The sequence below is a fragment of the Mauremys reevesii genome, linkage group 20 (assembly GCF_016161935.1).
Source record: "Mauremys reevesii isolate NIE-2019 linkage group 20, ASM1616193v1, whole genome shotgun sequence".
NCBI lineage: Eukaryota > Metazoa > Chordata > Testudines > Geoemydidae > Mauremys > Mauremys reevesii.
The window spans coordinates 17001749-17073837 of record NC_052642.1 but is presented as its reverse complement, the minus strand read 5'-3'; the positions used below and the strand labels follow the sequence as shown (position 1 = coordinate 17073837).

Genomic DNA, 72089 nt, shown 5'->3' with positions numbered 1-72089 from the left:
TGACTCTTATGAGTAATCACAGCACTAAACACAATAGCGTCTGCTCCCATATACGGTACTTTTATGTCCTACTTCATTGTTGTAGCGGACCACCTCACATCCTTAAATGGATTTAGCTTCCCAACAGGAGAATGGAGACACAAACACACATCCAAGGCAATGCAAATCTCTGGCAGCTCAGGGAGTTGAACCAGGGTCTCTCAAGCTAGCACTTTTAGACACGGAACCATTGCTGGCTACCAATAGCCTGTCTGTCATTTTAAAGAAAGATGAACAATAAGGTGGATGAGTTTACTGGTGTATAAATAGCATGTTTCAGCCCAATGGGTCCTGAAGTGTTTTACAGGGTAAAGTTGATATACAAACTACATACAGAGAGCACTTCATTCACCCCAGAAATGCAGCTTCTTCTGGAGTGGAACACTGTAGGTGTTCAACAGTGCATGACACAAGTTATAGTTAGGGGAGGAAGTGAAAATTACCACAGCCACTTGAAACTGCAGGGGGGGATTTGGGAAACAGACTAACATTTACATGTAGCCTCTGAGCTCATAAAACACAGAAGCGTTCATTCATTTGCCAATTACTTCTGCCAATGAGTAGAACTCATCTGTTTCATCAAGGAAATTTCCTTTACTTAAAAAACAAACACAGAAGAAAAAAAACCATGTCTAGACTGGAATACCAGACTCATCTGGCACGTCGCATGCCATCAAAATACCCCCAGCAAATCAGATAACCCATATCACTTGGTCTGACATAGGACAGGTCAGAGATTGTGGATCCCCAATCACATAAGAAACTGCCACCTGGCATCACTCCAAGAGAGAAAGCTAATCAACCATTAGTGTAACTCTCAATCCATGTGTAGGCTGCCCACCTCCTTTTTCTCACAGGGGCAAATCTTCTAAAGAACTCAGCTCCCATTTAGGCACCAAAATAAGTAGCTAGATTCAAGGGAGATCAATAACCAGCCCACTGAACACAAAATCTGGCCATCTTTGGATCTGCTGGGTGCGGAGCACTTTGGAAAAGCTGGCCCCAAACATAGGTGCTGAACGCTTGAAAATTTGCCCCCAAACTCTTTCGAAAGTTTGGCCTAAACTTCACCTCTTCAAACCTCCAAATGATGTTATTTCATCGAAACAAGAGAGCCAGTGACAGAAATTAAAATCCTTCCCCAAACAAGAAATGCACCAGCAGCCCTCAGGGCAAACACACTGTGAACTCAGAGAACCCTCTGTCCAGCAGAATCACTTTTTTTTTTCCAGCTGCATTTTTGGCCCATTGGCAATCCCCCTGGCTGGCCCTGCTTGGGTCACCTGGGACTCACTAGCAATCAGTTGGGCCAGAGCATTTTGGCTTCCCTGTGGCTAATTGGGACATCATACAACTGGTGCTTATTGGCACCCCGCTGGCTCTCATGAAATACTACTTGGTTCCTTTATGGGAGACTCAGAGACATAAAACCGATCTATCTTGTCCCTTTTTACGGGTGTTTGTTTCTGTGAAGATACCTTGCACCTAAAGAAACAAGGCAGCACAGCATTCCCCAGCGGCCAGCCTGGGGCGGGGGGTTCAGCCAGCTCACTACTCCCTCCCACATCGCTGGTTAGAATACTGCCAGGTGTCTGACCACGAGGCCACCACACTACACAGGAGCAAAGGGGAACACGTTGGGGTCACTGAGCACTATCTTTCCCCATGGCTCTCAGTTACCTGAGCTGAAGCATTTTGTCCTGATTGCCTGTGGAGCCTCCTGCCTACCTCTCACACTGGAGGAGTTGGTGTGGGGTCTGGAGAAACCCAGCTCCCCTCATGATGCTCCTAAAAGAAACCAAGAGCAGCTGGTGAGAACGAGATCCAGATGAAACTCATTTCACCCTAACACGTCAGCAAGGGCTGGAGCTGCACCTTAGTGCCCCACAGCCTGCTGCTGAACCCCACCCCGCCCCTTTTCCCTCCCCAGGAGTTTCTCAGAGCTCTTTAGGAAACTCAGGTGTTGCCTGCCCTGACTTCCTTTCCTCTTTCTAAGCAAGCCCCATTTAAAGAAGCCATGTCACATAGCAATGTTCCTTCCCACTGGGAGTTGGCCTCAGCCCCCTCCAGATGGAAACTCTGACCACTGCTGTAGCCCCTAAACATGTAGGTCCCAGTTTTGCAAAGATTTATGCATGTGCATAACTTTATGGCTCACCAGTAGTCCCAGGGACTTTGTTATCTTTGCAGGGTCAGAGCCTACGTGTTCTTTTCTAGCCCCTCTGAGTGACTATAGGCAAGGGGCTATGATCGGGCTCTGAATCCTGCCTGTGGCTGGGACAGCTTTATCTTTTTAAACCCAAAGCCCCCTCTTTGGTTTTATTATTATTTTTAAAATACAAGTACAAGCAGGTAAAGCAATTGGTCAATAGCTTAGATAGATGCGTCCCAAATAATTTCGCAAATTATCTCTACCCAGCCCCACCACAATGGGATGGAGAAAGGCACCCAGGCAGGAAGCATGTTACCCAGGGGGAGGAGAGGAAAATGAGTCTCCAACAGTGACCGAGGCCCTGATCCTCTCATGAGCTCCATGCAGGTGGACCCCTGAGTCAACCCCTTATAATTAAGGCTAAGATTTTGTCACAGATATTTTTAGTAAAAGTCATGGACAGGTCGTGGCAATAATGAAAAATTCATGGAAGCCCGTGACCTCTCCTTGACTTTTACTAAAAATGTCCATGACAAAATGAGGATCCTGGGCAGCTGCGGGCGGGCTGGGAGCTCCAGGGCCTCCCACCACCTGTGGGGGCTCAGAGGTCCAGGGTCCCCCTCCACTGGCAGTTCCAAACTGCAGGGGTGCCCCCAGCCTCCCGCGGCTGCTGGGAGCTCAGAGGGTTTTCCCTGCCGCCCGCGGAGGCAGAGAGCTGTGGGGGTACCCGTGCTGCCTGGGGTGGCCAGGAGCTCCGGGGGGCCCCCCCTTGCCACCCATGGAGGCAGGGAGCTGCCGGGGTCCCCCCTGCCACTCCCTGCCTCCACAGGTGGCAGAGGACCCTGCAGCTCCCAGCCAGCACTGGCTGAAGTCATGGAGATCTTTGGAAGTCACAGAATCCGTGACATCCGTGACTTCCATGACCAAATGGCAGCCTTACTTATAATTAATTAAAAGTGGGTTTTAAAAACCCACCTTTAAAGATATCCAGCTTTATTACAGTGGCGACTCAGAGTGTGAGGTGCTGTACAAACACGTGTGAGAGACAGTCCCTGCCCTGAAGATCTCATTGTCTAACCCGATAAAGGGTAGGAGAGGAAATGGTGGCCCAAAGTCACACAGCTGGCCACTGAAGACTGAGGGGGATATGACAGAGGTGTATAAAATCATGAGTGATGTGGAGAAAGTAGATAAGGAAAAGTTATTTACTTATTCCCATAATACAAGAACTAGGAGTCACCAAATGAAATTAATGGGCAGCAGGTTTAAAACAAATAAAAGGAATTTCTTCTTCACACAGCGCACGGTTAACCTGTGGAACTCCTTGCCTAAGGAGGTTGTGAAGGCTAGGACTATAACAGCATTTAAAAGAGAACTGGATAAATTCATGGAGGTTAAGTCCATTAATGGCTATTAGCCAGGCTGGGTAAGGAATGGTGTCCCTAGCCTCTGTTTGTCAGAGGATGGAGATGGATGGCAGGAGAGAGATCACTTGATCACTGCCTGTTAGGTTCACTCCCTCTGGGGCACCTCGCATTGGCCACTGTCGGCAGACAGGATACTGGGCTGGATGGACCTTTGGTCTGACCCAGTATGGCCGTTCGTATGTTCTTATGTTCTGGCAGAGCTGCAAATAGACCCTAGAGCTGCGACGTTGCCGCCTCTGACATCCCATTGGAGCACCCTGCCCTAATTTTTGTCTTGACACTTTTATTACTCAGGTTGGGCTCAAGCCATCCCTGGCGTAACTTGATTCCAGCGGGGTTACAGCCGCCTGGAATGGCTTTCTTAAACATAAACATAAAACTTTTAACTGCTCCTCGCCTGAGACTTTCTACCTCAGCTTTTAGCCCCCGGCAGACTTTTATGGCTCACTTCTAAGCCCCAGACCGGAGGGTTCATACAATGGTGAGGTTAACGTAACCTACTGTAGAATGTCACTGGAGTCATGGTATCGTTTAACAAGGCGTCACTTATTAGAAGCCTTTGTGTAAGGGGCTCTGTCATTGTTAGAAAATGTGCCCCCAAAATGGGATTTCCCACTTTTCTTTTAAATGACTGGACTTTCTGGCTGTGCTTTAACCCAGCAGAAAAAGGGCCTGACCCCAGTCTGTTGTCCTAATTATCTACGTATTGCTTTCTTCACCTTCTGATGGAAAGCAGTGTTAGGTGTGGCTATTGGCCAAATTCAGAAGGGGTGCAAGCAGGCACAGAAGTCAACAGACTTGTGCCAGCCAGGAAACTACCTTGGTGGCCCTCCTCAGCTTTGGAGCCAAGCAGCTCACAAGCATGAATACATTTATCCTCTCCAGCCACTGGGGAGGTAGGGAAATAGTCTTATCCCATTTCACAGCTAGGGAACTGAGAGGTTCAAAGTCTGGGGCAGAGCCAGGAGCTGAACCAGATCTCCTAACTCCCAATCCAGTGCCTTGACCACAGACCATCCTGAATTGGGTCCCTGTCTTGCTTTGGTCTGACCCGGTATGGCCGTTCTCAGGAGAGAAAAAAGGTGGTGCTTAGAAATGCCCTGTTAGACACCTAGCCAGGACTTCGGCATTCGTTTTCTAGTTCCCTATTTGAGTTCCTCATAGCGCCTTAGCGCTTAGGCTATGGCCAGCCGTACGGACCCACTCACTGAACCTTGTCCCTGGCAACCCTTTGGGGGGGAAAAGGGGGCTTCATAACTGCATGTTGCTAAACTGACCCTCCTTTACTAGATCTTCATCACTCCCCCACTTTAAAGAGAGATGGGTTGGCCCAGAATAATGCTCATGGGTGAGGAGTCAAGAAACCCCAAATCCTAATCCCAGCTCTGCCACTGACTCATGTGGTCTCACCCAATCACTTCCTCCCTGCCTCAGTTTCCCTGTCTGTAAAACAGAGAGGATAGTGCTGGGGGGATTAGCTAGGGAATTGTTTTTACAGCATTTTGACCCTGAATAATATTCTGGATTATTAATTATTAGAATGGCTTTTGGGGGAAGGGCCTGTGGTAGGAGGGGCCTCAAGAACTCAGCCTTGTCCTTCGCACCCCAGACAAGGCCTCACATCACAGCCACCACCCTTCTGACCAATGAGGACTACTGGCTTCAGAACTCCCTCAGCGATGCCCTTTTATTGTCCAGGCAAGTCTTTATGGACCAGACATTTCCCTCCAGGAGAGCTGAGCATGATGCCTCGAGTGGCCAGAGAAACATATGTGAAGCCACCTGTGAGCTGGACATAACACAGTGAGTACTATTACCTCTAGTTTACCAGTGGGGGAAACTGAGGCACACAGCCACAGAGCAAGTCAGAGGCAGAGATTCAGGATTATCTCCGTTCACCAAACTTTTTCAGCAAAGTTCCTGCTTGTCCTTTTCATGAGCAAGATGGCACCACTGGACACTAAGCTCACCAGTGGCTGACGGGCTGGCAGGGCCCTGCCTTGGCTGTTATACTTGGAAGAGCTCAGGAAAGCTTTGAACTGCTGCCAGGACGAGGGAGTCTGTCTCATCCCAGAAGTACATTCACTTGTAATTGCCTCCCCCATGCAGGCGAGCTGGGGTTCTGCTGGCATCCAATAAATCAATGGGCCGGCTCAGAACGGTGTTGAAAGCCAGAGTGACAGGAGGTTGTGGGGGCTGGGGGAGGGAGGGGGAACAGACAGGAGGAATCACTGGATTAGTGAGTCCACGGGAGGGACAAACCTACAGACTCACTCACTGATTCTCCTTAAAAATCTAGTTCTGTACCAGCCTCAGCCCTTTCCCCCGATCCAGCCACCGAACATCACCTATGACATCACCAGATTGTTAGTATTTGTCTCCTAGGAGCCCCAGTCCTGGACCCGAACCCTATTGTGCTAGGCACTGTGCAAACACAGACCATCCCTGCCTCCAAGAGCTTCCAATCTAAGTATAAGACACGATTTCCCCCGGTACACAGGCTCTACACCGCGTATTAGGCCATTGTAAAATAGCAGCTCTGGTCCAAATGTCATTCTCTTTTACCCTAGTGAAACACCAGGATTGCACTGGTGAACCTGGGCCCAGTCTCAGCCCCACCACACACAATGGGAATGTGGCCACTTCCTTCAGGGAGACCAAAAACTGAGTCCAGAGTTTGGCATAGTGTTTGTATAGCTCTGTATCGGGAATCGCACCTTGCGTATCATATGCACCAGTGCTAAGTACATCGTTATTTATTAGCACTTGTGGTGCCATAGCTCCCACAGGCCCCAGTTAAGGTGCTGAACTAATCCATCGGCAGACATGGTAATCTCTGCACTTCAGGGACAATCTAATTTAAGACCAGGCTCAATAAAAGGGATAGAACAAACGATAGACGGGAATGTGTGTATATGTGTGAGAGACTGTAAGAAGCTGCAGCTCCAGTGGTAGCTATTGCACAGCTGGATGGTTTGAAATCATCACTTGAATGTTTTGAGGGTTGTAACTAAGCATAATCCATAAACCAAACTAATCGGGCCCTTTGCACAAATTAACTATCTGGCTAGTTTTTTGCAGATGTCAAAGCAGAAGTGGATCTGTGCTGGAGGGATGTGAAGGAGAAGACAGTATCGTGGCCTTTGCTACCCCTAGCAGAGTGTAAGTGATGACATAAAGTGGAAGGCAGCAGGGAGCCCTGAGCAGGTCAAAAAATGTTTTCATGAGACATTTTGAGATTGTCCAAGTACTTCTCATTTGGCAGATTTCAGACCAGAACCATTTTCCATGAAAGTTTCCATTGAGTTTTCATTTTTGAGAGTCTCATTTCTCCTCTCAGTGGAGCCAACAGCAGGACGAATATGGCCCTCAGCTTTCATTCCAGACAGCTGTGCTTTCTAGGCCAAGTCCTGGAGGATCAGGAGGACTTCTGGGCCTTTATAACAAGGTCTAACTCTAATGCAGGGCATGGGAGCTATAGATCTTAATGCACCTATTATCATGGCAATTTTAGAGATGTGAGGCACAGAGAGGTTAAGTGACTTGCCCAAGTCACCTAACAGACCAACTGCAGGTTCAGGAACAGAACCTGGGTCTCCTGAGCCCTAGTCTAATACACTGAGCAACGTTTCCGTCCAGACAGAAGTTCTACAGAAATCTGAAGTAATAGGTCCAAGCTCTGCTGTTTATACCAGTGATGCTACAGTATTTCAGGCTTTTACCATACAATACAGCCATATGCTTTCTAATAATGGAGAATAAGCTGTCTCATTACCCTGCCTCTCACTGTGATATTATCGTAACTCAGCCCCATCGGTAGCATTTAAAGGCCCTCATCTCTTCTCCTTACTGGCACTGGCAAGAAACACAGCTTAATAAGTCAGCTCAGGTGGAATCCAAGTTGCAGTGAGTTGGCTGTTCAATGGTGTATTAACCATGATGACTCTCATTGCATACAGGATGAAAACTCTCTCGTAGGGACCAGGCCTAATCAGTCTACTGCAGAAGGAAGCATTACAAGTGACTGCTGCAATGTAAAAAGTATCCTTTAGGGATTATTCTTTGCTTCTTTTACTCATCTCTGTCAGCCAAACAGTTGAAGGAAACTAAAGGTGAAGAACTATTTTTGTTTCTGAGTAGCAGCCATGTTAGTTTGTATCAGCAAAAAGAACAGGAGTCCTTGTGGCACCTTAGAGACTAACAAATTTATTAGAGCATAAGCTTTCATGGGCTACAGCTCACTTCATCGGATGTATGCAGTGGAAAATACAGTAGGAAGATATATATTGTGACAGACCTAGGCCAGTGGGGTACAGGAGTCTGGTAGAGGGCAAATATACTGGTCACTGGATGAGTAGTTTTCTGTTCCCTGAGTGACCAGAGCAGGGGCTGCACTAGAGTAATCAGGAACCTGCTAGAACCAATTAAGGCAGCCAGGCTGATTAGAACACCTGCAGCCAATCAAGGCAGGCTAATCAGGGCACCTGGGTTTAAAAAGGAGCTCACTCCAGTCAGGGGAGGAGGAGCCGGAGGAGAGGAAGTGTGTGTGAGGAGCTGGGAGCAAGAGGTGCAAGGAGCTGAGAGTGAAAGGCGGTGCTGCTGCTGCTGGAGGACTGAGGAGTACAAGCGTTATCAGACACCAGGAGGAAGGTCCTGTGGTGAGGATAAAGAAGGTGTTTGGAGGAGGCCATGGGGAAGTAGCCCAGGGAGTTGTAGCTGTCATGCAGCTGTTACAGGATGCACTATAGACAGCTGCAATCCACAGGGCCCTGGGCTGGAACCCAGAGTAGAGGATGGGCCCGGGTTCCCCCCAAACCTCCCAACTCCTGATCCGACACAGGAGGAGTTCACCCAGACTGTGGGGAAGATCACTGAGGTGAGCAAATCTGCCAATAAGCGCAGGACCCACCAAGGTAGAGGAGGAACTTTGTCACAATATATACACAGAGAACATGAAACAATGGGTGTTACCATACACACTATACCAGATCACTCTCATTATAGTGTGTATGGTAACTATTATTACTATTACATTAACACATAGACATCCAACCAAGCACGGGGCCCCAGTATACTGGCCAGAGACAGTCCTTGTCCCAAAGAGCTTACAATCTAAACAGACAAGATTGAGAAAGGAAGTGTTATTACTAACCCGTATTTCCCTCCGCCTCTGCTAATTCAACATTGCAAAATTCTACTCACCCAAAGCAATTCATTTGTTTTGATAGGTAAATAAAATATCAGTAGTTCCGCCTGTCTCCACCATCCATTGTGCGGTTAATTTTCATGGCCATTTTACAAGGCTGTATTTACAGGGCTGCTGATATGCCAAGACCATAGCTTATCAAACTGGCCAATACTGGCTCATTGTTTACTGGCACTCCCCCATCTGTCTGTATCCAACTGTTGTCTCTGGTCTTATTCTTAGATTGTGAGCTCTTTGCCAGGACCATCCTTTTCGTTCTGTGTTCGTACAGTGCCTAGCACACTGGGGTTCTGGTCCATGACTGGAGCTCCTGGAAGGTGCAAAGGGTAGGTAAGAGATGAGTTTGCACCTTTTTTGCTTCTTTATGAGGAATTTTTTTCCTCCTCCCTGTAATGAATATGATGCACAATGTACTAAGACAGAAACAAGGTGATTTCCACTCCCCAACCCTATTTCTTTATTATTAAGAACTTGTGAGAAACTCAAAATCAAGTTTCACGTTATTCAGAAGCTGACATCTCACTAACCATACGCTGGCGTCCAGACTAAAGCCATTGTCGCATGTACATTACCTCTTTAAGGTGCAAAGGGTAGGTAAGAGATGAGTTTGCACCTTTTTTGCTTCTTTATGAGGAATTTTTTTCCTCCTCCCTGTTTGAGTTAAGGAGTATATCAGGGAGATCAAGGTTTGTATTCCATTTCTGTAGGATGAGAGAACTGCTCAGACATGGGGACAAAGCTGTTTGAATCGCTTGTGAAAAGAAAGCTTCTCTCCCAGGTGCTTCTCTGCAGTTTGAGTTAAATAGGTGTTTGAAGAGGAGAAGGGGAAAGTAAAGAGATTAAATCAGCCTGCCTTAAAAATTCTTCCTTCTCTCAGTGGCTCATGCATCGTCCTCTTGTGATGTCAGAAGGCCACCAATTCCTTCAAGGAGTCATCTAGCAAAATAGGGAAAACTAACAGGAAAAATAAGCAAAGGGACAATCCCTTTAAAAATATCATTGGTGGTCCTCTTGATACATTACAAATTAGCAGAACGGGGCTATTTTTTCATGTTTTGCTGGTCACCTTTTCATTAAACATCCTATCCCATGTTTTTGGGAAGGGTTTGCATATTTTTATTTAATGCTGAAAGACTAATCCTCAGAATAGCAATAAGCAGCGTTGATAGTGAAACACCAGGACAAATAATTTATGGGAAAATCTCATACTTATTCCCTTCAGTTCTCTCTTTTATACCTACACTCCAATTTTTTTTAAAAGGTCAAGCAAGTGTCCACTACTACTATAATGATTTACCTCGTAGAGGTGTAATCTACCCATTGTTAGAAAAGAAGGATGGCCTAGTGGTTAGAGTGCTCTTAGACACAGAAGTCCTGGATTTAATTCCTTTCTTTACCATCAACATCCTGTATGACCTTGGGCAATACATGCCTTTAAAAAAAATGCCCTTCATCTCTCTGTGCCAATAGCATTGCCCTACTTCACAGGACAGCCATGACGATAATTACATATAAAATGTTGAGGTGCTCAGATAATGGGCTCATATTTGCCTACGTAGTTACCAGTGCAATGTTTCTCAAATGCTGCCCCTGTGGCCACCAGGGACTTTTCTTCCAGCCACTGCCTCCTGGGCTGTGATGGGGGCAGGGAGCAGTGGCCCCTCTCCCAGAGCCACCAGCGGGGGTTGGGCCCTGCCTCCCTCCGGAGACACAGGCCTGGTCTACACTAGGCGTTTAAATCGGTTTTAGGAGCGTAAAACCGATTTAACGCCAAAACCGTCCACACTAGGAGGCACCTTATATCGATTTTAATGGCTCTTTAAACCGGTTTCTGTACTCCTCCCTAACGAGAGGAGTAACGCTAGTATCGGTATTAACATATCGGATTAGGGTTAGTGTGGACGCTGATCGACGGTATTGGCCTCCGGGAGCTATCCCACAGTGCACCAGTGACCGCTCTGGACCGCAATCTGAACTCGGATGCAGTGGTCAGGTAAACAGGAAAAGCCCCGCGAACTTTTGAATATTTCCTGTTTGCCCAGCGTGGAGCTCCGATCAGCACGGGTGGTGATGCAGTCGAAATCAAAATAAAAGAGCTCCCGCATGGACCATGCGGATGTGATCGCTGTAAGGGCAGGCAAATCCGTTCTATCAGCGCTCCGTTACAGAAGATGAAATTCAGAATCCTTTTTTAAAAATCTCCAGACAGACGCCATAGCAGGGACTCAGCGCACTGCAGCGTGACAAGCGTAACGGAAAGCCAAAGAATCAAATGGATGCTCATGGACTGGAGGACTGAAGCTATCCCACAGTTCCTGCAGCCTCCGAAAAGTATTTGCATTCTTGCTGAGCTCCAAATGCTTCTAGGGTCAAACACAGTGTCCGCGGGTCAGGGCATAGCTTGGCAATCTACTCACCCACCCCCCACCCACCCCCAGAAGCGAAAGGTAAAACAATCCTCTGACTCTTTTACATGTCACCCTATCTGTACTGAATGCTGCAGATAGACGCGATAGTGCAGCACTCAACACCAACATCCTTGCTCCCCCCCCCCCGCCATGGGTGGCTGATGGTACAATACGATGGAAATCCATCCTCATCATCAGCCTCAGCTGATGGTACAAAAGGACTGGTAACTGTCCTCGTCATCAGCCTATTGGCCCTAATTTTTTCTGGTGGATGGATGGTGCAATATGGCTGGTAACCATCCTCATCATAGCAACAGGGGGCTGAGCTCCATCAGCCCCCACCCTTCATGTGTAAAGAAAAGATTCAGTTGCCCCTGGACTAGCAGTGGGATGCTGGGCTTCTCTCCTACACACTGCTTAATGTCCTGTCTGGACTATCATAGCAGCTGGAGGCTGCCTTCCACTCATTTCTCACTAACAAGTCAGTGTGTCTTATTCCTGCATTCTTTATTAATTCATCACACAAGTGGGGGGACAATGCTACGGTAGCCAAGAAAGGCTGGGGGAAGAACGGAATCAACAGGTGGGGTTGTTACAGGAGCACCCCTGTGAATAGCATACAGATCATAATTTCTGCAGGCTCTGACACAGAGCAGCTGTGCTCTCTGGTACTATGATACGGTGGTTCTCTAGTACACTTGCCTATATTAGGCAGCACTGATTCTATTTTTAGATACCAAAAAGGAGGGATTGACTCAGGGAGTCATTCCCAATTTTGCTTTTGCGCCCTGGATGATCGGCCAGGGGCACTTATGACAGCAGCAAATGGTACAAAACGATGGAAGGTGCAATATGGCTAGTAACCAATCTTGGCTTTTGCGCCCTGGCTGATCGGCCAGGGCACTAGCAGCAAATGGTACAAAAGGACTGGTAGCCATGATCATCCTCAGTTCCAATTTATGGAAGGGTTTGGATGGTGCAATATGGCTAGTAACCATCTCTGCTGTCATGCAAAAGCAAAAGCATGCTTCTGTGTAGCGCTGCTGAATCGCCTCTGTGAGCGGCATCTAGTACACATACGGTGAGAGTCACAAACGGCAAAACAAGCTCCATGATTGCCATGCTATGGCATCTGCCAGGGCAATCCAGGGGAAAAAGGCGCGAAATGCTTGTCTGCCGTTGCTTTCCCAGACGAAGGAGTGACTGACGACATTTACCCAGAACCACCCGCGACAATGATTTTTGCCCCATCAGGCACTGGGATCTCAACCCGGAAGTTCCAAGGGGCGGGGGAGGCTGCGGGAACTATGGGATAGCTAGGGAATAGCTACCCACAGTGCAACGCTCCAGAAATCGATGCTAGCCACGGACCATGGACGCACACCACCAATTTAATGTGCTTAGTATGGCCGCGCTCCACCCGATTTTATAAATTCTGTTTTACAAAACCGGTTTATGCAAATTCGGAATAATCCCGTAGTGTAGACGTAACTACAGACACTGGAGGTGCAGGTAGTTGGTGAATTCCCCACTTTCCCAGGGGGCAGGGCAGGCTTCAGCTGTGGGGCTTGAGACTCCATCCACACGGTAGCAGGCTCTGGTCCCAGGCTCACCATCCACGCCATCGTCCCTGGGTCCCATGGCCTCCCTGCCCACCCCCACCCCCGATCCAGGGCTTGCCGGGGCTGAGTAGGTCTGCTGTGAAAAGTGATATTAACAAACATACAAATATTCACAGCAGCAGACTTACTATCTAGCAAGTTTTTTACAAAGCAGCCAAAAAAGCAAAAGAAACAACAACTAAAAGACAAGAACATGCAAAGCACCTTATTTGTGTTTCTATTCTGTTTAGGTCCAGTAAAGAATAGAAACCACTGTATATTAGTTTTATTACTGAGTCTGGAAAAAACCCTACATAAATAAACGACAATGATTTGGACATGTCTATGTGCATATTTATTTGTTTTTCCTAAAGTTAATTAAGTATTTTAGGAAGAATTGTCAGCGCAATCACCACCAAAAAATTTGTTGTGAGAACCCCTGTGTTAAATTGAATTCAAGCCTAGATGCCACCGTTTTGTTTTTCCTTTGATTTCTTTTTCAGCAAACTTTGTAAAAGAAACTCAACATTGTCACTAGACTAAAGAGCTGGGGGAGCGGACAGGGAAAGCCTCAGCAAATCTATCACAGCTCTCAGCACTGGTCTCTCGCTCAGGTCTTTACAATACAATGCAATCTTGATCCTTCTCTAGGCCCCAGATATACCAGTCATTACTGTTTGCTTCACGTCATTCTGTTGCGGTGTAGGGGTTAGAATTCTGCTGTCTGTTCATGGGTGGGGGCTGGTTCCTATTCATTCTCGCCTTCCCTGAAGAGAAGCAGGGGTTCCTTGTTGATCGAGCCTGGGATGAAGGCAAAGTGGGAGGAGGGGAGATATGAAAGTGCTTTTCCCTCTTGGTCATGCTCCTTAGAAGTCAAGTTCAAGAGATTTCGCTCTCCCTGTATGCGCTATCTAGCACCAGAAGCACGTCACATTCCAGTCACCGTGCCTAGGCAGAGGGATGCTGAACCTGCTGCTCCTTTTATTGATCTCTCTGGACACTGCCCATGTTCCATTATTATTGTGTCAGGTGCTTTACAGACAGTGCAAAGAGAAGGGCCCTACGCCAGAGAGTTTACGCTGAACAAAGCCAATAGCTGTTGGCTCAGGTTCAGGCAGTATTCAGTGAAGGTAGTTCTCACAAAGAGTGCTGGACTGAAAGCCCTGGAGGCCTCTTTATCCTCAGAGCAGGAACAGCAAGGGAGGAAACCGCGCAAGGTACCCCTGCACACCCACTGCCCTGCCAACAGGCCTCACCCCTCACTTGCAGGGATCCCCTCTAGCATGAAAGGGGAGTTCATTCTTCACAGCCCATTAATCCGCTGCCTCTCCAGATAGAAGGCCAAAGGGGCGATTTGTATTTGATTTATTTTGTGCTACAAATACGTGTCCACTGGGAGCTGAACGGAGGCTGCCAACTCCTTTCACCTGGAGACACCCGAGAGCCATCAGATGGTAGCTGCCTCCATTTCTATATCCTCTCCCTCATGGTATCTGACAGCATCACCTTGGTACCTAAGAGCATGATCCAAAGCTGATTAAGTCTTTCTATAGACTTCAGTGGCTTTGACTTAGGTTCCATGGGCAGTTACTGCCGGGGTGGGCAGGAGTCAGACTCGTGGCCTAGAGAAGAAAGGCTGTATCTGCACTTCCCAGGGACAACTCACTGCCAGCAGTTTTGTGCAGGACCATGAAAAAAAAAGTGGGGGGGAAGCTTCCCCCAAACAATAACGGTTTGAAATGAAGGATCAGACTCTCAGCCGGCACAGGTCCACTGAAGTCCATGGATCTGCATTGATTCACTGCAGCTGAGAATCTGGCCTGGAGTTTCTACCATTTTGATCATAGCAGGTTCTCAAGACCCGTTGGAGGTTGATTATTTCATCTAATCTGTGGCCATAACTTCCCACCGGTCTGAGGGGAAAAGAGAAGTTGAGTTTATTATACTGACCAAAATGCCCATCATGTTAATGCCTTGGCATATGGATCCTTATTTAAACAACTATTGGTGACTGTTTTAATTTATGGCATTCTAGACCTGCAAGCACCAGCACAGCCCATGTTGTTTGTAGGCAGTAATATCAAGGTCTTGACAACATAAACCCTGGGTGGGCAGGTTACATTTTTACCCCAGTTTCAGGCCTGTTTTGCTACAAGATTGGACAAGACACACTGATTTAGACTCCTCTTGTCTGCCACTCTTACTTTTGCTGCTAAATATTCCATTTCTACTAGTGGAACAATAAAGAAACCCACATTTTGAGGCAGATGATTTGGAGGTTGTGCCACCTAGTGGCTAAGTGAGGACTCAATCTCCTTTCAGTTACTCTAGTGCAAAGGTTTATGAATTACAGAACGTAATAACATGCCATTGTGAGGGCTGGGCTGGTTCTGTTCAGCCAGTTTTCTGATATCCCAGATTCTAGGTGTCAGCTAAGAACCTGGATGTTGCCAGTGGATTTACCAGAAGCTATAAAGCTGTATTGTTTGAAGGTTAGTTTGTATGGATTTATGCATTGAACTGAGTCTAGTTGATACATGTATTGTAGATATATGTGGTGGGGGCGGAGGGGAGAACTGAATTAAGTACATTTTTCTATGACTTGTTCACTTTTTCTATGTTGTTTCCATTGTTGTTTCACAAGATTATCTGTAAAGACCATGGACAAAAAAAAAAGGCTCCTCTCTGTCCTGCACTGAGGATGCTTCGTTCAGAGCTTGTTGCGGTCTGCAGGGGTTACATGATCAAAATAACTAGTGAAGTCAGTATCAGCAAAGTGCAGTGAGCTACCTGTAACAGTCAAAACAATGGAAGAGACTGTTCTGTAAAGAAATGGACCCAGAAATGGAACTGGGGTAACCCATTGTCTACCATCCGGCCACTTCCTGCTGCAACTACACAAATCCCCACCACCCCCCTCCCTTGGCTGAGCTACTCAGGGGTGATGATATTTGGACTGTTACATACATTTCTTAACTCTCCTTGGCTTTGGAAAGTTCTTTGAAGTAATTAACTGTGCCCATCTCCCTTTTTACCCAGGGCAATTTTTTATTAACTGTGTCATTAGGTACTTTTATTTATTATTATTTGTTACAGTTAGGTTTAAAAATATCTGGGAATGTTGAGTTACCTGAGATTTGTGCGTGCATGTCTTCACTTTGTGGGTGAATTTAGCATTCATGCAAATGAGAGAAAGTCAGCACAGGAAAAACCAACTCCACCTGGGACATTACATTCTGAGCTAAAGGCACAGCTTCTACTATTTGAGTTATGGGAGAAACTCCATTAGCTAGCAGGTATAGTAGACTTTTATCCTCCTATGTGGATTGGCCACTAGAGGGGGCACAAAGACCCACACTCTCCTAGACAGGTGGTGTGAATGCGATAAAATGGCAGCAAGGCTAGTGAAGTGCAAAGGGGAGCCACAAGCTTCTCCCACTCATCTCCACAAATGCATTTCAGGCCTGAAGTGCAGCACTCCCTGCTGTGCCAAACCCTGAGCCTTTCACAGAGCTCTACAAGCGCACCTCCGTCCTGACCCTGCCACTCACCCCAAGCAGTCTGCTGCTAGACTCCTACACTACTGTACTAATGTACCTCAGTCTTAATCCGCTGCACCAGCTATTCTTCCAGGCTTAGGGCTCTCTCAAGGGATCAGGCTTACTCAATTATGTCAAACTATGCGCTGGTTTCATAGGGGATTAGGATGACAATCCCACCATTTTATTTATTATTTGTGCTGCAGTGGCATCGGGGAGCCCCTGGGTCAGAACCCCATTGTACTAACAGACAGCTCATGGCCCAGAGAGCTCACAGTCTAACTCAGAGATTACAAGGAGGCTTTCCAGTTTGGTCATGGCATTTTCTTCCATCCAGACCAGCAAAAGTTTAAGTCCTTGTCTTGACTAGGAAAAATGTTGTGTTTAGGTTGGGCTTAGCGAAAAGGCACTAGCTAAACCTGACCTAAACTCAGCTATTGTTCCTAGTCAAGACAAACTCCCAAGACGAGTCTTTGTGCATGCGCCACATTCCACAGCTCCTCAACTCCCCTCTAATGAAGTCTTCCACCGCCAGCCATATAATTTGATTTAGAAGTTGGACAGTTCTCTGCTGTGTCCATTGGACACAAGGGGGACTGTGGTTTATGAGCATCTTTTTGTTTTTCTGTAATAGCAAGGTGCTGTTGTAAATCACGGGAAGACGGAAGCAGCGGTGGCTGTAGCTTCCCAGGGAGCTTGGCTTTCAATGATATTTAATTGGCTGCATACTTTACTTATCAAACCGAATGTGCTTTTCTTCTCTGGGATCACGTTTAGGCCAGCTAAGTTAGTTTAAAGGTTTTATGTTTGGGCCCTTGAAATTCTTTAGGGTAATTGACTGAGGCTGTATGGGATTATATGTACTTATGATCATAGGTCTTTGGTGTTTCCATCCCACTCCTTCCCTGGTGGGATTAGATGGCTTTCTGGTTTTGAACGGTGGGAAGGAATGACCTGTCCCACAAGGGAACACAAGAATGTTTATGGGGCCACAGAGATAGGGCCTAATGCTCCTCTTGCACTGGTGAGAATCAGGATTCAATCCAGCGAAGTTAATGGAGTTACACCAGGGGTAAAACTGGGTTTAAGCAATAGGAGAGTCAGGCCCAGCATATTCACCTACTAAACTCCCCTTGCAGAGCCAACCAGCAACGAGGCCTGTAAAGCTGAGTGTTTGCGTCGATGGGAATACAGCAATAGTTCACGATAATAAAGCTCCCTCCCCAGGCTGCTCCCGTATGGTGCAGCAAACAGGATAAAGCACTTAGGGATGATCAAGACAACTTTTCAGAGGCACAGTTTTACCTATTGGGTTTCATGCACTCATGGGAGGTGGAGCGTGGGCTCATCCCCTGAGCCATGGTAGCACTTAGAGAGAAGGAGACTTTCTGAAAGGTGAAATCCTGGCCCCATTGAACTCAGTGGGAAAACACATTTTCCTACACCCTAGGTTTTAGCGCCTATTAGATTGCATGGGCCAGCATAGAGAGGCTGGACTGGAGACTTGCATTCTCTTCCTAGCTCCACCACTGAGCTGCTAGGCAACATTTCCCCTGTGTGCCTCAGTTTCTCCCTCTGTAAAATGGGGATAATCATACTTGCTGCCTTTGTAAAGTGCTTTGAGGTCTGCTGCACTATGCAACAGCTGGGTGAAATGGCCTTTTACGGCAGAGACAAAGAATGGATGGCTAAAGACACTCCAGGGAGTTAGAAGTGGTCTCGTACAATTACCTTTCTCATAGATGGGGCCTAGTCTTCCCTTATGGGATAGAAGTAACTCTGCTGACTTCCTGTGGCAGGAGACCAGAATCCAGGGTGAGTACATTTTACAACCCTTAGCCCAGAAAAGGAGTCTGACAATTACAAGGACCAGGCTGCCCGGTAGAATGAGTCTTTCCCTGTATATGCTGGAGCTGTGCTGATGTCTCTTATCCTGGCTATGTGGTGTATTTACTTTTTGCACTTCAGTCAGCTGGGACAGTGAAACTACATTGGTCAGTTTTGCTTTCTGTCTCTAGTCGGTGTCACTTTATTTACAGGTTCTTCCAAATTATCTCAGCACTGGCCTGTCTGGAAATGAGCTCTGTCCACTTCTCCCTTCCCCATCCCCTCAGGGGGAAAAAAAGTTTTCATTCAAATGTTGTAAACGTTTGAGAAAACTTTCTATTAACAAATTCTGTAAATCTTAAAAAACAAAAACAAACAAACAAACAAAAACCCTACGGGTTCAAGTGACTTGACTTTTAAAGAGGTACCAAAGCAATGGAAAGGAAGATGTCAGACTGTCTCAATCCCAACGCTTTGGAGCCTGGATTCTCCATATGCTACACATTATTAAACCACGTAATTCCCACTAATGATCTCAAGGCGATGACACCAGTTGGCAGTGGGGTCTACAGCTCCCCAAATGGTATCTGCTCCCGCTGAGATCCAGGTGACACCTTGAAAGTTCAGAACCTTCTCCCTCCGCCCCTCCACGCACACACATGCTTGACCCCAGCGCTACTTTGGGTCAGCAGCTTTTGCAGCCTGAATAAGTTAATCACTGACTGTCAGATGATTAACATACTACTAGCCAACAGACAAGAGAGCTTAGGGATGGCACATAGCACCATAATTCTGTTCTTTCAGCACAAAAAAGTGCTGAGCAGTTAATCAAATTCTTACCCTGTCCTAGAAAATGTAGAATACGGAAAGTAAAGATGGGCTTAAAATTCTCATATATCGGTGCAGTGCCCTAGGTAATAAAGTCCAGTTTTCAGACTTGGGCACTTAACCAAGAGCACTGAGTTGTGCATGCGGGCACTCCTGTAGGGTTTACTTCAAGCCCCATAATGCAGTCTTATATTCTGTTCAAAAACTGGGCTCGCATGCTAAAGCCCATCCCTGTTCAACAAAGCCCTCAAATCTTTTGCTGAACTGTGGCCGTAAAGGGGATGGTCCCCAGTGTACTCAAGTTAGGACAGCACCTGTGAAGAAGGACCATTCCCACCCGGTACTGTTAGTACAACTCCATCATCTACCCTTCCATACCTAGTGATCCCTTCTGAATGTCAAGTTATGGGGGAAAACCCATGCAAAGACAGAATGACTCAGGGGGTGGGGGGAGAAATGTATCTACTTCACTTGAGGAGCCTATCACAGCACAGTGATTGGTTAGACAGGAGGGAGGGATCTTTATCTTATTCAATTGGAACGCTGGATTAGATCATATTTTTAAGATTCCTCCTTAATGAGCAAAGCGAGCACATTCATATGGTACCATCAGCCACAGCTAACCCAGGCTGCTAGCCACCTGATAAGCTGCGGAGAAGCTGGCCCAACTTCAGAAGCCAAAACGGTCACACCCACTGACTCACTGGGGTCCAGTTGAATCTCCATCGGCTCTCAAGACATGATTGCATTGGGTGAGGCCCTGCAATCGCAGGATCCTGGCACCAGAAATGCCCTGGCAGAATCACAGTGAAAGTCAATGGGAACTGGGTGCCTATCTCCTCTTTGTGCCTTTGAAAAATCTCTCCCTGGGTGATTGCAAAAGGACAGGTGAAATGGTCCTGGCAGCGTTCGGCCCCTATTAAAGATTTGCCTTACCAAATCAACCACCAACCCTGGTAACCTGTCTGACAGGCCAAGGTCTCTCATCTTGGACCAAATCCTTACAGAGACCCCACTCAGGTGGAATGCCATTGGCTTCAGCCGGAGCAAATGCTGCAGAAACTGGCTCCAGAAGAATAATCAGCCCCATCGGCTTGACTCGTTTCCTAACAAACTAAAGGTCTGAACCTGTGAGGTGCTAGGCCCTTCTGAGAGAGGGGAGTTGAGGATGCTGGGAATTTCCCAGGATGCCTTCTTCACCTCGTAGCACCAGGTCTGGTTCTCTGCTCGCTTAAGCTCAGGAGGGATTCCCTTGATGTGGCTGGGTTTACACTGGAGGAAGACATGGTTCAGGCAATATCTCGGGAACAATTCCAGAGCACTTGTCATTGGCTAAGGTGGCAACTGCCCAGGAGTCATTGAACACAAGAGATCTGGACCCAAGTTGTGCTCTCACTCACACGCCACGCAATCCTGTGGAATTAAGGGAGGTTGTACAGGTTGTATAAGCAAGGGCACCGTTTGGCTGTGCAGGTTTTTCATGTTAGGCTTGGGAGGCCCACACCTTGTTATAGCTGATCTCCAAGTGTGGGGCTGACCAGCCCTGACGCTGACAGTCCGAACCCCATGCTTGGAGTCCCACTCTCTGCTCTGAGAAAACAGACATGTAAAGAGATGAAAAGTTGACAGCCTTGAAACCTGGCGTGCCATGCTCCAGTGCTTTTAAGAGTCAGTCTGACGGTAAGCCCATCTCAGTGCTGAGAGTACGACGTGGCTCCAGAGAACAGACCTTTCATTGAGGACTCCAGCCTCCATTGCTGGCATTCAGATCAGGCTGAAATAAGATGAAACCTCTGTGTCATTACGAATCAGAATGGGGGACACTCAGAGGCATTTCCAGCGTCACTTCAGCTGCTCCAGGTGTACTAAAAGTGTGCCCCAGAGGAATGCTGTGACGAGCCTGCACTTTATTTCCTGGCCCCTGTCACAGGTCAGGGTTACAAAAGGGTAAGACCTCTGTCATGTGGCAGAGTGTCAATAGCCACTGATTCCAACAGCTGCTGTTACAGCTAGATTGGGTGCAGTTTTAGCACTCATGAGCAGCACCAGAGTGAGTGCCCTACAGGAATCAATGTCATTGCATGAGAAAGGCTGGAAGAATGAAAGAAAAGAGCCAGGCGGAGAGATGGGAGGTTCTCTCCTACCTCTTTTGTTGCTTTGCCATGCCTTGTTGGCCCAGTACATCCACCTCACCTGCCTCCGAGCAGGTCCACTGACCAACACTTCAGAAGGGTTCCCACTCTTTTCACTTGGAGCTCACTGGACATTAGAGCGATCAGAATGCCAGTTCAAGGCTTTGGTCTTGATTTTCCAAAGCAGTTAATGGATCAAGCCCCAGATACATTAAAGACCGAATTTCGATCTACGAACCCTCATGACAGCTGGGCTGCTCCGGGACCAGGCAGGTCACAAAGCCCAGGATGAAGGGTGTGAGAACTAGGGACAAAGCACGCTCGGTCCAGGGAATCCAGCCCTGGGACAAACTCCCAGAGGAGGTCAGGTGTACCCAGAGTCTGTGCCTCTTAAAGAAATGTTGCAAAACCTTCCTCTTCCAAAAGCCTTTCCATTGTAAGCATGAAACTCGCAACACTAACACCTCAGTAACTCCCCTCCAACCAGCCCTCCCTAGTATGGGTTCGCTCGACTCACTGCTATGGCACCTCCTTGTGGGTCATCTGGGGATTAGTCCAGCACTGGTTTGATGCCTCCTCTTGCAATTTCCCAGACCCCTTGTGCCAGCCTCTCACCCCGCAGCCCCGCTTGCATGCCACAAGCTGAGTGTTTCCTCTTGGCGGCTGTATACAAGTCCCCCCCAGATGGGCTTCGGGTTCAGTTAGGGTGGTAGCTCTGCCCTACAGCTCACCCAGGTGCAGCCTATCCTGTCAAGCAGCCCCTTCTGGGCCATTTTAACCCCTTCTGGGGTGGTGTGGAGTGAACACCCCATCACATTCCCCAAAAAGTGGAAATCAATAAAACCTAAAACCTCAGAAGCAAAACCCCCCACTCCCAAGCAGAGCTTTTACCCTGAAAAGGCAGAAGGGCCAGAGTGGGACTTCACTGTTGCTACTGATTTTTGCTCAGATACTACAGTGACGGGCAGCAATATAAAAGCCTTAGGGTATGTCTACAGAGCAGCTGGACGTGAGACTCGCAGAGTGGGCAGACATACCCGCTCTAGCTCTGATTGGGCTGACCTGCTACAAATAGCAATGGGACGCAACGGCACAGAGAGCGGCTTGGCCAACTGCCCATGTACAGTCCTGCTGCCCGTGCCATACGGCTCAAACAGAGCTAGCGCATGTACATCTACCCAGGCTGTGAACTACCTGCTGTGTGGCTGTTCCCTTCGATAGCCAGAAATCCTGAATTATAGCGCTCCACAAATCATCTCCACTCTAAAAGGGCTGTTTGGTTTAGAAATCCGCTGGCAGAATACCAACTATGTGAGTTTTGGAGCCGGTGACATTAAAGATCTCAAGAGCGTACAACCATCATGAACAGGGAAACAAACGACCTTTCATAAAATAAGTCATCGTCTTCATTCCCTGTTCAGTTAGAGAGGAAATTAAAATGTCCAGACCTGGGAAATCAAGTTACAGGCAGGTTGGTCTTTTCGACATTTCTGCCGTTATTAAGTTATGCCTAAAAGCAGATATGGAGAACTGGACACAGGAAGCCATTTGTAGTGCGCAACAAGTTTTGTCGGTTCAACACAACCCAAGAGCTGGGCTACATATTCCTGGATACCATGTACCGGTGCCTTTTCTATTAACGAATTATAGACCTACACAGAGAGACAGAGCACTCTTGTTACAATTGAATTATACATTGGGGCTGGGGTTCTCAAACGAGCCAAAGGAAGGTTGGTGTCCACACCCCACAGAAATCCAATGGGAGCTGGCATCTAACTTGTCTACGCATGAAAGTTATTCTGAAGTAAGGTAGAGTGTATTTACAACAGAAGAGCTATGCTGCAAGAACTCTAAGGACAGCCAAGTGCTTTCAAAGTCCCAGCTGATCATATCAGGAGAGAAAGCCACGGTAAATCAGGACTCTAGTGGGACAATCAGATTCTGAATTGAGCTGAGTACAAATCCAGTCAGTCTGCTGGATTTGTATTTGTACAAGGCATAGGATATGCCCCCCCCCATACCTTCCCTAGTCTGAAATCCAATCCTCAAAGGGGCCAGTACTAGCTGCTTCAGAGAAAGGTGCAAGGAACCTGCGAATAGGCAATTACATAATAGCCTGCCCACAAGGAATAGCCAGCCCTCTACAAATCTGATGCCAAAATCCACTCTGAATATGGATTGTTTGTACCGGTCCCTGCCACAATGACAACATTATTTACAATACATATCCACTCCCTCTCATCGCCCTGACCAGGTCCTGATTGGGAAAAATCACTGGATTAACTTTACTTTCCACTGAAGTCAATGGGACTTCTTGAGCACATGCTTTAGTGCTTTTCTGAATCAGGGCCCATGTACTGAGCTCCAAAGACCCAGTCTGCTCCCTCCCACCACCCCATTTCAATGTTCAGCTCTCTCCACCTCCAATTTAGCTCCTTCCTTCCATCGGCTTCCTGGCTCTATGACTCCCAAGCCCCTGTCCCATCTCTTTCATTCCACCCCATCTCCATTTCTAGAGGCTGCTTTCCAGACTATTGCAATCTCGATTCCAGTGCAGGATGCTAATAGCAGCTCCTATAGCTATCAAGACTGCAGAAGTCACTTGTGCATTTGTTTAGTTACATTTAATTTACCACCCTCTGCAATAGTGCTGACAGTCTATTAGCTGTTCTTGATTTGCTTTCAGATATTAGACCTGCTCTACTCACTACCTAAGGATGGGTATGCTGGGTAAATGCGTGATCTTTCTAACCCAGCAGCTACAAACCACTTCTGGCCCCTGGAGCCTTCTTGAAAACGAAGAGTCTCACGCCAGGAAGCTGCCCACAGTGAGCATGTTTTAAGTATAGTCAAGGATGAAAGCACAGAGAGCTTTGCATGTGTTCAGCTCAGCAGATTTTGCTGTGACCCCTACAGAGCTTGGACTCTGGACTGGTACTAAAATTCCCTATGCTCAGTGATCATTTCGCACAATGAATTCATCTGTGTAATTGGGTTTGGTTGTCCTAAGATTAACCCTGTGTTTGTTCGGCAATTAGAGCTCTAGCTATGCAAAGCTGAATCTTCTTTCATTTGGCGCTTATCTGGAAAAGCAGCCCCCATGGAATTTCCTGGATTTTCCATTTTTTTCTCTTTGGCCGGGATTGGGAGGCAGGGGGAGAAGGGAGGAGAAGAAAGAATTCCTCTCTCGTTTTATTGTTATTTTTGCCATGCAGTGATTTCACAGTCTCAGAGCCAGTCAGGTTTTTAGTCGTTGCAATAGTTATGATTGTGAGTCGAGTCCCAACATCCTAATCCAGTTCTATTGTGAGTGGCTGCACTGTACCTACCTAAATTGCCCTTGCAGTTTCAACTGCATGCAGGTTTTCCCCCTCACTCTCCAGTGTTACTTTGTTCTGTTAAACAACTGTCGCCTTACATCCCAGAGGCAGCTGCATTTCACTGGTAGGCAAAATGATCTCTATACCGGGGTAGGCAACCTATGGCATGCGTGCCAAAGGCGGCACGTGAGCTGATTTTCAGTGGCACTCACACTGCTCGGGTCCTGGCCACCAGTCCGGTGGGTTTTTGCATTTTAATTTAATTTTAAATGAAGCTTCTTAAACATTTTCAAAACCTTACTTACTTTACATACAATAGTTTAGTTATATATTACAGACTTATAGAAAGAGACCTTCTAAAAACATTAAAATGTATGACTGGCACGCGAAACCTTAAATTAGAGTGAATAAATGAAGACTCAGCACCCCACTTCTGAAAGGTTGCTGACCCCTGCTCTATACTATGGTATGGGAACCTTTGTGATGACAGACGCTATATAAAGGCAAGACCTTTTTCTCTCTCTCTCTCCTTGGTCCCTTCCCTCTCATCCTCATTATTCATTCTCTCGAGTGCTCAGTGCAGAGATAAAGATTGTTACTGTCTTGCAAAGAGGATTTTTGTGCAAAGTGAACTGAAGTTTATCACAGTCATTTTGTGTGTTATTAACACTGCTTGGGGCCATTTCTAAATTGTTTCACTAGTTACTTTTTCCATTGCTTGGCTTATGGATGCGTACTGTGTGTTCTGGCCCAGTCACCTAGGAAAACGCATAGATGCCTTGAGAGCACTCCTGTGGCCTTTCAGACAGGAAACCGCATATTTACTTATCTAGGTAATGCAATAAAAAAGGCTTTATAACTTGAGCTGCAACCTGATCTTTGAACTCACTGCATTGCTTGACTTGGAACAAAAAAAAAAAAAAGTACCTCCCTCCCAAGGAAAAATGCTTCAAATCCAGTGCTGCAGATTGTAGCAAGTCAGGATTGGAACCTCTTGGGATTCCTTCCCAGCCAGGTCAGTGCATGTCCTATAGAGGAGAGATTTACTGAGTCACAACTACATGTGAATTCAGGTGACACAAGGTCAGCTGGGTAACTAATCCACTGGATTAGGAGACATCTTCCAAAAGGCCCCGTCAGTCCTTCGGGGTCCCATTCACTGCAAAGGCTGGCCCTGGAGTTTGGGAATGTTCAGATCTGGGATTTTGGCTCAAGCTCATCTTGGTACAATCAAGACATGTGGCCTTTCCAGCTCTCAAATGGGACCGATATTTACCCATTGATTTGCTTCAGAGAGGCTGTCGCAGCCCTTTTCTTCGGTGTCAGTCCCTGCAGATCTACACTTCCTGGGCCTGAGTCCCTCTCATGCTTGTGTACATTGGGAGCAACTCCAGTGAAATCGATGACGCTCTACTAGGGCCTGATCAAAAACTCATTGAAGCTAATGGAAAGACTCCCACTGATTTTAATGAGCAATTGGACATAGACGAGGCCCCAAGAAGAGAATCAGCCTGCATGAATTTTGGGTTCAAACACTCTCTAAAACTTAAAGCCAAACCCAGATGGCACAGCCTAGTTTCAACAGGCTTCCTGTTCACCCCTTTCCAAATTTTGCATGGTTTCCATTGCAAAACCATAGCTGGATCTCCCCAGATTGGCTCAAAACTGGGCCCAGGTTCTCCTGGGGGGAGCATTAACATTCAACAAATCTAGGCTGAGTTTCAAGACTGGAACAAAACTTGAAACCAGGTGAGTTTTTATGAGGACACACTTCTCCCGATGAGTTTTGCCAAGCTCTAAAAATAACCCTCACATTCATGCTGTGAACGCCCCTCTTCTGCATACTAGTGCCACTAGGAACACAGAGCTAACAATGCAGGCAGAGCCATTTTGACGGCCATGAAGGAAAAGAGAGTGACTCCTGATCTAAGATCTCAGGATCATCTTCCACTGAAGGTGGCTTCTGCATCTTGCTCTTCGTTGGTCAGTTCCAGCACCAGTGGTGGAGTTGTATGGGGCAGTTTTATAACTTTACAAACCCCAGTGCCTATGTCACAAATCGTTGGCACATCATGATTTTTAAAATATAATAAAATTGCCAAGGGATTCAGCAGACACAATGGCACCATTAAGTAGAAGGAGATTCATTTACAGTGGAAATAGATCTGCACAGAAGCGGGAGAAAATTGGCTATGCTGGCATCTCCAGTACAGCCACAGTGAACCTCTCATTCAGTACAACACAGATAAGTGCATATGAAGATGTCCACCGCCAATTAATGAGGGGTGAGTATGTCTCAAGTGCCTGCTCCAGGCCTTATATAGCTCTTAAGGAACACTTGCAAGGTCTGCCCACTCATGACAATGAGGGTTGCATGAGTGTACATGAGGGCAGCATTTCGTCCTTAAGTGATACACATGGTCTTGTGTATGGCCCGTTCCACTGGGGTGAATTTTGCCCCTGGGCAGTATCCGTTAGTTTACATTCGTATATTCACATCTAGATATCCTCTTTTGGGGTGAACGACCCTCAAATGATTCTTCAAGCAAAAGACTTCAGTCAGCACCTGTAGAAAAATCCAAGTATCTAGCCCCATACTCCATTTCATTATCAGTTACGAGGTTTGGGTATTAAAGTCAATAAGGGCTTTTCTTCAAAAAAGGAAAACTGAGCACAATAGTTCCTGGGGAATAAGCTATGAGAGCATCCACACAGGGTACTATTTTTCAATAAATATTCAGGTCCACTTCCCAGTATAGACACGCCCTAATTCCCACCTTGTATTTGGTCCAATTACCGACAGGTACAGTAGGTTTGGCAGAAGAGTCCCAGCCCTGTAACTAATCACAGAGTTGGATGGAAGAAGGTATGAACACTGACACCCTTTTATATTCCATCTACTTAGTGAACTTAGAAGAAAACAAGCTCTGTGCTAAAACATGTAGATTGCCTTTCAAAGAGCCGATGTGTAGCTTGAATGTCCCTGGCCACTTCTTTGGCTATAAATCATGCTGCATGTGATAAGGTAATTACCCTCTCCTTGAAACAATTCATAGAGAAAGCTATAAAAAGCCTGGCTTGTAAAGAGAACAATAAAGAGGCAGCACAATAAAACCTCATTGGGGCGGGGAGGGTACTACATTTCTGCTGGCCATTAAACGCCTCTTGTTTTTCCAGACCATGGGGCAAGGGGTGTGTGCGCGCACCCTGGAACCTGGAGATGCTTTACAGAGGCCTTTGCCATCAACTCCCTGGGAGCTCCTACATTCCTTGCACAGGGACAATGTACCCGCTATAAAACAAAGAGACGGCGGAGGATAACACCACAACATCTTCTCTAGCGTCAACAATGGAGTGTCTGCAGCCAGGACAGCCTGGCCAGCCGCCCAGCATGGGGCTTGCTCTCAGGCCAGGCCGGGCCGATGGGCGTGTTCAGCCCGTCACAATTCAGCAGTCTTGCCAATAAAGCTTACATTTGCCACCCAGTTACATCACCATGGCCTGCCCGCACCTTGCAGGCCGACGCCTCTATGATCAGAGGAGCTTCTTGGTTTTCCTTGTTCCCCTTCCCTGGCCTTCTGGCTGAGAGAAATGAGCTGTAGCTCTTTCCAGAGCCAGTCAGTGCTAGTAGCCTTGGCTGGATCATCCTGAGGGGGATTGCTAGAGTGTTTTATGAAGCAACTCCATGGGTTCCTCCCCAGCCCCTGCCAACGTAGCATTCGCCTTCTTTTCTAGATAGATACATTGTGGGGCATATCGTTTACAGGGGTGGTGGATTGCTTCACAGCCCATCTTAAAAACCGAGCGCCTGTATGGCCATTACAGATCCTATAGCCCTTTTTACAAGAAGAGGATTTTGCCCTAGACCCCACTGATAAAAGATACAACAGAGATTGCTAATGATGAGGATGACAGATTAGCCTCTCCTTTACCTGGTAGCCTGGGGACAGGTGGTTGGTGTTACAGGCTCTCTCTTTGCAGAAGGGAAGTACATGATTGCTGTGGAGGCTCTGGGAGGGTTATTCTGCGCTCTAGATTGCCTTACAAACACATTCACGGTTGGAGATTATTAACTAGCGGGCGGTTACAGGTCTGGCTCCTCCTCTGAGCTGCCTTTAAATTGGCCCCAGATTAAAAGCTGGATATAAAAGCATCCTTGTGGGTTTACCCCGGGACTAATATGATCTGAATGTCTCAACGGGACTTTGTTAGTGGTTGAGCTGAACCTTGGGAGGCTTCACAATAACTCAGTAAGTAGAGAGCTGATGAAAACAGCTCCCAGGAGACCTCCAGGCAACGTGTAATACCAGTAATCGACTCAACTTCTCTGGCTCTTCTGACATGTTTGGGCCTCTCTGCACAAAGCGAAGCTGCCTTGAACCCAGTATTTTCTGTCTCAGGCTTGGCTTGAGTCCCAGCACAACTACACCAACGTAGCTCTAGCTGGGCAGAGGTGAGTAGTGCTGCATGCATATCAGCAAGGAGCTCTGTGTGGAGGGAACCCTGTGCTGCACCAGCGTCCTCACTAGTAAAGGGCTTTGAGCTCCTTTAGGATAAGACACTATCATGTGGTTTGCTGGTGCTCTGATTCAGGCCCTGACATCTCCTGTTTAGAAAGATTGGCCCACCCCAGTTAAATTTCTTTAGGCCCTACATCAAAATACAAGACATTTTCAAATCTACATTATTTGTTTTAAAGATGGGACAAGCCCTCAGCTGGAAGTGCTCCTACTGTTGAGACAAGCAAGCTCTTCGGCTCAAGCCAAGCTCTGATGTATTAGCTTGTCAGTCCATGGAAAATGACCCGCAGATGGAACTGGTCTGTGGCTATAGGCAAAGCATCTTCTACTTTATAATGTGTCCCCACAATGCTTCTTAATAATAAGGGGTTCTTTCTGCCTTGCACCATAGGTTCTCCTGTCCTGGACCATCACTATGTATCATTCTGTGTTGGAAAATTCAGTGGCACACACACTTTTCTAATATAATCAGGAAGAGAGATGCAAATTGAATTCCTTTCCAAACAAAACAGAAAAACCCTACTCTGGACTTAATATACCACAGCTCTGTGCTAACCTATCCTCTTCTGTTCCCATAGTAAAGGCATAAGCCAGCATCAGATTTTGAGGTACACGTTCTCAGTGCTTTGCATAACATCTGGCAGATCCCTGCTGGGGAAGGTGTTGAACAAACCAATTTGCTTTAATCAATAGCTAATAAGTCAGCTTCCTCATTAAAAGGATGGCTGATAAGTGAAAAGAGGGCTTATACCAGCTCTACTGAAGGTGGTATTTTAGAAAAGCTACCTTGAGTAATCTTTCAAAGATAAAAATGTTCTTATCGTCCCTGCTGAGGAAAATTAGCAGATCCATAACCACAGGTTAATGTGTGTATTGTGGAAATAGATAAAGCGAGATATGCTGAGCATAAAAACACTGCAGCCAGGTTTTCTGCCATAGTGGCATCTGCTGCACTGACACGGATGATTAGCTAAGGATTGCAAATGTTCTTTTACATTTGTTACTCTCAACTTTCTCGCTTGCACGGCTCAGCCACCTGTGATGTCTCGTCTTTTAGGCCTTGCGTGTGCTGGTGGCAGCGCATAGGGTAGGTGTAGCTACACGCCACAGTGAAAAGGAAGCTGCATCCACACGGCACTGTGTAGCTACACGTGGCAGTGAAAGGCTCTGGTGGTGGGGAGGAAGCGGGGAAAGGCTCTGGCAGCTGCCCACCCTCTGCTAGAGTCTTTCCCTGCAGTGGGAATACTGACATTAGAAAAGATTCAGAGAAGGGCAACTAAAATGATTAGGGGTTTGGAACGGGTCCCATATGAGGAGAGATTAAAGAGGCTAGGACTTTTCAGCTTGGAAAAGAGAAGACTAAGGGGGGAAATGATAGATGCATATAAAATCATGAGTGGTGTGGAGAAAGTGAATAAGGAAAAGTTATTTACTTGTTCCCATAATATAAGAACTAGGGGCCACCAAATGAAATTAATGGGCAGCAGGTTTAAAACAAATAAATGGAAGTTCTTCTTCACACAGTGCACAGTCAACCTATGGAACTCCTTGCCTGAGAAGGTTGTGAAGGCTAGGACTATAACAGGGTTTAGGAGAACTAGACAAATGAATTTATCTAGTTAAGGTTAAGTCCATTAATGACTATTAGCCAGGATGGGTAAGGAATGGTGTCCCTAGCCTCTGTTTGTCAGAGAGGGTGGAGATGGATGGCAGGAGAGAGATCACTTGATCATTACCTGTTAGGTTCACTCCTTCTGGGGCACCTGGCATTGGTCACTGTCGGTAGACAGGATGCTGGGCTGGATGGACCTGTGGTCTGACCCAGTATGGCCATTCTTATGTTATGTTATGGGGAGGCAGCAGGACACTAGATGTGGAAAGTAGAGCTTGGGCATGTAGAAAGCTGTGTAGGGTGCGTACCCTAAAGATCACACGTCCTTACCCTACTCACCTAATCAGTGCCTCCCCATCTACCTTGCCATTTATAGCCATGCTAGGTGGGTGTGCAGCATCCGTACTCGACCTGCCCACTCAAAGTGCATATCTAGCTTTAGAGGGCAAGGGCCAGATTTGTATAGGCCTCTAAAGATGCAATTAGCCCCTACGTGCTTTTAAAAATGCCACTAGGCACCCAACTGCATTGTTAGGTGCATAAACTACCTTTGAAAATCTGGCCTGAAGCTCTATAGGGGAGGGGCTGTCATGTACTGTTTGTGAACCCATTCTGTGCAGTGTAGTGGTAAAGAAATAATGCTTCCAAAGATTGTGGGTGATACAGCAAGGAAGAAAAATAAACAGCCGTGGGCACATTCCAGAGGAGTCTCCTTGTTCAGTTTTCAGGGAGCTGAACAGAAATATGCAGCTTTCCATTAATGCTCCTCTGGGATTTGTTTTTTACAAACCTTAAAGCAGGGGTTCTCAAACTGGGGGTCGGGACCCCTCAGGGGATTGCAAGGTTATTACATGGGGGGGGTCGCGAGCTGTCAGCCTCCACCCCAAACCCCGCTTGGCCTCCAGCATTATTAATGGTGTTAAATATATAAAAAAGTGATTTTAATGTATAAGGGAGGGTCGCACTCAGAGGCTTGCTGTGTGAAAGGGGTCACCAGTACAAAAGTCTGAGAACCCCTGCCTTAAAGGGAACTGAAGCCCCATCTCGTTGCCTTATTTTACGAACAGGGGCCAGCCTGAAAGGGGCCATGCTTTTCTAGATTGCAACTCATGTCGCTTCTTAGCAATAAAGTAACAGCAACTTGTCTAAAGGAATCTATTCATGGGCTTTTAAGTCAACTGTGGATATTCCCTCAGGTCTGAAACTTGGCATGCAAGTTTGGCCGTTCTACCTATCACTGGGTGTCTAAACACTAATCACTCTTGAACCATCAGAACAACTCATGGCTCAGCCTATTTTTCCACCTGCATCACTGCTAAAATATGAGGGAGCAGGGACAAGTCAAGGGAAAGATCCTTGGAGTGGGGATCACATCTTATTCTATGTTCTGTACAGGCCCTACCGCACACTCAGCACTCAAACAATGAGAAACCTCTTCTGGGGGGTGCGTGGCTTTGACCACAAGCAAGTACGTGGGATGTGCACCTCAAGTTATTTGTACAGAAACAGGGGGTTGAGCCTCTGTGGGTCCGCCTTTAACCCTATCACTAATTAAATCATTGAAATGTTTGTGCAGCTGTTTGGGATTTTTTTTTAAGCCAATGGCTCCTTTGAAATACGATCTTTGATTAAACACTCAGTGTTAAAAAAAAAAAAAAAAAAAAAGAGAGAGAGAGGGACTAATCTCAAGTTATGTTCTGTGTCTCCATCTTCTGCCCATGAGCAGGCCACTCTGTACATTTCAACCCACGCATTATATGCATTGCATTTTCAGCTTTGAAACATTCACAAATCCTGGGTGTGCCTCAGTACTGTCCCCTTCTGTCCAATCACAGTTTTATAAACAAACGAAGAGAGAGAACAGGTTTGTTTCTACAAGTGATATGAGAAACTGCAGGTTCGTTTCTGACGTTTGCAGGTCAAAGCTCAGAGCAAACCTATGGAGAAAGCAAGGATTAATGAAGTTTCATGAGTCTCTCTTCTCACCCTAGAGAGCAGGGTGAAACTAGAAAGTAGGCTGACAAAAAGCTCCGTTGCATTAACACTAAAGCCCTTTACACCTCTCAGGCAGTGTAAGAGCTTTAAGGTGGGTGGAAGTATAGCATCGGATTGTAATTTCCATAAAAGATCCTGGCTGCAGCTCTTGAAAACAAGGTTGATGGTTATGCTTGACAGCAATAATTTTTGGGCTGCAGCAGCGCAGTTTAACGTACCCTTCCCCAGACAGCTGCGGAGTGTATCAAGGCTTTTTAGCCAGCCTTGGATGTAAACCAGTCACTGTTGTGCTTGTTTCTGCTGCGGCAGAGGCAGAAGGAGACAGTTCAGCGATGGGTGGGAATTGCAATTAAAATGAGCTTTTCAAATCTGCCTAGGGGACCTGGAGATCCAGTCCCGTTAATTTGAACAGGAACTGGGCATTCAAATTGCTTTAGGCAGCTCTGAAAACTGCAGACGTAGATTCTAGGAGGGAAAAATGTTTTCAAGGCTGTAACGAGGATGGAACGTATAAATAAATGTACAAAAGCTATATCTGAATGAGCTTCTGTAACAGAATTAAGACAGGGCAGATCTCTGTTCTTTTTGTTAATTTAGGCCCAGTCCTGCAGCGATCACTACATAGACAGACTTCTGTGGCCACATGGAGCTCATAGTAGGATAGGGGTCTTAGGTCTTGAAATATCTTACCCCACAGTACCATAACATAGGCATAGGTAAATGTGTAGTCCCAAAGCTGTTTGGGACCTGTAAAAAATTAGGTATTTGGTACTCTGAGGTGGGAAAGGGAGGAATTATTTTGGGGAAGTTTTATGGCCTGTGTAATACAGGAGCTCAGAGTCCCATCACTGGCCGTTGGAGATATTTGCTGCTAGCAGTCGCAGATTGGTTACATACCATTATAGGCAGTCTCCTCATACCATCCCCTCCATAAACTTATCAAGCTCAAACTTGAAACAAATTAGATTTTTCCCTCACTGCTCCCCTTGGAAGGCTGTTCCAGAACTTCACTCCTCTGATGGTTAGAAACCTTCATCTAACTTCAAGCCTAAACTTGTTGGTGGCCAGTTTATATCCATTTGTTCTTGTGTCCACATGGCATTTAACTTAAATAATTCCTCTCCCGCCCTGCTATTTATCCCTCTGATATATTTATAGAGAGCAATATCTCCCCTCAGGCTTCTTTTGATTAGGCTAAACAATCTTATAGAAACAGAGGAATGCCTTGTTAACTAAGTTTAGGCTCCAGAAATCATGTTATGATTTTGCTTTATATGGAGCCATTTGTTTCCAATACTCTTACTATCACTTGAATATCTGGTCTTTGAAAATAAACTTATTTGGATTTTCACTATATCTATGTGTGTGGTGCATTAAGTAATATGATGATCCTGAGTTGAATCTTACAAGCTAGAGTTCTTTGGGAACCCTGGATCTAAGAGTTCTTGAGTGCTCAAACATGGGTTGATGTATGCCTATTGCTAACCTATACAGGGAGCGAGGCCTGCGAGGCAGCGCTTGTGTTGCCAGAAGCGCATGGTTTCAGGAAGCTGATCCATAACAGGCACAAACAAGACTTCCTCAGGTGAAGGGCAGGTGGGGGCAAGGTGCCACACAACCCTGGGTACCCCGCCCCCTCAGAAGTGTCACACACAGCTGTGTGTATCTACAACACAGATTGGTCAATGGGGAAGTCAATCCGTGCAGCAGTCCTGCTGCATGCTATCAATTGCAAGGTGGGAGTCCTGTACCTGTAAACATATTCCATAATAAAAGTAACTAAAATAATAGAATCACAGACTATCAGGGTTGGAAGGGACCTCAGGAGGTCATCTAGTCCAACCCCCTGCTCAAAGCAGGACCAATCCCCGGACAGATTTTTACCCCAGTTCCCTAAATGACTCCCTGAAGGATTAAACTCACAACCCTGGGTTTAGCAGGCCAATGCTCAAACCACTGAGCTATCCCTCCCCCCATAATTTATACTCAAGAGATGACATGTCCAGCTAAATCACCAAATAGGAAGAAAATCTGGAAGACAGAACCGCATCGTGATTAAGTACTATATGCAGAGATCAAACAAACAAACTATGCCCGGGATTTTCAATACGGCGTAAGGAAGTTAGGGTCCCAAATCCTCTATGCCAAAATCTCAGCCCATATTCTATGAACATGGTTACCCTCAAGAAACCAGCTGCAGCTCTTGGGCTAGTAGGATAGCATCTTGGTTGCTGTACTGTACTATCAGACTTGGGATTATAAGTCCAAGACTCGGGTAGGAGTTTATTTTTGAGAAGAGGGGAAGTCAGTGGCCCTGCACCGAAGAAGAAGTCCTCCTGTGCAGGAGGGCGGCCAGAGTAGATATAAAAGTGTGTGTGAATTGATTTACATCAAGCTGTTATTCAAGTATTCCAACTGATATTTGAGTTTATTGTACAAGTGCATTAAATGTGACAAAATGTCATGCTGAGAAGAGTATACCAACTCTCCATATTTATGATCAATCTGACTTCCAGAAAAGTTAAGGCAAAAAATACCAATTCTGCCCGTGTCCTTTGGGGGGAAGCTTTTGAAGATAGCAGCCAACCATGATAAAAGGCTTTGGAAACGAGCTCATAAAAGGCTCTGTTCTTATAAAATATACAAAGAATAAAAAGACATTTGTTTTCAGAGTGATAACTCTATATCAGATCAGTCATCAGCCAAACCAAATGGAGACAATTTACAACGAACTAAATAGTAGGAAAGTAAAGGAGATTAAATGTTTTTTTTTTCAGCATTGTAGACCTTTTTCTCAAGAGTTTCAACTGATTCAAATAAGTCTGAAATAAATGTTTTAATGTTGCCAATAGGAAACCTCTCTCCTGGACATCTTGCATACATGAAAGCAGTGTACTTCCCTCTGCATATAATCAGAAGGCACAATTTACTGGTCATTAAAGCAATGGATTTCTCTTCCTAAGCCTCTGTCAATTCAGCGGCGTTGATGTGGTTTGTCAAGATATCTTCTAGATAAGCAGCTACTACTACTTTAGCTTTGCCTTCTGACAGTTCCTCAATACCACAAATATGCTCAATAGCTCTTTTCAACAATCTGTCTCTTTCATGGGAGTTTGTGTGTATTCCTGCTTCATCTTCTTCAACCCCCGATTTCATATATTGCAAGACATAGGATCTGATCACATCCCCATTTTCTGCTATAGTTTTCCTAATGAATGGCAGGTCTGTACTGTTTGCCAAGCTTAACAAATGAATCAGAGCCTGGCAGATCTGCGTTCTTAGGCTGGCACTGTATTTGAACTCCAGAAAGTCCTCGGTATCTTCACTCTTCTGCAAAGCTATAACCAACGCACTCCAGATCTGGGAAAACTGTTCAGTGGTTCCGTAGCGCTCCCTTTGGGTAGGGATGGAGAGGGCCATAGCAGATTTGATTCGGACTTTGAAATTCTTGCATGATTTCACCACTGATGTAAGAGCATTATAGGCTTGTGCAGTCCAAGGAGCTTCTCCTAGGAAGCGCACAAGTTTGCAGTCAATAAAATATACAAAATCAATGTTACAAAAGCAACTGTTCACAAACATTTATTACACTGATCAACCTTGTCTTCATTTGAAGGCTCAGGATTTCTGCCATAAACAGAAAATTATCAACTGCGTTTTGATTTATTGAAATAAAAACTAATATTCTAGCCTTTTCCTCTATAGCTGAAAAAAATATACTCAAGTGACATGACATTTAGACTCCACTTGTGTAGCTTATATAACAATTCTTCCAGATAATCAGAATGATACTTTTTGGAACCTCAGTGATTGAGTAGATGCCATTCATTACAAGGCAGAGGCCTTAATTTATTTTGTTTTGGTTTCACTGAAGGATCAAATTTATTAGCAAGTCCAATATTTTTACATTATCCTGAGTCACTAACCTCCATATCTAGTACCTGCTGCTGCCTTGATCCTTCAAACATGCACATACTTAGTACCATAAGTAGCCATATGAAAATCAATGTAGTCAAGTTAAGCATGTAAATAAGTGTTTGCAGGAATTAGGTCTATTTAATATCAAATGTACATTCTGGGCCAGATTCTTCCCTTGAATGTGAAAGAAACATTCAGCCCTTTGAGGATTTATTTTCTCTCTCTCTCTCTCAATTCCAAACACATACATATGCCAGATCAATTCTTAGTAAAACACAACCTTAAGATTCTTTTTTTGCACAGCTCATTGTGCATTCCCAAAGAGGTCAGCGAAAATGTTTAAAAAAGGAAGATTTTACTTACCAAGTGGCAAGGCAGGGTTTTTAAATACGTTTCCCAGCGCATAACATGCATTCCACCGTACTTTCATGGTAGCCTCACTCTGGACAGTAGAAATAAGGGCCTGAATGGATTCCTTAATGGTTTCACTAAATCTGGGTTTTACTATGTGATATGGTTGAAGGAAATGAAGCAGATTTCCTAGGGCCCGGACTGCATTGCTCTTTACCTGAAACACAAAGCACAAATTATATTTTCAATTTATACACATGCATCTGGCAAGGCCTCTCGGTGCATATAGAAAAGTAATTAAATACCTATAGTGCTGAAATAAAGTAATTTTTTTTAAATAACTGAAAAAAACACACCTTCTCATACCCTGTCAAAAAAACAACCCCTAAACTGCCTCTTCAAAAAGTTCCTGGGAAAATAAGACAGGCTTTACAAAATGCCTGGAACGCCAACCAACTTAGGCAGTGTCCAACAGACAAGAAAAAGCTACACTTTGCACTTCCCTCAATGTAAACACCTAAATGCCAGCGGTCCACATCTCCAGATGAGATAGTATTATTTTATTCTACACTAATCTAATGGTGGATATGGATTATGGTAATGCCAGTTGGTGGAGTCTCAACATATTTTGCAATACAGCACATAGGATTTGTTTATATGCAAGTACTACCATCAGCTTCCCTGGTTATTCCATTCTTATGGATTACTCAAATAAAACACGCTGTAATAAAAAGTTAAAAGCAAGTAATGGGTGATTTTAACTTTGCTTTTGGCTTTATTCCTTTCCCTGCCCCGCTGCAGCGTACCTTGTCTTTGTCCTTGGATGCTTCAGTTGCTGATCGTAACATTTTCAGTAGTAGGAGATCTGAGAATTCCTCTTGGAAGCTCTGCCCGATCATTTCCCTAGCAAAATAAACCATACACCATCCAGGATCAGAGCAGTCAGAAACAGAAAAGACCAGATCAGAGTCGATCCTACTGTCAAGATAAGATACAGTCCCCCTATATAGGGTACATAATTGACTACGTTGACAATACTCTTGATTTTAACTAAAATGCTGAGATGTAAGACAAACACTGAGCATAGTAAAAGCATATGATATTACACCTAATTTAAAATGTAAATCATCATTGCAGGAAATCCTGCTGGTAGTGCAATAAGACTAATGAAATGCAGACATTCATAAACTGCTATCTGAGAGACAGAAAACAGCATAGGAATCAATGGTAAATTCTCAATATGGCAAAAAGTTAACAGCAGGCTGGTCCATCGTTCTGTACTAAAACTGGGGTTGATTAATAAATATATTCACGATCCTATTTACCCTTTCATGTAACACAAGAATAAAGGAATATTCAATGAAATCAAAATGTAACAAATATAAAAAAGATAAAAGGAAACCTCTTTCTTATGCAGTACATAACCTGTGGAAGATATGAAACTAAGAGTTTAATGGAATTCAGAAATGGATTAGATCTGGATAATGAAAACATCCACAAGTTACAGAAGGTAGGAACACAAATCCTCACGCTTTGAGGAATAAGGCAAACTCTAATTAAGAGTGGCTAGGAAGAAGCTTCTTGCACAGGCACATTAATCCATAATGTGTCCTCTACACGGGTTCTTAACCTTTCTCCATCAATTATGGTAGAGAACACGGTCAAATACAGGATATTGATCTATTTGGACTATTGGTCTGCTCAGGTATGGCAATTCATATATTACTGGGGGACTAATAATAAAGATCTCAAGCCATTTATAAAGTTTTATTAGCCAAAATGTTGCTACCTACATGTTGACAATCAGCGTGTCTGTAAGGTTGCCCAAGGACCAGGCTGCTTTGGCACGGACGTTTGGAGACTTGTCCTGGAGGGAATTCAGGATAGCATTTGCTGTGTCGGCAACAAACATCACATCCTAGAGAATTAAAAGTTTTGTTGTTTTTTTAAAATGCAAGGAAGTTCTTTTTTAAAAGATGGGTGGATTTCCTTAGCTCTGTACACTTCATTGTCTTTATCGTCACAGTGAAATCTGCACAAACACCAGCTCCATTAAAGCAACCTTCTGTGCTAACAGCTTTAAAGTATCTCTAATGTTCCCCATACAGCTTTGTTTCATCTCTACTTAACGATCTAACTCTAAAGTGTCCAAATTTGCTCCTCTCTTGGGTGACTGCTTCTACATGATTTCACTGCATATTTTAATTTCATTGGTACTTTAGTTACTTTGATTTAAGCATAATTACCTGGACTGACAATCTCATATTCATCAAATGCCACTGTCGAATAAGTAATTGCTTCTCCAAACTCCCTGTTGAGCTGTCTTCTCTAATCTTCACTTTTGTGGCATGTTATATTTCGTTTCCATTTCCTTGCCTATGATTAAAGCTTTTCTTTCAAAATATTTCAGACTAAAATTTCAACTTCAGCTACGGTTCAAGTTTGTCAAAATAGTCACCCATGTAAGACTTCACAACCATGCTGCAAAAACGACGGAATCCTCTCTTGCAACCAGACGGGTTAACATGGCTCCAAAGGGCAGTTTGGTCCACCTGCACAGTTGCAAATCCACCAGCCATACGCACACACGTCTCCCAGGCCCCGCTGCATGCTGTGCTGAAGGGAGCTTTACAGTGCACAGGGACAGACTCAGCTGCACCTCTTAGAGACACAGTACAGAACTCGCAGTCCTGACAGGGGCTATCGTCGCTCTTAACTAACTTTGCATCCTCCCCATTCTGGGCTGCTCCACAGTCCCTGCCTAACAGACAGTTCTAGGCCTAAGTTACAGCAACCTATCCCCAGCTGCTCATGGGCCACAACACTGCCTGGAAACTCTGCAGCATTACGTGCTGTGACCCTATTCCTGTCATGCTGCTCCAGCCCCACCCTCCACATACCCCCTAAGCAAGGGCTTGTGCAGGAGTCTTCAGCCCTACAGCTGCTTTGTGCAGTTCCTGCAGCGAGGCAATCCTCTCCCAGCCAGATCCAGGGCTTTCAGAGCTTCCTCCTACCTAGCTGGCCCTTCCACCTGACAAAGGGGCTGTGGAGGGTGGGGGGGTGAGGACCTTGCACTGCACCTACAGACACTCCCCCTCCTGCCACATTTCACACAGCAGAACTGCACGGGTTCCATTGCCTACAGTGCCCATAGAACAGAGTCGTCAGGGTTGGAAGAAGCACCAGCAAACTGCCAGAATATTTCCAGCTAATATCTCAGCGTGTTGTATTACCATTGGCCTAAGAGAGAGGCCTGCTTCCCACAAAGAAACCTCGTGCTCTACAGCTTGCTGCTCAACAAATGCATTGTTAAGAGCTCCAAGTCAGATAATAACGGACCACTGCTAACCTGCCTAAGACATGAGAAGAGGACGTAGACTCCAAGGGCTCGTGCAGCAGCAGCTTTCACCAGGGGATTCTCACTGTGATTCAGCCCCAGTAGTAGCGTGATGCACAGTATCTGCTGGTCATCCTGCAATTAGCAACGGAAATGGAGAGAGCAGTGGTGACAATACTGTACTGCAGAGCCCCCTCTTTCGGGGGAAAAGCAAAAGCTAAGAACTGACGTGTGTTTTAAAAAACGAACACCAGGAGTCTGCAGAAGCAATGAGAACGTCCCGTATTCCTGTACGGGAAATAAGTGGAAGAGCTGGCTGGCATCTAGCTGCTACACAGGAGACAGGAGTACTCCCCACTTTCAACAAATTACCCCATGCTGGTAAACGGGGCGTTGTTGATTTCACCAAGCTGTATCTTTGTGATACAGTGGCAACCAGCTAGGGCATGTGTGCTGGGGAAAAAGGAGCAACAAAAAGGATTGGGGCAGACAATAGGTTCACTACCCACCTGGATGGAACAGGAACGATTGGGGGGAGCCAACATGCCATGAGAGAGAGTCACTCTTCAGTGTGAAAGCATTAAAGAGGGATCATAAAGCACGTTCAAGTTCCCATTGTACGGTCTGTGAGTATACAAGCCTGCAGCCAAGTCAACTGTGCTGCATCAGAGCCATAGGTCAAAGCGGGCAATGACTGACACCGAAGTCTGAAAGGGAAGTGGGATCAAAGTCCAGAGAGATGAAGTACACATTGTGCTTGGAGAAGTCGGACCAACAGAATTCCAGGGATATTGCTGCATTAGCAGTTCCTCTGTAACTGAGACCTGGCAGGGTTCTCTGAGGCAAGCAGGGCACAGTGACATGAATGGAGCTGCACAATACAGTGGCTATATGCTGCCAAGGCTTTAAAGTACAGAAGCATATTTCATTGTGTAAAAGGAGAGTAATGCCATCAGACTCAGTTGCAATTGAGAGAGCAAACATTACAGTTTCAGCTACATTTTGCTAGCCAGCCAAATGAAAAAAAAAAAAAAACAACCAAGTGTGTGAACAACATCAGTCCACTGCCTTCAGTTCAGCTGTCTGCATGCTTGGCTGAATTTTATCAGCAAAATAGCAGTATCTTCCACATCTCACCCACAGAATGAGATTCTAAAGGCCTTTGTTTGCCATGCAACACAACCAAGCTATTCAACCAGGCCATTAATATTCAAGGCCTCAAAGCAGTCTAGCGCTTGCTTGAGTAGCCATCTCCTAAAACGCTCCACAATCAAACTTTTTGAATATTCCCAAGCATGCCTTTTCCAATCTTAATCGGTAATCATTTACACAGGGTTTTTTAATATGAAAAAAGTATGAAGATTGGATGTAAAAAAAACAGTGACTCCATCCTTCATATGAATTTAACACAGGTTCAATATTAATATAGTTAAGAGAGATAAAAGCAGAAGACTACTACTAAAAAAGATATCGTATTTTACCCGCAGACTGCCGAAAGCTTCCGGTAAGATAGAAGAAAGAGCATCACAGGCACTTGTCTGAAGGGTAGGATGTTGAGCATTCTGAAGGGCACCAGGTAAAGGGCCATTTAACATCATAGTCCAGAAGGTTACAACCTGTAGCAGAGAAACTATGTTTACCAACTAAAACCATTAGACAATTGATGCTGATGTCAGATGAGCTTGACAATACTGCCCATGTCTCTGAAATGGATGGTCTTTTCTAAGATCATCTTTAAAACATACCTAGTATCACATCAGTGAGTGTAAACAAGCATGAAATTGACTACTACAACTATTGGAAATCTTAAAATAGTTAGTTGTACAAATAATATTTTGGCTCAATCTGCTTGTTTTGTTTCTGTTTTATTCATTAACATTCCCTAAAATTATTTTTAAAATAGCCTTCAGTTCACAGAAAGAATACTTAACAGACCTACATTATTGCCAGAATCCCAATTTCTCAGCTTCAGTGAGCTTGACAAAAACAGCCCCAAGCAATGGATTTCTCTATGATCACATGCACTGGGGTATCAGCCACCTACTCAGTTCTTGTAGCAGGCAGAATATTGACACAGGCTCTTGGAGCACTTTACTATGAAATGTCACTGAAGCTGTAGTGCATATCTATCTAGGGTTTTATATAGCACCCCTATCATATGTGGTATCTGAGCTCCTCAATATTCTTCCTGATCCCAAAGCTACAGCAGAAAGCAGGAGCAAAGGGAAAGTGTACAGTCAATACTTGTGTCTCATAAAAAGCACTTGTCCACAAATCTAAACAATGCTAGTAGGTCTAATTTTAGGCCTAACCAAACTTGACAGAGCCCTTTATGTATAAAATTTCTGTCTCAAGTAGTCAGACAAGAGATGCCCATCATAACTCGCTGTCGCTTTCTTAAATTAGCTTGATATTTACCAGGAGGTTTATTCAGCTTTGACAAAGGTTGCCGTAGGATAGAACACGAACGAACACACACAGTGTTCAAATGATAAGTATTAACAACGGCAGTTCTTGTCAGTTCATTTTAATAGCAGGAAACAGCCTATCAGAACAAAATCCTACAATCCATGCTTATTTGTAGATCTTTACACTGTCATAGCTTGCTGACTCAGTGTATACCATACCAGCATCTCAAGATACTTTGTACTCCCTCTCCACTTTACATCAGATTGTTATATCCACATTCAGGTTCAATTACTTTGCAGCAGATTTCACGACATGAGGGTTAACTAGGTGGAATCCCACCCCTAAGGTCCATATACCTACCAAGTTGACAGGTACTTTCTCATTGACAGCAATGGTTGAATCCGGTTTGTGCTGTTGTACTATGCCTGTGCCCAGCTCCTCCAGAAGCTGCCAAGAAAAAAGAAAATGAACTGGCTCCTTATCAAAGCAAACTCAAGTATTATTTGACTATGGAAATATTTAGCACAAACCTCAGTCATTTACACAATGAATGAAATCTGTAATTTAACGTTATTTTATATTACACTCTGTGACTGCTAGCTCAGAGTTAGTGAAAAAGCTCCTCCTAAATAAGGTCTCCAAGTAGGGCGACATGGCGAACAACTGTGCCGAGATGGACAGAAATGTCTTATGGTATCCAGAACAAAATGAAAACTCCCAACTCAACTGTTGTTAGTGTAATAAGTAAGGGTCCAATTCTGGAATGCTTCCACAGCATTCAATGGAATTGTGAGTGCGAAAAGAATACAAGATTGGGGCCAAAACGTATATTTCTTGATGTCCTAGAGTACAGTAACGCACAAGTAGCCATAGTATGGAGAAGGGATGGGTCTTGTTTATAGTATACTGCATGAAATAGAAACATAGAAGCGCAGTCAGAGCTCTTTCCACACAATTGTCTTGACTTATAATAAAGGTATTTTCACATCAAGATTAATTACAAATACTTTTAGAGCGTATGTACAGAGCAACACTCGGTAAAAAGCTATCTGCATTTCTCCAAGCTCTTACTTTGGCACCGTGGAGCTGAATGGACGGATCTGTTTCCTCCATGCATTTGCAAGCCACCTCTCCAAGCTCTAACAAATAGCTCTGAGCCACAGAGAAATAGCCCTTCACAAGAAGTGCCAAGACCTGCAGAGTAGGAAAAAAAATAAATACTGAATGGAATTTACCAAAATGAAAAGAGAGAGAACGTTTTATTCAATGCAGTAACCACACACTAAACTCTAACATGAGCGCTAGAAAGTACAACACAAACTAGTGAACACAAAAGATATTTGGGCCCTGTAGCTTCTATTCCTGTTTAACAGGACATATTGAAAGCACTATCAAGCAGGAACTCGCAGTAAATTCATTGCTCAAGTTTAAGTGAACTCTCCTGTAGCTAACTACTACCTAAGCACAAAAGAATCTGCAAAAGTGACAAGCCTTGAATCTCCTGTAGTTTGGCTGTCCTGGTTAATGAAGCCAGCTGTGACAAGGATCCATGACTCTAGTAAGGGAATGAGGCTGCTTAATTTCCTTGGGATGGAAGTGACAAAATTATACTTTTCTACACTGTTGCATAAAGAAAGACAGAGGTGAGTCTCAATCTTCCTATTCAGTGCTTCACTCAGGCCAAAGTCATCTATTGTTAGTATTTCACTTATAGATCTTTCTAGTCAAGATTTAACTTGTATGCAACACTGGAAAGAGAGGCTTACATAGAGAATACTCCTAATTCTTATCAGATGCATACATGCCCCATCATCAAACGAGGTTACCAAATCATAAGGGCAGAAGAACCGGCCGATACTGGTGAGATTTGATATTTATTCTTAGTTTCATACATTTAGTTGGCTCTTCTAATAGTTGTCCATTCCTACCTGTAAAGATTCCAGTCGAACAGGAGATGGTTCATAGACAGTACTAGCTGTGAAGCTAGTATCGCTATCAGAATAGGAATCCTCTCTGGGCAGAACAACAGTGGAGATACAAAGACGTATGAGCCAACAAGGCTCTGAAGATGAACTCTCCCAATTGTCCGTGGGTTCCCCTTGTGAAGGTGGTGCTCTTCTCCACCACTCAGAGGAACTGACGCGACGAGGGGTTGCGGTACCGCTGTTACTTAGTCCGGAAGAACTGGGCTGTTGCAGAAGTAACTGTACTTCTGGTGAAGGCGCTTGAGCGGATACGACAGCGCCTAACAACGTGAGGCTGGAAACCCGAACATTAACATCTGTTAAAGAGAATATGGGAAAATAAAATAAAAGGTAAACACCACTGAGCAGTGGAGTTATTTACATAGTTACTAATCATGGGAAATTTTTCTAAATAAATAAATAACCAAACAAATAAAATAAAAAAATACTAGCAATTAAGAATTCGTGCTGAGTTAAGAATCAACATATACAGCGAGAAAAGAATCCAGCCCAGTGCAATGCAAACCTTTATGACGAATGTATGGCTTTATCTGGTTCCAAACTCTTGTCAATAGACCAGGTTTTAAACGGCTGTACGGTGCATTCGATACCAAATTTGCAAGGCACTAAAACACACAAAAGATAACCGGATGAGAGGTGATAGAGACCAAGCTGAAAATGTGGCTCTCTCATTTTGTACTGTGAGTTAGGTCATTTAGGCAGCTACATTGATTAAATTTGCAAATAACTGAAGAGAGACGGTCAGTATTTGAAAATCTGCCCCAAAAGCTTTGCTTCTAGAACAATTACTGTGATCAAACATGGCCAACCATAAAAATCGAGCTAGGGAAGGAATATTTTAGATTAAAAACTCAAATCAAAACTGCCATTAAAAACACAAAAACCTTTACAATTATTTTTTGATAGTGAGTTCTACAGCACTATTTTGTACATCTGCTCAGCAAAGAAGCCATAAGAGAAATATGGAAACAAGAAAACTGTGTTCAAGAGAAGTAATGGGACTTTCCAGGCAGACTCTCTTACAAAGCTTGGCAAATTAAGAGAAAAAACTGCTGTTTTGACCCAGGCAGCTCTCAGGATTTTTGCATAATTGCCCTGTCTCAATCACGTCTGGAAAGCATGAGGTCTGCTTTGAAGGTCATTAGAAAATTGCTTTGAGGCTGAATTGGAGACACTTACAAAACGTAAGCCCATTCAAAGCAAGCATAAGTACCTTGATGATTTGTGTAAGGGTTTGTGAGGAGGATTCTGCCACCAGGGCTAGCAGCAGACAGCGATGCAACTCTCTGATGCTGGAAGCAATCGTTACAGAGAAAGGAGTGAAAGCTCTTTTATGGTCATGTGCGTCTTCAGCAACAGAAAGAAACTGCTTAGAACCTTCCAAGGTGGCGGAGAGAACCTGAAGAGCACAGGCCCGAGTCTGAAATGATACAATATTTCAATTCTGTTTCAATCAAAGAAACTGTGGGAAAATGTCAAACCTTCCTTATCCTGCTTTTTCACATTCTGTGTGTGCCTATTACACAGCACCTTTCTCCTCGCTGGAAAAAACAGGTTACTGTGTGTGTCCGGGCTGCAGGATATGCTAACATCATGGAACCCAGCTCTGCTGAAGCATGACAGCATTTTACAAACACACTTAAGACAAAATGTCCTTGGCCTCCAAAAACCACGTTAATATGCAGAGTATGTACTCTGTTAACTGCACAAATATTATGACTGCAGGTCAACCAGAGATATTCACAGGCCTGGCTTTGCAACTCAGTTATTATCCAGCGTCCATTTATTTTCATTATTGGGGTATTGGGATTCAACATCTCATCCCTCAGGTTTCCTTGGATTCTCCTAGCAAAAGCTTATAAATGTTCTGCCCTGTACCATTCAGCGTCACCACAGAGATCTTCACATCTGGAATTCAGGGCATCCTAAAATGCACGATTTTGGACCTTGCACATCTTTACTATGCATCAACTAGCGATTTGTAAATGCTAAGGGAAAGTGCCCATCCAGCTCAAAACACCTGTCCTTTTGGGGGGTTGGTTTAATCAGGACTTTCCAGCTTTTTTCACCACTCACCTTAATGGCTACCTCCTCTAGAAACAAACTGAGATATCTTCACATTCATTCATATTCTGTTTTAGTTGCCTTCCCCGGTACAGCAGTCCATACATTTATCTTGTGTATGAGAGAAGCGCCACCATTTCTCAATTTGAAGGGACCATCCCCACTTTTTGAACCTCTTAGGGCTTGTCTACATAGAGAAAACGCCCACAATAGCTGGTGAGCACTAGCTACTCCACACTAATTCTCTATGTGGACGCACTGAGTGCGCAGTAAGAGTGCCTTTGTGCACATTAGCTTAATACACTTTGGAAGTGTGCTACACTAAACCTCCAGAGGGCACCCTTAGTGCGCAAGAAGAGTGTCCACATGCGGAATTAGTGCAGAGTAGCTACTGTGCTTTAAATTCACACCGTAGCTTGCTGCACACAAACTTTCCTGTGTAGACAAATCCTTAACATAGTGTGAAAAGTTCTCTTTTATCTCTTCTAATTTGACCAACCCCTTTCATACATTTTGGAAACTCTTTGGTCACCTCAAAATCTTCTCCAAGAAAAGTAAGTTTAACTCCAATAACCTGGTCTCATAATTTTAGAGTCTAAATACATAACAGATCCTTTGTTATCCTAATAAAGCAGCCTCTTTTAGTCCTGTGGTACAGTGCGACAGGCCACAAAGACCCCAGCAAGACTGCTCTAGTATACTAAAGTTCAAGGAAGGCAAATCTGAAGACTAGTTCTTGAAAAACAAGGCTTTCGGGACAGCAAATTCCCTTACCTTTGGAGAGGGATCCTTCAATGCAATAGTCATCAAGGACACAGACTGTGGGCTGCCTATTCCAGGTGTATCAGGAACAAATGCTGACCAGTAGCCATAAAGAACTTTTTTTTCTATTGATTTGATAGTGGAAAGGAAACAGGCTAGAGCCCCTTGACGAACTTTGGCTTGATAAGATCTTTAATGAAACAAAAAGATGAATTAATAGCAGCTCTGAAAAAAAGAATTGATTTGACCTCATTTATTCAGGTTCCTGACTAGCTATAAGAACTTCAAGTAGAATAGCTAAGGCCAAAAGGTAAAAAAAGTATCAGTTTACTTTCAAACTACTACTAATTACCACCTTTCAGCTTTCTTAGTTAATAAATTATATAAATCACATTAAATGATTTCTCTAAGAGTTTCATTTAAGAATCCAGTACTGGGATTGTGTGAGTGGGAGGGTGAGTAAAACGCTGCACATGTACAAAACCGGTGCCAGATCTACAAAAAGCAATATTTAACATGTGTCACAAGCACGATTGTTATGAATCACAGTATTATTTGCTTCCATGCTTTACATTGACATGAACAACAATAACCTCATTTTGCTCTGTATTCCACCTTCGGCATCAGAATACTCCGACTCACTGCTGCTGATCCTTTTCCAGCTGGGATAGCATGATGATAAGTGATCCTTTCCAGCAGGCATGTATGCAGCATCTAATGTACGATTCCAGGGATTTAGACAAGGACTATTTTGTGCATTGCCTGAATGTAACTGAAATATATTCATTCCATGGATTGCTCCATCTCCTACATCACTTTCTAATTCTTCTTTCACTTCTTCCCCCAATTGTCCTTTCTTTTGTTTCCCCTTGGACTTTTTCCTTCGGATCTGTGTTAAGAGAAAAAAAATAACACAAAAGGCTGAGACAAAAGTAAGAATTTTGCAACAAGAAAAGATTTTTTTATTCTGAAAATCTCTTTGAATGACAACAAAATCACTTCTGAGAAAAAGAGAGACTATAAAATCCCAAAAAGTAGCATAAATGAATAAACTCCAGCATGGTCAGTACTTAAGTTCACCAACATGGAGATGCATATTGTATAAGCACCTAAATGGCTTATTGTAGGGAGACAGATTGTCTTCAGCCAGTCAAAGAAAAAGTTTTGGTCACAGGTATTTAGTTACTATTATGAAATAGTGTTATATAAATGAATTATACATACACTGGCAATCAGATCTTAATCGATTTCAGCTTGCATACTCCATTTATTAATGAGACAAAATAAACTTACTAACATCTTAATGTCCCATAGGTACATGTTACAAGACTGGTTTGCTTGGACATTTTGGATGCAAACCTCTAGATATATATGCTAACCTCCAACTATCAGTGTAACTACAAGAATTTCCACAATTCTCCTTTATTTTTCTTTAGAAAAAAAGTATTTTTACATTGAGACACTTAACGGTAGGATATCTTTTCAGGTGTTTTATGTACGTGTTCCTGTAGCTCTTTTGGCTTTATAGGAGATACTCATTAACTTTAAAAGAAGATTACAAGCCAACAAAATGACACTACAGCTTTATTTTGTCTAATGTCTTTCATGTAATCTGTAACCCAAAACACTTTACAGGGTTAAATAATAAACAGCAAAGGGAGAGAGAAACTGAGATACACGAACAAGGGAGACAACTCATTTTTAGATGAGCCTGACTTCCTTCGGAAAAGTAAAAGTGATTGTGTGTTAGAAGAGAAGTAATGTAACTTGTGATGGAAAATGCCACAACTAGTCTGCCACCATCAGTCCCACATCTGCAGGCCACAAGTTCTTGACTACAAACGAATAACTGATGCACACAGCTAGAGTCAATCAAATCAATCTCTGCAGAATCCTACGTTTTAGTCATCTGACTTTACGAGCAATTTGTTAATCAGTGCAGAAATTTATAATCAATGCCATTAAGGCAAGCAACGTGAAATACACCACACGCTGAGAACGTGAAGGAACTTGCAGCCATTAACACCAGAACAGGAAATATACAGTCAAAACAAATAAACACACACAAAAATCAACATGTGGTATAATTTAAGTTTACCCCTGTTTGCTTAACGGTGCTCAATTCCGACTGCTCCGGTTTGACAGGTGATCGTCCATCATACTGAGGAAGTGGAGCAGGGTACAAGACTGCAGGCATTTCCACGTTCAGTCCAGGAAGCCCATAGAACATGCATTTCTAAAACAGTAACAAGAACACCAGCGTTCTGGTCCATTTGGATATGCAAAGAATTATCATATATTCAGGTGCTCACCAATTGTTTTCAGTTTACCTTACGACTTTCTTCTCTGGGTCTTGTCTCCCTAAGCTCACACCCAAGCTGCCAATGGCAGGTAAGTCAGCATGAAGAGACTCAAATAGCACAATAAAATGTCTGTATAGTAATTCTGATTCTCTAATCGGACATGTTTTGGCAACCAAATTCAACTATTTCTAGAAGGATTTTAGCAAGGGTCCAGCACTGAAGCTAATGGGAGACTTGCCTCTTAACCATCAAGGCGTTGCCACCCCTTTCTTTGTGAGAGGAAGTACAAGTCAGAGAACTGAAGGCTTTATCATATTCTAGAGAGAACTTTTCCCCTTTTTCCATGTCCTTCATTCCATTTTTCAATCTTATCCTCCTTCCCCACACATCAGCTCTCCACCTGATTCTTTTTCCTGTCTTCTCTACCTTTTCCCACTTAAAGTGAAACAGGAGCACACACTATAGTCTGTCTCTCTAAATGTGGATTTAAACCAAGAAACTATTCACCTTTAATACAGCAAGAAGGGACCCAAGCTGATCAGTCTGCATTAGCTTCATCTTCCCACCGTTTAAAAGCGACTGGATACCTTTCAGAGCATTCTGTAACAGCTGAAAATAACTTTGAGTTAGGCAGCACACACAAATACAGCATCTTTCAACTTATGAATTTCATATCTTATATAGCGCAAAACAACACGACTGCTTAGCACCACTGAGATACTTGGAACTATTTTCATATTACTGAAGTAAAATGAGGTTAGAGATATTAGCGAAGTCTCAGCTGGCAATATTCCAAATCACAAGATGTGTACAGCCTCTGCCAAACAGGAAACCTTTGATTATAACAGACTTACTCTTTTCAAATCAAATTTTAAAAGTTGTCTAGATGTTCCACTGCAAAATGTAGCATAACTTTATAATTAGTGTATTTCAGCAGATTAGACTCATACATACCATACAAAAAGTGATGTCATCTACATCTGAAGTTTTTGAAGACTGTAAAACACTTAGGAAAGTTTGAAAGCACAGACTTCTGTAAGACTCATCTAAGTATGGCTGTCCAGGCACACTAAAATGAAAGCGGATGCAGCTAGTCAAGATGTGGCTCTCAATATAAAGCTATACAAATTGTTCTTACAGATAACGTTACAAAAGCTCAGATCTCTCCCTCCCCAGCACAGCAGAGACATGGAGTGGGACTGCACTTTGGCACCTACAAAGGATGAAACTCTAGCACCATAAATACTATCTGGAAACACTGGTTAGTAAAATCTCAGTACACCTTAAATTTAGTCTAACTTCTGGCTTCTCCTGCCTGATTAAAGTGGATTCCTATGTTTGGTTTTCCAGGCTGCGAGTAGGTGCAGAATGACACCAAGAGCAGCAGCATCACTATTCTGCTGGGAATGTCCTCAGACACGGGTGCCCAGGTGAATTAATGAAGCTGCATGCGTATATCTTGGGATACAATTTAGCCCTTAATATGACTCTGAAAGGCTTTTACATTTTCCTTCGTTTTCACAAAAACAGACTGCCTTAATGCAGCGACATTTTTTTTTTTATTTAAATCGCCACCCATCTTCCTTTACTAATGAATATAAAGAAGGCAATCACTACACCACTGCAGCCTGTGCTACCTGCGTATCAGCTTATCATAACATGACCATTAGTGCAGTGGCTCTAGACTCATTAAACAACTTTCTTTGTGCTGGATCCCTCAGCAGCTGGTGCCCATATGTTTAATTACTTCAAGTCACCAGAGTGCAAGTTTGATAATGTTCACAATAAGACTCAAATACTGCAAGTGATTTTCCTGACAGTAGAATCCAATTAGAAAAATCACATTCAAAAACACCAGACGCTGCACTTTGCTCATATCTAAGTGACCTCATCCAGGACCTCGATAGACTCTTCCTTTTTAAGGGTCCCATTCCATGGGACATCAAACCTTCCTTCATAATTGCAAAGCTCTTTGGAGCAGGTCTAAACTCCTGCTGGCTTAGACTGATTGATTATTCAATCTAAGTTTGTCATAGACAAACAAGAAAAAGCTTCCCTCTGTACTTGAATAGTTTAGTGGAGGTTTTCGGATGTAATGAGATCTTGCTCTGGCATCAATTTACTAATTCTTGGAATCTTATAACAAATCATTCATAGACCAACCATTCAAGATGTAATCAACTGTTTCATAAACATTACCAACCACATTAACCAACTGACTACTGCTGCACAGACCAGGTAGCACAACATACCTGCCTTTTTCCCCCCCTCCCTTAAATTAAATGTCTTTAGAAATAATTTTAGTTTTGGAAATCTGAGAATTCCTGATTTTCCCCAAATGAGTATGAAAACGGCTAGGAGCACTGCGGTTTAAACTTTCACACACACAAGTCATGTTTATAACTTCCAGGATGTAGCACAAAACAAAGCTGTTGGGGAAAAAAAATCTCCTTTTGGCTCTCATCAAAAGGCAAAGTCCCATTAATCAATGGGACTAATTCAATGCAATGGGACCTATTTACATGGCCCTGAAACCATCGCATTGCTCTCACCTTTACTGTGCTTAGCAGGTGGACTGAACAGGCTGTCAGCATTTCCAGATGCCCATCTTTTAAAGCACCCATACAAATCACTTGAAAAGACTTGATTTAATACCTGAGACACAGATTTGCCATGCTGTGTACTGCTGCCCTCCTGAGTTCCACATCAGGCTGAGCAAGATCACTGAACTGTACCAACAGTCCGCTCTTCCCCAGCAAATCCGGGAGATACTAAAATAAACCATTAACAGTCACTATGGGCCAACAGGATACACAGTCAGATCTGGTGAATGCAAATCATTTGGCAAATTCCGTTTTTACTTCAGAACAATAGATCTACAGTCAATATGATATAAATCAAGCTACTCCTTAAATCTTATAGCTGGGTATAGATATACCAACTACAGAATAGGTTTGACTGATATTCAAACAGAACTAAGATTTCTATATCCTCTGATTAGAAATGATGTTCAGTTGCAAAGTTGTCACTCGATATTATGGAGGCATTGGTCATATAGTTCAGACTCAGTCCCATTTTGTACTTAAGGAGAGCTGCAACCTCCTTGTTTTGTATGAAAAATATAGCACACCCTTCCCCAATCTACAGCAATCTCTTTGCGTATAGATTGAATTTTCTGAGCATTTAAAAGCAAATCCATTAACTAGTTTATAAAGTAAAATTAATTAAAAAATGTGTTCTATAAGAAATGTACTGTCTGCGGCAGTCTTTTCTCTGTCCCGAAAGATCTTAACAATGGAACAACATAGACACTTTACATTTTGCAGATAATTAAAGTTAATTAATACCTTGTACACAGAGTATATCTGAAGACACTAGGTTGTAATTAAGCTAAGTTATTAACAATTGTTGTATCTAATTGCTATTGTTATACAGCCTACAGACAGGTTCAAGTCAACAGCTCTAGAACTCTTAAGAGGTATCACTGTGACATCACAGGTAACTCAACCCATTAATACCTTTCCTCTACAGCTAATTTGCAAGCAAAAATTGTATTGGTTGTAATGAGTCAGTGGTGTCAGGGAGACTGCACATGAGTCAGGAGTTCACAGTGGTAGGCCACTTAGAGCAGCTGTCACTGCTCTTTAAAGAGCCTATAGCTTCATGCTAACTTTGGCATCAGTGCGTGAAAGGCTCTCATAGCACTGCTATTTCGGCTCCATTGTACAATGAGGGTTTGATCCTGCTGCTGCGTGAATCTCAAGTTCCCGCTGAGCGCACGAAGCCCCGAGGGAGTGTGATGAACACCCTGCAGAGTGATGCATAATCCAAAGCCCACTCCTGCACAGGAATCTGCCCTTATAGCAGGAAATGAGCTCTCACAGGGAGGTGGTGCACATGCTGCAGAAGGGCAATTCTGTCTAGGGTCACCTCTCCATCTGGCTGAGATGGGGACACCATGGGCCGGCCAGCCTTCACCCAACCATCTAAACCAATAAGTCAATTTCAAATTAAGGTCCACATTCACCAGTGTGCTGTAGCTGCTTTGTGCTGATCTGGCGACGCTAAGCAGCTGTACCAGCAGATTAACTGGCTCATGTGCTCTGGCTGCTTTGGGGTTACTTTGCCCTATAATGATGTTACAAGTGGAAAAAAATATGAAAAAAATCTGAAGGGTATATTAAAACAGTTTAATCTAATCTGGAACAACAAACAGTAAAACATAACACTATGGCTATTGTACAGCCTCACAACAGGGCAAAGTTAAAGTTGTTTGGTGCCTTAACTGTGAATTTCTTACCTTAATATGTTTGGATTTCTCTTCAGTGTAACCTTAACTTTGAATTTCCTGGACTTGTAATGCTTGATTATGGAATTATTACAACATCCCTGTAATGTGCTTTACCCTTCAATTACTGACACTATGTTAGGAGTTAATGTTGGGAGTATGTGTGTCTGGGAATATGACATTTTTCTTTTCTTTTGGAGGAAAGGAAGGGGAAGGGAGTGTAGGGATCTGAGGCTTTGGAGTTCACTTTCTCTTAGCAATAAATTCAGCACAACTTTCAACCTACCTTCTGACAATTAGGTCCATTGTTGTAAACAAGAGCTGTTAAGGCTTGCAGAATTTCAGTGTGTGTCCAAGAGCTGCACTGTTTGAGAGCAGAGATGGAATAGGACAGAAGAAAATCCAAATTCTGTTCATCAACCACTACCTGTCATCATAAAAATACAGAATTTAAAAAGAACTTCCAAAAGGCATCCCTTATTATATTGCACATTGTTCAAGTCAGGGTAACATTCCTTTAGCTGGGTAGTGACTCAATTGATTTGGCTGTTAGAAATTCATGCTGCTACAGAAACAGCCTACATTTATGAAACAGCCATGGGATTCTTGTTTTCCCCAAGACCGAAGGCATGATACACAAACATTTCCGTCTCCTGTGAGAGGGTCAGCACATGTAGTTCTTACATCAGCAACCCTTTAGCCAGGCATAGCCAAGCTAGGACTGTAGATCAGAAGAATGGCAGGATGAATAGGAAGGTAAAAATCCAAGCGCAGTCATATTAGGTTCTCTCTATTGGTTCTGTCTCATGGAGGCGAGAACCCTTTTGGCCCACATCCATATGCCTGGAAGGGTAGGGACAGAACAATCAAATTTTCCATACCTGGAATCTGTTAAGTAAATGATGAATGAGTTGACAAACTTTGTTCACAAGATGTTCCTGATTGAGATGAACCAGTTGACAGGCTTGAACAAGTAGAGCACAAACATCCTGGATAAAAAAAGAGGCAGAAGCCTTAATGATTATTTATCACTGAGACAATACAAAATTGTGGCTTCAGAGTAGAGACCATCCCACCAGCTAAAGTCTCAATTGTGCAAATGGATTTGCATGGGCAGAACACCTAGATCCACGGTCTAGATAATACTTAGTCCTGTCATGAGTGCAGAGGACTGGACTAGATGACCTCTCGAGGTCCCTTCCAGTCCTATGATTCTGTGTGGAGCACAACTGAAGTCAATAGAGCACCTAATGAGTAGACTGTCCATATGACATAGGCATCCACCTGCTGGATCTGCCTCTAAATATGCAAAATACCACTTAAGAATCTAGCACTGAGATAAATAATATTTAAAGACCAAGGTATAACATATAATAAAGGCCAAAGAAAAAAGAGGAGGAACAGAGGAAAGAAAAAAGGAGCAATATCTAAAATATTAGGGTGAAAGGAGAAGATTATCATAAGCACTTCCCAAAATGAAAAGAAAAGCTGTGACTGCTGTGAAAAACAAATAGGAAGACTAATGGGTAATTAAAGATTGTTACTGATTTAATGTCAGAGTAGCATGCTATATACAATGGACCCACAATAAAGGGTCCATTGCACAATCTTCATTTCTGCATAGTTAATTTATTCCCCCTACAAAACAATTTACTACGATGTTGTGCAGTAATCGAGAATCTAAATGATGCAGAGACAGGAAATTGTCAAAGAAAGTCCTAACAACCACCTTAATTATGTCCATCATCTTCTCCTACCCACGGCATATAAACCAGAGATGTCTGCTACCACTGACCTTACCCCACTGCACGTGACTATTATAACACAACTCAGCCATGGCTTCCAGGCTCCCTGCTGCAAGAGCTGGAAGCATGGCACTCCTAAAAGCTGAGACTCTCAGAGTATGTCTACATGGCAGCTGGGAGGATGCTACCCAGGATGGATAGACAGACTTGAGCTAGCATGCTAAAAACAGCAGCATGGTCGTGATGGCTTGGGTTAGTTGCCTGAGTATAAGCCCACCTGACCCTCTGGGTACTCACTTGAGTGCCTAGCCCGAGCTGCCACCTATGCTACCATGTCCACACCACTGTTTTTTGAGCACTAGCCTGCAAGAGCTAGTGCATGTCTGTCTACAGGCACTTTGAAGTGCCTTCCCAGATGCTGTGTAGACAGAACCTCAGGATCTAGGCTTCTGACATGACAATGGGGAGCCTGAGAGGCTAAACTCAAGCTGGGGCTCTCAGGACTTCCAGGATTCCTGCTACTGAGCTGGGCTTCCCCAGAATGCCCAACTCTCAGGCCAGCTGGCTTCCCAGGCTATGGGATTCCGGCAGCCCAGGGAGCCAACTTACCCAGGAGGTTGGAAGCTCTGGGGTCCCCAGTCCTGGGGGAGCGGGCATGGCCAAGCTGTCCCAGAGCCTGCTAAAGGGGCGGGGGACTGTGAAACTGACATGAATCATGTCAATTTCACAGAGGTACTGTACTGCTGGGGTCCAGGAAACTTACTTCCTCTCAGAAACAAGGTATTTTGGAACTTCTAGTTCTTGGAAAATTTTGAAAAAAATCAGGTTTGGTCTGAAACCAAACTTCAAAATGATAAAATTTCCCATGAACTGGAAATTCCAAATTTTGGACAGCTCTAGCATGTTGTGACCTATAGATAAGCAAGTAGATCTATTAGCCATATGTAGAGGGTAGATGGGGGGAAGCAGGCAGAGTTATCATTGTTGTAACACCTGGAAGTGGGCAAAGGGCGCCTGACCCATTTCAATTGCAGCATAGGAGCAGAGCTAAGGTTAATGTTAATGTTACAATTTCCTGACTGGTGTTTCAGCAAGAATGTGGGGCTACACCAGCAAGGAAACTGGTTCAACAGTGGATCGCCAAAATGACCTGGTTTACACTTGAAAATTGTACCAATATAACTATGCTGGCTGGAGGATGATTTTTTTTACCTAAACAGTTATACTCGTTAGTAAAAGCGCTAGACATAGCCATGCTGGTATAAAGGCGACTTATGCCAGTATAGTTATTCCCCTTCCCACATGGGAATAGCTATACTGATCTAAAGCACAACTATCCTGACAGAAGTGCATCCAGACTAGCGGCTGTACCACTACCTACACTGTTATAGCAGGAAAGAGGTACAACTTTCTAGTGTAGGCATGGCCATTCTGAACGTTTCCTTCCTACAGGTGGGCTGAGAACAGGCCTGTACTGAACCATTATACTCAACTGGGGCAATACTCATCCCCCTCCATGTTATGGTTTAAATCATGATCAGTCTCTGGGGGCAGGTGGCTTTTCCACACAGAGAGCAAACCTGGGGGGTGGCGGCAAGGGAGCACCCTGAGTGATAGCCTGGCAGAGTATTAGGAGATAGGACTTTACTAGTCCCACCCCACCCAGCTTCCTTTACTCCATACCCTCATTCCTGCCAACCCTTCAGAGCTGGTACAGCCCCTCCCTGCCCCCGCCCCAGCTTCCACCCCACACTCACCTGGGTCCCTTCCCACCCCACTCTGGTCCCCATTTCCCCCTCCCGATCCCTCGACCCCGCCTGGAGCTGCTTGGCCCCGCACCAGCCCCGTCCCTGCGAGCCAGCTACCCCCTGTTCTCGGGGTCCCTGCCCCCCCTGTCGGGCTCATTCCCCAGCCCGGTACCCGCGGGCTCGCCACACCCCCCCCCCGGGTCAGGCTCGCCTCCCCCCCCCGGTTACCTGCGGGCTCGAGCTCCCGTGTCAGGCTCGCCGCCCCCGTTACCTGCGGGCTCGGGCTCCGTGTCAGGCTCGCCGCCCCCGTTACCTGCGGGCTCGGAGCTCCCGGGTCAGGCTCGCCGCCCCCCCCCCCGTTACCTGCGGGCTCGGAGCTCCCATGTCAGGCTCGTTCCCCCATTACCCGCGGGCTCAGCGCCCTCATGTCAGGCTCACCCCCATTACCTGCGGGCTCGCCCTCCCCGTGTCAGGCTCGTCCCCGTTACCCGCGGGCTCGCTCTCCCCGTGTCAGGCTCGCCCCCGTTACCTGCGGGCTCGGCGCCCCCGTGGGCCCCGGCGCCCCCGGGCCGCAGTTCTCGGAGATGAGCTGGTCGAACAGCAGGTGCAGCTCGGTGCGGCGGCCGCTCTCGCCCTCCCGATCCGGGCCGGACAGGGGCCGCAGCGCGCCGAGCCGGGCCAGGTAGCGCCGGATAGAGCCGCGGGGCTCGGGCTCAGGAGCCGCTGCCTCCTCCCCAGGCCCCGCCACCGACACAGCCGCCGCCATCTTCCCCGGCCGGGCCGGCGTCAGCGCTATGGCAACCGGGAAGCACTTCCGGGTCAGGGTGCCTAGGCGCCCCTTCCCCGCCCGCCATCTGCTCCTTTGCACCCGGGGTCCAGTCCCCAATCGCCCCCAGCTCTCTGGCCCCCCGGGGCCCCATCACCATTGCACCTAAGGGCGCAGCTCCTCTGGCCCCCGCTCCCTTGGGCCCCAGGAGGCCCCAGTCCCCATCACCCCCCCCAGCTCCCTTGGGCCCCAGGGGGCCCCAGTCCCCATCACCCCCCAGCTCCCTTGGGCCCCAGGGGGCCTCAGTCCCCATCACCCCCCCAGCTCCCTTGGGCCCCAGGGGGCCCCAGTCCCCAGCTCCAATGCCCCTGAGGGTCTCCATCTTCCCCAGTCCCGATCGTATGCCCTAGCTCAATTGCACCCCCATGGGTAGGGTGACCATCTTTCCCTGCAGGGCTGGCCTGAGCTCTGCCCCCCACCCTGGGACTGTCCCGAGCTGCTCTCCCAAGCCCCCTTCCCTGCGCGGGGGCAGGCAGGGCTTGGGTGAGCAGCGATGCACATACTAGATAGGGTGATCGTATTTCCCAAAGACTGTGACTGGTGTTGCTGCTCGCCAGAGCCCTACCTCCCTCCCGTGCCCAAGGCTGGCATTGCTGCTCACACACACACCCATTCCTCTGCACCCCGCTTTTTTGACAAAAGTGGGCATTTGTCCCATTTGCTCTTGCCAACTGATCAAAAGAGTCGGGACGGCTGGGATGGGGCTTAAAAAAGGGATCGTGCTGGCCAATACAGGACGTATGGTCACCCTACCCATAGGCCGCAGCCCCCCATCACTCCCCCACTGGACACATGGTCAATGGAGGTCAACCCCAGCTCTACATGTGTACCTGTCACTTAGGGTTCCTGCAATTTGGGGGGCCCATTATTTGTGATTATTAAAATTTGGGGCACCCAGAATTTTGTTCAATAGAATCCCCTTCTCTGGGCACACAGCAGAGGATTGGTCCCTAACTCGGTTATTCTCAACCTTTTCTGTACTGTGGCCCCATATTAGTGCGGAAAAAGGTTTTGGGACACTCAAAAAGTTTTGGGACACCCGTCCAATCTGGCTGGGCTGAAAACACACTGCCCAACTAATACAGCAGATAGATCTCTATTTGATTGGGAATCCAATGACTGAAACAAGGAATAAAATCCCAGACCTTTAATCAACTCATCTATGTACAAACATAGGCCCTGATCCTGCAAAGATCTCCTCACACATATGACTACACAACCCCTTCCCTGACACAGCTCACAGTTTTATGCTCGGAAGAATTTATATTCCTCATGGAAACACCCAGTCCAAAATATTTGTTGTTCTTATTTTATTAGTTTATTATATAGAAAGGAAAACTCAAATGCACAAATACAAAATGGGAAGTAACTGTCTATGCAGTAATACTACAGAAAAGGACCTGAGGGTTATAGTGGATCATAAATTGAACATGAGTCAACAATGTGGTGCAGCTGCAAAAGAGGTTAATATCATCGAGAGTGTATTGCATACAACACTCTTGTAAGACATGGGAGATAATTGTCCCACTCTGCTTGGGACTAGTAAGGCCCCTGCTGGAGTACTGTGTCCAGTTCTGGGTACCGCACTTTAGGAAAGATGTGGACAAATTGGAGAGAGTCCAGAGGAGAGCAACAAAAATGATAAAAGGTTTAGAAATCTGACCTATGAGGAAAGGTTAAAAAATCTGGGCACGTGTAGTTCTGAGAAGAGAAAACGTAGGGAGGAACTGATAACAGTCTTTAAATATGTTAAGGGCTGTTATAAAGAGGGCAGTGGAGGGATATTATAAAGGGGGCAGTGGTCAATTGGTCTTCATGTCCATTGAAAGTAGGACAAGAAGAAATTGGCTTAATCTGCAGCAAGGGAGATTTAGGTTAGATATTAAGAAAAAACTTTCTAACTATAAGGATAGTTATGCACTGGAATAGGCTTCTCAGGGAGGTTGTGGAATCCCCATCATTGGAGGTTTCTATCCAGAGTAAGAGGGCCCCAAAGAGTTTACAGTCTGAATACACAAGACAGATGAACGGTGGGAGAAAGGAAATAGACAGAGACTTTAAAAACTGCCTTAAAACAAATCTAAAACGACACTGTCTTCCTCCATAGGCAGTGTAGCCTAGTGGCTAGAACATTGGACTGGGACTTAGGAGCCCTGGATTCTATTCCCAGCTCTGCCACTGGCCTGCTGGTGACCTTGGCCAAGTCACTTCACCTCTCTGTGCCTCTGTTTCCTCATTTGTAAAATGGAGATATTGCTCCTGACTTCCTTTGTAAAAACGCTTTGAGATCTATATGAAAGCTAGGTATTATTATTATAGGACAGATCTGCAGTAGAGCACAGGATACTAAAAGGAACCTATATGCTTCAGGGGGGAGGACAGGAGCACCTGTAGTTTGCAACTACCGTGACACTTGTGGACAGCTTTCTGGGAGCACAGATACCACACTCACATACACATTTGTTATCAATAATCTGTGCACGCAGCCATATTTGCTAGTGTTCATGTTGCCCTTGACAGCTGAGCTGCTTCCTGGTTGTATTCCCCAGCAATATTTTGCAGCTGGTCAGAACTGTCCTCATCCTTTGTTTGCAGGAAGAAAGGCCCAGAGCTTCAAGGGTATTTAGGCCCTTAACTCCTATTGATTTAAATGGGAGTTAGGCACCTAAATACCTTTGAGGATCTGGGCCAAAGTGTCCAGAGAATTTGAATTTTGTAAAGGAAAAAAACCAGACCCCAAATTCTGAGTTTTCAGGTTTTGTTTTTTCCCCTTGTTGGGTGTTTCATTGTTTCCCTTTTCCATTGTGTCACTAAAACAAAAGGGGGAAAAGTAAAAGGGGAGAGGGAAAAAAGAAAGTGAAGATTTTTCAATTTTTGGTGAAAACCAAATATTTGGGGGTTTTCAGTGGGGAGGGGGGGCTGGAACACTTCCAAAAAATAAAGAAAAGCCATTTGTCATTGAAAAAATGTTTTAAACCAGGTCTAGCTGGCTACTCACTATGGTTAAGTAGGGCAGTTGCTCTCACCGAAATTGATGTAAATTTGAACACTGACTTCCTTGGAAGCAAGGGTAAGCCCAAGGTCAGCAAGAATTCTTTTCCAAGCTACAGCAACATATGCCTCTTTCTTAAAAGGTGTCTTAACATTTCCATCTGCCTGCAAGAAAGGAAAGCAGAAACATGCTACAGTATTGCTCTTCCAGTTCGGAAGAGGAGAAAGTGCCCTAGCGTTAAATACTCTCTCTTCATGCTGTGTGACTGGTCACTTAAGTCAGATGGCAGTGTTTGTTTCCTGATCACAGTATTTCAAAACACACAAAGAGCTTTCAGGATGGTCATGTGAATGCTTCATTTGAATGCTCTGTGTTCATACATATTTGCACAGGAAATCACATCATCTTCCCTTTCCTCAAAAAGTCTTATGAACAAAATTTTGCTCACACAAGTTATTATTTAACACTTATATTATCATAGTATGCAGAGTCCCCAGTCGTGACCAGAGCTCCACAGGCTCTGTCTAAATACATCCAAAGGGACAGATTTTTCATAGGAAGCAAACAATAGTAGACAATGATGCTATATATTTGCTATTCTAGCAAATTTGCAGTTATACAGATAAGTGTTTGCAAACACTTTTACGCAGCATTTGCCCAGCTCTCGTACAAATGTCTGTATAGCACTTACATCTAATTTAGTGAAACACCTTGGAGGGAATAGCATGCCACACTGTTTCTTTATTTAGAAAAAAAATAATGTGTTTAGCCTCGCTGAGAGTAATTCTTAGGGCCAACAGATGTTTAGTGGTTTAGATGATGAGATTACAGTCTAACATTCACAATGGTTTTCTCAATAGAGTGTTTGATGTTGTAATTTTCCAGGGTATTAAAAAGCATATGACATGTTGTGAGGACAAAGGGCCTTTTATTTAATATGTTTGTTTCTGGTTATATTTCCTAGTTGGATTAGAAATATCCCTAATGAAATCATTTTCAGGCCAACGCTGGCTTGGTATCAGGGAAGCTGTGTTGTGCCTTTTCTAATGGATATTACAGTGGCTCCGGTTGGGGCTCTGTGTTTGTAGTTTCTATGCATTTTTGTAATGTCAGTGTGTTGGTTTATTTACCTATCCCATTTCTAGGGCAACTATCATGAGCCATATGATAAAGCCAGACCATCAAACACTGGTTAAAAGAACAAACTCTAGCCAACTGTACACCCAGAGGGATTGGGTGGGAGCCTAACGGCCCACAAGGCAATCTGCTCACCTCAGCAAAAAATCAATTCCCAACAGATGAGAGAGAGAGAGAGAAAAAACAAACACGAAAAGGAGAAGGACCTCAGAGTAAATGATACAGAACAAAAGGATGTTTCTCAAAGTCAGCTAGCAAAGGACTCCATTTCCTTTGACAGGTTTAGAAGCACAGTGCCTTGTGTCATTTTGTACAGGCATAAGTAGGCTTGGAAGAATTAGATTTTTATCATTAAATGTTAGTAAACATCTATTTCCCCATCTACCCACAAACTGCAGAAACAATAATCCCACTGATAACTGAAATATACAGCTAGACAGAGAAAGAAAAATGCTGCTTGAGAACTTCTTAGAGTCAAAATCCAGTGATTTAGACTTATGCACTAGGTTTGTTACAAATGGACTAGTGAACGAATGGTAAAAACAGGTCTGGATTTAAGGACATTTACTTTCTATACTTTGGCATGTGATGTTGATCGTTGAATGGTTTATAAAGTTTTAACTTTTTGAATCTCAGGGTCTACTCTCATTAAATATTTGTCTGCCCCACCCCTAATTTCCCACAACTGTGAAAATTTAAATCAATACAAGTCTAAAAGACATTAATATCTGTCAAAATGATAAACAAATTCTGCCAAGCCGAGGCGTAAGTGACATCTTGATGTCCTCGACAGAATTCTAATTTATTTCATTGTTAAACAGCACTATTTCACAGGGCTTTGCCTTGTTTCATAGCTCTGGTTTTACAGATGAAAATGAAACAGACCAGGTTTGGAACTGAATGGGGTGTTGTGGTAGGTGTGAATCATGCGGAAGTCCTGGAGATGAGAGTAGGAAACAATGGATAGGGCATGGGATGCTCTTCATGTATCTCTCAAAATCCAACTCGTATGGTTTATATATGACACATAATTTATAACATACTACTTTGAGGGATTGAGTCTAAGCTAACAGATATGAAGGAAACATGGGACAACACTCTCTTCTCTACCCAGGCCCAAATCTGAGACCAGAGCAATGGAATGACCCAGCATCAGCCCACTGAAAGTTTGCCCAACTAAACACCTACATGAAGGACAGATTGGACAGTCTATCTCTTGTCTGTGGGAGGAGACATTGTGACTCTAGGTACATGGCATCTAGTTAGTGCACAACAGGGTGCTTCATAAATGTAATGGTAGATAGACCATTCATTCTAAGTCCTCCCTGTCCTTAACAGAGCACAGAACTCTGAGTTACTTTTCAAAATCACCCCTTTCCTGCCATTTGGATTTATTAGGGCTTATCTCTGCATGGAGTTATTCCTGATGTTCCTGGTTAACTCCGTGTGTGGACATTCTTATTCTGGGGTAAGGATTTGTCTACACTTGACAACTAATTCTGATTAGGGTAGGGTATGAATTTAAAATGCAATAGCTATTCATGAATAATTCCATGTGCAAACAAGCCCTAAGAGTGCTTTCCTTCTGTTTATCTTAATCCACTTTCATAGTTAATCAGGAATAATTCCATAGGTTATTCCGGAATGAGGTAGAATTTAATGTGCAATAGCTATTTTGGAGTAACTCCCTATTTGGGTTTTTATTCCAGAACAAGAGTGTCCACACAGGGAGTTATTCCAGAATAGCTATTCTGGTCAGTTTTCTCCTATAGATAAGCCATTGGGAAATTCAGAAATAATAACACAACACAAACCTTCCCACCCAAGCTCACCTGTCCCTGCAGCTTCACAACTGGACTTCATCTGCCTTAGTTTTCTCTAGCCCAAAGAACCACTCCCTCCCTCTTTATATCCTGGTTAAATCCAAATGGACATGCCTGCAACATGACTCAGCAGCAATGTACCATGAATCTTAATGCAAGGTTTACCACCTAAAGCCTAGGGAGATACTACAGAAGAGCCCTACATTCCTATATAGGGTCTTATACGCAGCTACGTTGCTACAGCTAATGTACCATACATATAGGATATTATCACTCCCAAACTGTAAAGATCTCAAAGTGCTTTATCAATTAACCAGTTGCTCTATAAACTACATAAGGATCACTTCATACACCACCAAAAGCCTGTCACAGCTAGGATGAAACCCAGCCTCTGTTTAACAGTGCACAATTATATTACGCAACGGTTTACGAAAGTGTGTGAAGAAGAGTTCTTTATCCATTGGAAACTGGAGGGAGAATTTAGGGTAGAAGAACAAGTATTTGAACTGGAATGTAGCTATGATGTTAGGGCTAACACCCTTATTGTCACAAAAAATACCAGAGGATTTTTAATGAGCTTGAATGATCAGGATCCTGGTTTTACTTCTCAACTGAAACATGGGTGCTTCCCTGTGGGATTCTGAAGCCAGTGATGATGAGAAGAAAGGACTTGAACTATTTGCAGGGCTTTTGCATTGTTTGCAAAGTGGCAGAGTTGTGGCTGATAGGTAGATTAGGTTAAGCATCTGCAGAAAAATCTACAGTAGGTGGCACTAACTGACTATGTTTCCCATCAGTATTGTCACAAAGCCCCAGGTGAGTAAGCAAAGAATCTTCAGTGTGATTTCAGTCCGAAAGACAAAGTGGAGAGGTGCCTGGTTTTGCCTTTCTCTGCTTAACAAGATGACACAACTCTAAGATCAACTGTTTAGTAAAGGATCATATAGCTATTGATCATAGATAGGAATTTTAAGTCCTTTTTATATTTAATTGTAGCAAAAGGAGAATTGACAACACTGGGTATCAAAAGGTTATACATATTATGTCAGGAAATAAGGCCACAGTCCATGGCTGTTGGCCTCCATCACTCACAGGGCTTCATATGTTATCCACCTGTTACCCTTATTTTATAACTGGCTTGAATATACTCATAAAAGGTGACAGATACACAGCACTGGAGAGTTAAGGAACTTGGAATTGGGATACAGAATCTTTCATCTCTAGGACATTGGTCTAGATTTGGCCTAGACAGAAGTTAACAAAGTAATTCCTTTTCTGATGGCTGTTTTGTGGGTTACATTGAGGGAATTGGTGGTCTCATTCCATTCCCTAGAGAATAAGAAATTTCAGCAGAATCCAAGGAATTGAAGAAGGGGGATGGGGGGCAGTTATCCCTTTAGGTTAAAAAGCCTATTAAAGCAAAGCTTGTACTTGCTACCAATCATGCTGTACCTGCTCTGTGCATAGAGGAATTCAAGCAAACATGGAACTGGACACCTTGCAGTGGTTTAGTGAGCTGGTGTTTCGTTTTGTTTTGTGGTAGCCATTATCTCGTGCTCCAGCTCATGGCAAGTTTTCATTTGAAAAAAAAAAGTCTCCAGCCCTTATGGTTGCAAAAAGAACCTTCCAAATGTGAACTGAGCATAAAGCAATGAACCTAGGCCTTCCTGAACCCGCAGACAGCCTGAAACAACAGCTTTGAAAGTTGAGAACTGCTCCCGTTCATTTCAATGGGATGTCAACTGTGGAGCCTAACAAGTTAAACATAGACGTGGTTAACTATTTCCCTGCTGATCGAACCAAGAAAGAAGAGGGACATATGTATTATGACAATCTCTGGTGTCACAAGTGAGTGGAACTTGGGTTTTGGATAGAGGTTGGGGGATCATCACTACATTTTTCCCCCCCTTCTCAGTTCAACCCCTGAATTTATGGATGCAGATTCAGTGGCTTTCACCTGCCTTAAATTCACCAGACATCTCAAACAATAACAGCACAAGATTTAACACCAAAAGTGTTGCATTGTTTTCCAATTTGTTCTTGCCTTTTTATTTTGGGGGAGGGTTGTTTTGTTTCTTTGCTAATTACCTTTGTAATTATAATTATTATTTATACCGCAGTAGCACCCAAAGGTCCTGATTGGGGCCCCAGGGTGCTAGAGACTGTACAACACATAATGAAAAGCATCCTCTGCCGCAGGAGCTACCTTACTATTAATACGTTATACGAAGGCAATTTTAGTGAGCTTTTTACCTTCCCCGTCAGACTCTTGCTCTAGGTGAAGCATCTGCTTCCTGTAACATAAATATGCTGGGAGGCGGACTAGAAAGCAGAGCATATGGCCACCTCTGCCAGTGTGCAAACTTTGTCTCAGGCTAATTTTAATCATATACACACTCAGGCTTAGTTCTTTTTATTTTGAAGCAATTTAAAATCTCTTGTGCTTCAGTTGTGATGCAACATTTGTAAATAGTGCATGGAAGACTGCATCCTCTCTGCTCTAAATCCGGATAGAAGCCATGTATTATAAAACATAGCACTAGATTTATACTGTAGGGCTCACAGATTGTTTCTGGGAGTTGTTAATGCTTTATCCAGCCAGATACCACTCTGCAAATACTATATTTACCGTGGACAGAGATCAGGAACAATTTCTAGTACAATAGTTGGGAATGGAGATCTATGGGGCTTACCATGTTACAGTAAAAAACACTTAAGTACTAAACACCAAAACGTGCCATTCCTTTCCTTCTTTTCAGAATAGCTACGAGTCCCATATGCCATGTATGCGGGAATTTAGCTATGCAACTTCCAGTAACACCAAAGTTGCTTAATTCCCTGCATGTCACTTTGAAATTAGTGAGAGCCCCATTTTCCCCACACCTATGCCATGGCTTTTGGGGTAATGAAGAAAGATGATAAAGTGAAAGTCTTATTCAAGTTACACAAGATCAGTATGTTGCCAGCTGGAAAATTATACATCATGAACTATGTTCAAGTAAGCAAAAAGGAAAAATATATATAACAAAAGCACCTGGTTTTGTACTTCTTTATGACAATCTTTTTGTAAGCCTGGCTTACAACACTGGCATCTTTACTTTGGAAAGATGACATGCAGCGGTTCTTTTGTCTGTTCTCAGTATCTGAGTACAGTGTTCCGTTCCTCTAGTCTAAACCTTGTGGCCAACATTTTCAAATATGCTAGAGATTTTGGGTGCCCAAGTTGACACAAACCTAAAGGAGCCGGATATTCAGACAGTCCTAAGCAGCTGACCCCTTTTAAGTGCTTCCGGTTGGCCACCCAAACATTGAAGGCTCTAGAATCACTAGTCACTTATTAAAATCTTGATCTGTGGTTCTTGGAGCATTGTCTTTGGGTGTTACATAAAAGCCTGTTTAGATTTAACACTTAGAACAGGGCCTTGTCTATAAGGCAGCAATCAAAGTCTTAATTTTAAGACCTGTGAGGGTTCATATTCATTGATGTCAAAGGAAGTTGGATGAGGCCCTATATAAACTGCACAGAAGAACTTCATCAAACTCCAGAACACATTTGTGAATAATAACAGAAGATGACATCAAATGCGGCCCTGCTCGCTTCTAAAAAGTGACTACGCAAAAATGGCAACCTCTTGCCCAACCCCTGTGTGTATCTGTTGTCATTTCTGCTCACTTTACTGACTAAAATAAGATTTGACTTCCGTTAACTGCTGCTGGCACTGAAAAATTGATACAGCTACAGAGACAGCTCACACGTCTTTGATATGAGTGTAAACTAAGTTCTGATTGTAGCAATTGTTGGTGAGGCACAAACCAGAAAAACCAAGGTAAACTTTCAGTTCACAAGTTGAGTTTCCAGGGCTGGCAGCTACTTTTTTTATCGGAAATTGAGCATATTCTCTCTGGGAGTCATAGATATAAGACCTCAGAATGCTATTTGTTCAGAGTAATTTCTCAGAAAGGAAACACGCTTTAATGAGCTTGTTTCTGCAGCAGTTAACAACTCTCTCCAATCCCTAATTTGAAATACATGTTCAGTGCCATCTTCTCCCTGTCTCCCACCCCCCTTAAGAAAGAAAAATAATTTTTCTAGGCACTGTGACATTCCCCAGGGTGTAATCTGGACAGTTGAACAGCTGTGTCCCCTCAATTCTCCAACCTGGGGTGCCTTTTAACACTGCTTCACTGTGAGAGCAACCACTCCTGGCCTGGTCACACACAGCTTCTAGCATGTAAATTACTCCCAGCTGAGTAATATGAGTGCTTTTAGCCAGCCATTCCTGAATTATATTGCAGAGTGACACCAGCCAATTCCCAGTCCCAGACTTGTCCCCAGACATGTGCATCTTGTACTGCCCAGTACCTCCTGGACAATACAAGCTCATATAAGTCTGTCATTTCATTAATAGAAAATGATATGCACAAACCTTGTTATCTCATATGGTGTTTTCCAAACACTTCAATCCAAACACACACTGGTTTCGATAAAACAACACAAGAAGTTTATTAATTACAGAAAGAAAGATTTTAAGTGCTTACAAGTAATGAGGCATAAAAGTCAGAATTGGTTACAAAGAAATAAAAGGTAAAACACAAACTAATACCTAAGGTACCAAGCCAAAGTGAATTAAAAGCAAAGAGTTATCTCACCACATGCTTTAGCGGTGTTACTTGCTGAACTCCTTTCAGACAGGATTCCCCCTCTCCCCCCCCAGTTCAAAGCTGTTTCTTGGTTCCTCAGGTGTTGGGGTTGCCATAGATAGAGAGAAAGGAGTGGTTCAGGCAACAGCCAATCTGTTTACATAGGTTCCATTGCCAAGATGTAAATTTCTTGCTCACACCCTTTTTCCTGCCATAGAATGGCCCCTTAATCAGGTGATAATCCATTTGATTATGCTGATACCTGGCTAAGGTGATGGCTAGCCTTTTGTCTCTGGGGAATTGATTTGAAGCTGTTTCCATAGACTGGGAACATGTCTTATACAATATAATTTTATAACTTTACATATGATGTTGCCACACATATTTTACCAGGACAATAATGTTCAGCAGATTATGAACTTTAAAATGATACCTCACACTGCATACTTTATACAACATTTATTAAAGTTTTTTAAAAAAAGATGAAAATAAGGGTACTATAGACTGTCTCAGGCACATCTTCGAAAACAAAGCTTCAAACCAAGTCAGAATTCTCTGTAGTCAACTCAACACTCGCGATCAACAAATATGAGCATTCTTTCTTGATAGTTTCAACTCTACAGCCTGGTCCAGCAATCTTTACTTATGTGAGTAACCTCATTTAACCCAATGGGCTACTTGCATAAGGGGGTTGGATTTTCAGCTCATGTAAATCAGTTGACTCCAACAGAGCTACATTGACTTGCACCAGCTGAAAATGGGCCCAAGGGCTTCTCTGCTTTTGAAACCACAGAGTTCCTTTTGTCTTTTCAATGTTCTTGCTTAAAATGGGCATTTAAACATTCATGACCCGGGATCCCTTACCTCTGAGTTCACTGATTCCCTGACTCAAATCTTTGAGCACAAGATTGAAACATTCTGTGGACTTGTGAAACAAACAAAACCAGACATCATGCCATATAAAGACACTGAGCCAAATTCACTGTGGCTGTAATGCCACTGAAGCCAGTGGGGTTGCACCAGGGATGAATTTGCACCGATGTCTGCTAGATCAGTCAATGTTTGCTCTCCCCTCCAAGACCAAAAAAACCAGAACAAACATTACACAATATCCAGTGGGGGGGGGGGAGTAGCAGAAGTTTGCAATTGTTGAATAAGCTCTGCTACTCTCATGTAAATACATCTGGTTCAGCAGCAGAGAAACAGACTTCAAAGGACATATAAGTTTCACAGTTATTAGACTCACAGTTCAAAGAAAAAAGTGAGCAGCTGGTTTAAGCCATCTGGTAGGGGACATAAAATGGTCTCTTTCTTCCCCAGTCAATCTATGAAATTTTCATTAATTGTGTGACCATCTTCCAGTATCAACTGCTATAATATTGTTAAAAGTGAAAGTCTTAATAAATCATCAAAACTCCTTTCTCAGGAGAGCAAAGCTTTTACTATCCAAAGCCTGTGGGTTCTTTGCACATGTATCACACTGGGCTATCATTAACATTTTAGCTTGGGATTGTCAAAGGAGCCTAAATCAATGGGATGTCTAATTCCCATCAGCTTCCTTGAAAACCCCACCCATAGATTTGAGTACAGATTAGGTAGAGAATTACTTATATCCTGTCTGAGTGTCCTGCACTGATTCCATGCTGCATAAAGGAACACTTTTTAACTGAAAAAATCATATATAATGATATATATGGGTTATTACACCATAGATGAAAAAAATGATGTATTCATTATTATTTGTATTAATAGTAGCACCTACAAGCCTCAAACAAAATCAAGGTCCCATTGGGCTAGGAACTCAGAGACAGAGTTTGCAATCTGAAAAGACCAGACAGGCAAAGGAAATAGTGAATCTCTGAGTGAGCCAAGAGACAAGGGTTGAAATCCTGGTCCCCTTTCAAATCAAAGGCAAAACTCTCTTCAATAGAGCTGGGATTTTGCCCTTAGAGTCTAGACACACAAGTTCTGCTCCTGGTTCTGCCACTGACACACTGTGCACAAGTCACTTAGACCTACATTTGCAAAAGTGGCTTCTCATTTTGAGCCCCTCCATTTTGGGGGTTCCTCCCTGAAGGCAGCTGAGATTTTCAGAGCTGTCACACTTTGCCTTTTTTTTTTTTTTTTTGTCAAGAGATCAAATTCTCACGGTTAAAATTATTTGACTGGCAGACAGACCCCGACCCCATGTTCTCTTTGCAGAACTCCTTCACCAGCTCATTAGAATAGCCCTAGGTACAGTACACTGCAATAATCTACCCTCGATGTAGCCTCTTGATTCAGTGGGTGTACTAGACCAAGGTGCTAAAGGGGCAGCAGCACCCTCCGACCCGGCACCACAACCCTAATCCCAGTCCGGTGAGGAGGGGCATGACAGACAGGCCAAACCCGAGTGGTGGGGCAACCCTGTGCAGCAGGTTGCAATACTACTCACTCAGATTTGGCCTGCTCTGGGCGTTGTGACCTGTTTTCCAATGTGCATTACTTTGCATTTATCAACACTGAATTTCTTGGAGGGCTGTGAATGACACAGTGAATGAGTCATTAAAGACTTTATTGAATATAAAATAGTAAGCTAAGCAAACAAGCATCGTACTATTACCATACACTGCCTTGATACACACAGTATGAGATAAAATGATGCATTATGGGGTGATCAGTCCCTAAATAAGGAGAATGGGGATAACCCATTCTCTAATGGTACCCTAATGGGAGATGGGCGTGCCCAATCTAAAATTAGCATGCTACCCTTTTTATAATAAATTATAGTAATGCTCTTTAATCAATTAACATTAAATCCACCATTTTAACCACAATTAAATATTTTCTTTCTCATTGGCCATTGAACATTAAGCTCATCTTTAATTAGCGTCTGTGTAAATGCCACCAATAACTGCCAATACAGATAGCATTTTCCAAGACATTAACATTTTATCTAAGATGCTTGTGAAAACCAGTTAGGACAAAATATGTCTACAACATGGTCTGGGGTTATGTCCTAAATTACCTGCAACTTGCCTCTAAACTGTCCCACTTCTCTTTACTCATAGTTTACTAGGCCTCACTTGACTGTGGTCAAGCCTATTTTTAGAAAATAGATTTTTGGGCCTGCTTACATTTCAACACATTTCTGTAGAAACATAAGCAAACATCA

The 72089-nt window shown here is 44.1% G+C and overlaps 2 protein-coding genes across 5 annotated transcripts in view; both read right to left on the bottom strand.

Annotated features, from left to right (window-relative positions):
• The window catches only part of HNF1B (HNF1 homeobox B), an 84362-nt gene extending 82517 nt beyond the window's left edge, over window positions 1-1845 (bottom strand). The window contains exon 1 of one of the 3 annotated variants that reach the window (XM_039508271.1): window positions 1720-1845. In XM_039508271.1, the coding sequence (XP_039364205.1) occupies window positions 1720-1733 (14 nt within the window). In that variant the 5' untranslated portion in view covers window positions 1734-1845. The remainder of the gene's footprint in view (window positions 1-1719) is intronic. The other 2 variants (XM_039508263.1, XM_039508269.1) reach the window with 2 other exon arrangements.
• A 33162-nt stretch (window positions 1846-35007) lies between these two features.
• HEATR6 (HEAT repeat containing 6) lies at window positions 35008-58305 on the bottom strand. Of its 2 annotated transcripts, XM_039508315.1 has the most exons (20): window positions 58046-58305; window positions 54905-55012; window positions 54310-54450; window positions 52391-52506; window positions 50690-50804; window positions 50243-50344; window positions 49531-49668; window positions 48026-48321; window positions 47445-47622; window positions 45820-46026; window positions 45112-45211; window positions 44550-44902; window positions 43693-43815; window positions 42982-43068; window positions 41694-41828; window positions 40225-40347; window positions 38669-38793; window positions 37682-37778; window positions 36888-37092; window positions 35008-36115 (listed from the first exon to the last, which is right to left on the bottom strand). In XM_039508315.1, exons 1-20 carry the CDS (start codon window positions 58280-58282, stop codon window positions 35565-35567), a joined length of 3537 nt encoding a protein of 1178 aa, XP_039364249.1. In that variant the 5' UTR covers window positions 58283-58305; the 3' UTR covers window positions 35008-35564. The 2 variants fall into 2 exon arrangements, with proteins under 2 accessions (XP_039364249.1, XP_039364250.1); XM_039508316.1 differs by lacking the exons at window positions 54310-54450; window positions 54905-55012; window positions 58046-58305 and adding an exon at window positions 53083-53211.
• Window positions 58306-72089: the final 13784 nt, after the last annotated feature.

Coding starts and splice junctions, on each gene's coding strand:
- HEATR6 (XM_039508315.1), bottom strand. CDS start 58,282: ATGGCGGCGGCTGTGTCGGTGGCGGGGCCTGGGGAGGAGGCAGCGGCT. Junction 45,212..45,819: donor CCCTTACACAAATCATCAAG/GTACTTATGCTT, acceptor TGTGTGTTTTAG/TGCCTTGCAAATTTGGTATC. Junction 43,069..43,692: donor TTCAGCTCCACGGTGCCAAA/GTAAGAGCTTGG, acceptor TTTTCTTGGCAG/CTTCTGGAGGAGCTGGGCAC.